At 39.9% G+C, this 72,089-nt stretch overlaps 1 protein-coding gene across 1 annotated transcript; it reads left to right on the top strand.

Moving 5' to 3' along the window:
- The first annotated feature begins 36,695 nt into the window (after positions 1–36,695).
- On the top strand, positions 36,696–71,273 carry KCNK1 (potassium two pore domain channel subfamily K member 1). Its single transcript, XM_050315419.1, has 3 exons — positions 36,696–37,205; positions 64,821–65,216; positions 68,696–71,273. Exons 1-3 carry the CDS (start codon positions 36,851–36,853, stop codon positions 68,953–68,955), a joined length of 1,011 nt encoding a protein of 336 aa, XP_050171376.1. The 5' UTR covers positions 36,696–36,850; the 3' UTR covers positions 68,956–71,273.
- Positions 71,274–72,089: the final 816 nt, after the last annotated feature.

Below are 72,089 nucleotides of genomic sequence, written 5' to 3'. Positions count from 1 at the left end.
CAGACCCTCCCCTAGAGTCAGACAAGTCCCTTTCTTACCACGGACCTTAAACCTGACCCCTGACTGTCAGTGAAGGAGGCAAGAGAGACTTCTGCTGAGATTTTGCTGTCAGCACTGGAGTCCATAGAGTGTGGTGATACAGGTTGTCTTTTTGGAGGGAGAGAGTGGAGAGAGAAACCATTTCATGACGGTCACTGTCCTCTTATCCTGGGAATGCTCTCTGGCACTCTCCTAATGGGAGGTGGTAGTGTATGCGCTACCCTGAGCTCCTCCAGCACCTGCTCACGAGAGTTGTGTTGGGGTCATCCATCCCACCTGATTTCAGCACCAACAAAGATCCAGAGCTTCTCCTCATCACAGCAAATGTTTGATAAGAGATTCTGTGTTTCCTTACTCTTGCTACATTCCCCTCAGCAGGAACACCTTTGATTCTAAAAAAAAAGGACTTTTTTCCTGGGTGAGGCAGCAGCTCCAAGCCTCCAGTTCCTGTTGAGCTTGCTGTTCAAGTGACTCTTCAGTGCTGCTCCTCCTGAGTTCAAAACCATCCTGAGAGTTTTGTAAGAAAATGCCTTTTTATGAGAAAAAGCTATTTTTTCTCTTTGTTCAAGATCCAATCCGTGTTGAAAGCATTGAATTAATTTTTTATTTCTTAGGCAATTTATTGAACTGCAACAAAAAAGTTTTAATATTTGATGACTCATTACAGGAGTTAGAGATATATTCAGAGCTCATTCAGCTTTCACTCTTGAATGTCCTTCAGTAAGGTTCATCAATCTTCTAGTCCTGGAGCTGCCTGTACTCCCCAGAAATTATTTTTCCTTTCAACTTCACTCTTCAAAATTATTTATATTGGAATAAAGATGAAAACTAAGTGGATAGCAAGAGTCACATACTATAAACCAGGAATTCTCTTTGATTCCCTTTGAAAGCAAAAGCTTTCTCTCTGTAAGATCTTTTCTGGCAAAAGATCTGTTGATTGTGACCTTGATGTCTGATCTGTACTAGAGAAATGAACTTCTTTATATACATGTTTTCTGCATCATTTCTTGGGACTTGTTTTGTATACTGTGTACCATAACGTTCACCTTGGATCCTCTCTCAGAAGGGAGGCCTTTTTGAGATCTTCAGAAGTTTCATTTCAGTTTGAAAATACACAAAAATTTGCTTTTCAAAATGATAACACAAAGTATTTATAGAGCTCTAAATGATGTCTCAGAGGAATTCCCTCCTTTGATGCTGAGATTCAAAAAGAGGGCACCACCATATGCTTCCACAAGCACATCAGTTCATAAAAGCTGATTTCTTATTTCTACAGGGCTGGAGTTCCTGAATGTGTTTATGTGTGTTCTAAAAACAAGATTTCAAACTAGCAGATACAAAGGAGTAAGCAGGGATTATTACAGCTTCAAGATATGGGAAACAGGGTGCGAGGAGAAAGAAGGATAGGGATGTTTTCAGTTTAAGAGAATGCAAATAATGTGTGCTGATTTCTGGTGGGAGATGAACACGTAATGCCAGATGCTGCCAGGAACCCAAGAGGGGATGGGATGGAATCAGCCTGCTCTCCTCAGCAGCGTTCCTGGTTCCCACCTTAATCCAGACAGTAGAAAGCAGTAAACAGCACTACTGTGGGACAGTCGTGGATAGCACAGAGTGTGGTGAGGGACAGGTGTGTAACAAGAATTGTACTATTGCTGAGTTTGTCCTTTGAGCCTCCTAGGGTGCCATCACAGGAACATTTCAGTGACTCAGACTCCTTTCTGTGTGCTGAGAAACCTGATCAAAAGCTTCATAAATCTTGTCACCAGGGATAGGACACAAGACAGAGCGTTCCTGTTCTCCCGTTTTGGAGCAAGAAAGACAAGGAATTAATTCCAAAAGTAGAGCTAAAGTTAGTAACTAACTCTCCAGTCAGAGTTTACTCTTCTGTCCTTATGTGCCTTAGATCTCTACTCCCTAACAGGTATATGTAAATAAGAGGGAAAATATGCCAACACTGTCCCCACTGAAATTTTTCCATTAAAACACAGTTTCAGTAGAAACCTATCGGTTCACTGAGCTGCCCAGCCTTTGTTCAAAACATCTCAGGCTCTTAATGACTCATGACCAAGGATGTTTACATTTGCACTTCAAAGGAATGTAAGAGAAGCAGATCCATTGTACAAAGCAGCCTTCAACCCACACTGTGGCGCTAGGAGATCACTGCTGGCTGGCAACGCTTCACATACACAAGTGGGCAAATGCCAGACAACTAAGATTTTATTTTTTTTTTAATGGGCTAATGGCTAGAAAGGGACATAGGTGAAAAGAAAAGGGAAAGACAAAAAGGATAGATCACAGAATCATAGAATCATTAAGGTTGGAACTGACCTCCAAGATCATCAAGTTCAACTTTTGATGGAATAGCACCATGCCAACTAAACCGTAGCACTAAGTGCCTTGTTGTTGTTTCTTGAACACCTCCAGGGATGGTGACTCCACCACCTCCCTAGGTAGCCCATTCCAGTGCCTGACCACACTTTCAGTGAAAAAATTCTTCCTGATGTCCAACCTGAGCCTCCCCTGGCACAGCTGGAGGCTATGTCCTCTTGTCCTTTCACTTGTTACCAGAGAGAAGAGGCCGACCCCCACCTTGCTACAACCTCCTTTTGGGTGGTTGTTTGGAGCTATAAGGTCTCCCCTGAGCCTCTTCTCCAGGCTAAACAACCTGAGCTCCCTCAGCTGTTCCCTGTGACTTGTTCTCTAGACCCTTTACTAGTTCTGTTGTTCTTCAGTGTCTTTCTTGAAGTGAGGGGCCCAGAACTGGACACAGTACTCAAGGTGTGGCCTCACCAGTGCAAGTACAGAGGGACAGTCATCATGACTGATGATCAAAACAGACTCTGATTTCTCTCTCCCCCATTTGTTTTCCCACCACCTGTATGTTCCATATGTGGCTCAGTGGAGATGGGCCTATGTTTGCATCCTGATGATGCAGGGCCAATTAGACACACCCTTTTTCAACTGGAAATGTACCACCAAAAAGAGTCTTGGCCAAGCACAAACTTAAGTCTAAAATGGCAGTGTCCCACTGCCTGCTTCTAATGTACTGAAGGTGTAAACAGCTCTGCTCTCTCACTGCTCACCCTTTGCAGATGACCTCACATATAAAACTCTTTTGATTTTGGCTCCCAGCTGGATCCCAGGCTTGTACAGCAGAGAGATTCCAAAGGCCACCAGCTGCCTTTAATAAATGAACACACTTAGTAAACTCCTATCAAGCCTACACAGGCAATGTCTCTTGACTTTCCATTATTTGATTGTATTATTACTCTGTTAAATTGCCAGATGCTTTCTTCAGTGCTTCTGCTGCAGTAAAAATCAGCACTGCTCCTTGGATCTGATTGCCTGTTTCAGTGATGTCCTGTGGAAAACTATCTCACATAGTAAACAGTTTAATTTGCTGAAAACCTTCTAACAAATTAATTTAACAGGCACTCATGGGCACTGAACACATATATTTTAATGCTTTCAAATAAAAATGCCTGAGGGAAAGGCCAGGCAAACTGATATACAAAGACCTACAAGTGAATAAGCAGTAAGGGACAATATTTAAGGTTTGAAAGTTGGAAAGCTGAGTGAGATTTTAGTAGAGAACAGGAAGGTCACAGAAAGAGAGAGATGAAGGTTCAGCTGCGAAGCTGTCGCTTTCTCTTCCTGGATCCTGGACTGGTGTCATTTAAGTCCCAGCTGAGTTACGTGGCTCCAGACTGTATGGGTTTTTTTCTTACTTGATCAAGACCTTGGCCAAGGGCTGATTTCACCAAGATGTAATTCACCATGCCCCCTGCATAACCTGCAGTCTTTTACTCTTATCTCCCTTTAGTTTTCCGTATCTGTTTTGACATCAGCTGCTCTTGTACAATTGAAATTGTAATGAAGCAGGATCTCTTTAGACTACTGTGAAAATCCACAAAATCCATCAAAAAATCTTCTTTGAACATAAAAGGAACCAATTAAGTTCAGTGAGATCTGACACTGGATTTCTGTAACAGAGTTTGCCGCTGAAACTTCTGTCCTTGACTTCCTCTTTCTACTTCTTAATTTTTAATTTTCTTTTGTCCATTCCTCAAGTACATTCTCTCATTGATCAATTTTTCAGTTTCTTTATTTTGTTCCCCCCTTTTTTATGTGTAAGAACTCTTCTTTTTGCTGTTTTTCTTTTGCTTTACTCTTTCCCTCTCCTTTTTTCCCCTACCCATTCTCTACTTTTTATCATTTTTCTGACATTTTTTTTCTTATTTCTCTCCTTCCCTCCCTCACCACTCTTGGGGCTCAGCTGTGGCCATCTAGTGACTCTACAGCAAATCCACAAGTGGCTTACAGACATGCAGGAAGGGGACATGTCCCTGTGCTCCCTCCAGTTCAGCCTGAGGACAGAAAACCCTTATGTTCCCACCTCTCTGTATCACTTATCCTTGGGAAAAGCTGAGCAGATGCTGGACTGGGCCCTGGGATTACCTTGCAGCCTGAGCAATGCTCATGTTGAAGAAAGCCCCATTGCTTTTTCCTTGGATTTAGGGCACAGCAGTAACTTGCTTAATGTGAAGCTCCATCTAGGGCATGAGGGCAATCAGAACTCATGCTGATATTTAGACCTGCAGTGAATTGATTTCGGTGCTGTTCAAAGGTGCTGTTGTGTCTTTGGGGAGAGGATCTGTACTGAGAGGGCTGATTTGAAACTTTGCTTCTCCTGCAGTCAAGATCAAATGTCTTGGAACAGGGAACATTTCTTGCCTAAGGGGCTTGATGGTGTCCTGCTAATAACAATATTCCCTGAGTAGATTTTAACATATTTTTTTTCTTGTTAATTTAAAATTGTTATTTGAAAGTTTCCTTTAATGCATTTAGACATTTCCCTGGATGATCAATTATCTCAATTCATGTAAAGTTCTCATGCGTAAGCATTCCCTGTGATGGCAATAAATGAAATTCAGTAATAAACTCTCATAAATTTATTAAGATCCCACAGCCCCAGATCACCATTGTCAGTTCATATAATGCTTCCCTAGTTACTTAAAAGCTATATTGCATGTCATTATATTTATAATCCCACTTAATATTAGTCCACTTAACAACCTCTCAAACATTTGGAACTGAATTTACAGTCTCTTGTCAGTGCCTCTCTGAGGTTTATTGCAACATTTCCTCTCTAAATGTTTTTTGTGGTCTGAGAAAGGATTATTCTCATTGAAATGTCATAAGCTTTGCTCAGCAATTCACATATTTCTCCCCCCTTTATTCTTTATGCCTCTCTCTTTTTTCCTCCCAGCTTAGACCCTCATTTATTCTGTATACCAGTCAAGCTAACCTCTCTCTATGCAGATGATGGCTTTAGGTCCTGGTCGTAAATCTTCAGTGCAAGTAGCCCTAGAACCTGCAGCAGCAGGAAACAGTAACTTCTGGAAATGTCATTGCCTTTGTAGTATTATCTGCTGTTATCTCTCACAGAATAAGTTTTACATCTCTGCTTTCCACCTCTGCTTTCCACTGACTATTCCTAAAAACACAGTTCAAATCTGTACGACGAAATCCTTCTTTTTTTACAAAACCATTTCCCCCAACTGATGACCCTAAGTTAGGTGTGTTGACAGACTAGGGCATGAGTTTGCAGGCTGAAACATATAACCAGTTCTCATCTGGTGTTTCTGGCTCAGTAAAGTCCAGATAGGCTTGCTATTAGAAAAGCCTCTGGGGCGTGCAAGCCCCAGTGAACTGAAACTGCTGGTTTGTGCTGACACCCTCGGACTTAGATCAGAGGGCTTCTGAATTTGCCAGGTGAGGTGTGACACGGGTTTTACCCTTTTGTCATGCTTTCTGCAGGCAGCTTATGCAGGAAATGTCTGCCAAAGTTCCCCTGTCTGAACAGTTTCCTGGGCAAGTACATAACTTCTCACATTTATGGTCATTTTTCTCTCTGTAATGCTGTATGTCAGTATTATATTGTAAAAGCAGCCATCCATTAACATTACAACATTATGCTTTTGCAAGAACTTTTGTAGAAAATCCTCAGGAAACTTGCATTTGTCAAGAACCTGAAAGCAGATCGACGATCTGCTTGCTAGAGCCGAGAAAGGTAGACCAAGATAAGTGCTGATCCTGTCTGTATTCTGCTCATCATGGCCCGAGCTTTTTCCTGGCTGACACTACACTGAACTGCAGGGGGACAGGCTTCCTGTCTTTCACAGCCCTTGCTGCTGGATCAACCCCAAGGCTGCTGCCCTCCGAGACCTGGCTTTTCTTGTCATGTAGATGACTTTGTTATGAAATAAGTCTTTACTGACAAAACACTCCAGCTTTCGTGGAAACACAGTAGCACACTGTACAGGATATACAGATTGAAAAACAACTCCCGCCTGGCAGGCTGGCAGAGAACGCGAGCACTGCTGTGTGATCGATAGCAGCCTGAGCTTTTTGCAGCTCTGCTTGGTAAGGGGCAGCCAGAAAGCCTCAAAAATCACCAGGATAAAGCCTTTTCCAGTAACACTATTAAGATCAAAACACGTCTTTCTATTTCTCTAGCTGTGCAGAGTTTTAATTAGGACTTTGTGGTTGTGGCTGGGGGTGGTTTTCCTCCCTCACTTGATGCTGTAGGCTCCAAGATAGGTATTTTGTCATATTCCTTGACAAAATGAAATGGTGCCTCAACAAGACAGAACAAAAGGGAAAGGACATCTTTTTCAACAGAAGAAAACTAACCTGTTGATTAATCTCTACCACCAGTGCAGCGACTCAGGCACAGACACAGACAGCCGCCTCTGGGTGCTGGTATGTGGCCATCCAGCAGCCACCTGCTAGGCTTTTAATTTGGAATTCTCCCTCCATGCCCCCCTCGAAGGTTGCTTCCTGCTACTGGGAGATAGACACAGGGAATTAAAGGCATTTGCCTCTTGGTTACTTCCATAGAAAATCTGGGTCTTTAACTAAAAGTTACAGTAAAGGAACGTTCATTTAGGACTTCTAGGAGATTTGGAAATACATCTTGCTCTCCCAGTCCCACTGCATGGGCAACACTCTCTGGCAAGGAGGCCAAACATTTCATTAAGGCTGGAATCACACCAAGCCCTCTGCAGCCTGCTCCAGGGAGTGATCCTGCAGCCTCAGCTTCCATGTCTGCTCCTGTGGGGATGCTCCTGTTCCCATCTGGCTTGGGCCATCTCCACAAGCAGCAAGCTGGGTTGGAGCTTCTCCAGCAAAGCAAATGGCAGAAGGTGGGCAGAGACAGCACAGTCTGGTTCTCTGATTACCTTTTTTGGAGCATGAAGAAGGGGGGGTGTATGTGCACTCTGGCTTGTCACATAGACAGTTGTATCACCTGCAACCTATCTATTGATGGAATTACATTGGATTGAAAGGTAAATCTTTTCTGTATATTTAACCTGTAGCATGAGTGATTTTGAAATTTCCTGAAACCCCCTTGCCTGCTTTCTTCACATCATTTGAAATTAGGTGGATGATGATATAATAGTGATCTCTCTGTTTGTCCTTATGGATGCTACAGAGGGGATTATTTTCTTTTTTGCCGTGGTATTATTATGCTGAGGCTTCAAACAGCTGAGTTGCCTGGAAATTCATATTCCCCCAGAAGAACCATTTGGCTCATCATCTGATGGCAGAGAGCACGGATTGGCACAATTTCAAAAAAGAAAGCTTATTTTACCAGCAGCAACTGTGTCTTTCATTCAACCTGGAACAGCGGATAGGAAACCAAGGGACTGTTCAAGAAGCAATTCCAGGCAAATTACTGTCTGAAATCGGCTTTGAAAGAACTGTGATGAAAAGCAACTATGCTTTTCTCTGAGTTTTTCTATTGCCATTTTCTTCCCTTGTGTTTTGTTGTTGGGTTTGTGTGTGGTTATTTTTAAGGAAAACTAGAAGGAAACTGACCTTCATTCAGGAGGAAAGTATATTGATTGAGTTTCATGTCTTTCAGATTACTCTTCTCTCTGATTTGTGACCTCCTAGAAGGGCACTTTCCATCACTTCAGTAATGTGATGTGTCCCATACTTGAAATTTGTGCCTTTTCCATTCCTCAGTGATTTCCTTGGCTTAGAATATACCTTTTTTTCTTATAGTATTATATCTGAAACAAGCTTTTGTTTTGTCTAGAGAGATTCTTTCATTCCCATAACAATGTAATTTTTGATTTTTTTTTTCTAATGTGCAATCATCATCTTGATTCCCTCACAACTTTAATTTTACTAAACGGAGGACTGTGCCCTGTGGGTATGGTTCTCAGGAGGGGAAGAGGTCACAAGCAGCAAAAGGTATAAAGCACTAACTCTGGATAAAGAGTTCTTTTCTTGCAGTTAGTGACCTTTGAGAAGAAAGCAAATGTGGTGCATGTGTTGAATGCTGTGCCTTTGTGTGTATATATGTTCCTTTTCCAGTTTATAACATGCCAAAATTTGGAGCAGCAGAAAACAGCAAGATTTTGAAAAGCAAGGACTGAAGCAGTAACTGCAGTGTACCCGATGTCTAGATTGTATTATTCTCCACAAGAGATCAATTCTATAGCTTGCTTTTATGGCCTGCTATTGTAATAAATGTCCAAAAAGGGTGCATGGTTCTCTACATTATGGTGCTGGCTGAGTCCACAGAGCCCATCCTGCCCATGGTGGGAGGTTGCAGTTGTGGTGACCCTCCTTTTGTGGTGAACATTTGAATGTGTGTTCTAGTGCAGTGACTTTGCTGTGCAAAAGTAGGCCAGGACTCAGAGGGACTGTCCTAGGGCCATGGACTGGACATACCCAGCTCAGGGCAGCTGCACTGCTAAAGGCGTGATGGACTCATCTGCTTACTCCTCATCATCCCAGGGCACTCAGAATCTCTCACAGCTCTTCTATTGCTGTGTATCTCGTGATATAGATGTCTGAAATAATCCTATGGCCCCATAATGAAGACTGTAATTAAAATATAAAAGCAACTATACTGTGTAAGTCAAAAGATCCACCCAGCATCTTCCCTTCAGCTGTGGCCAACTACAGATTCTTATGAGACAGCATAAAAAGCAGGGCAAATATGAAGTGGAACCTTCCCAGCCACTGGTTTTTTTTTAAGGGACTTCCTGAGCCAAAGGTTGCATCCAGACAACCACATTCCCTCACCACTGGTGAACATTTCTGGTTACATGAATTTATCTCATCCCTTTTTGTAATTAATTTATAAGTTTAGCCTCTGCAACTACCAGGAATAGTTAGTTTCACAGTTTAATTAGAGGTGAGGGGAAAAGGTATTTCTTTCTCTTTGTTTTAAGCCCAAATAACTGGGGTGCCTTCTAATTCTCATAGTAGGTGGAAGACTGAGTAATTGTTTCCTGTTTACTTCAGTTATCATCATAAACCTCTATTATCTCCCCTCTCAGCTGTCTCTTCTTTTCTGCTGAAGAGTCCAAGTCTAATTAGTGTGTCCTCATTTCAGCAAGGATGAAATATAGCTCAAAATAATTGCCATGCGTGATCCTAACACTCTTGTCCAAATCATACCTGCAATTCTCTGGAGGTTATTGTGCTACTTATAAAACCAATGGACATCTTTATAAGACCTGCTATGAATGCAAAGGGCATGTACAGGGAGCTCAGAGCAGAAGGATAACACAATAAATGTGTAACACTTTTTCACAAAGTGTCACTTTTGATCAGCTATAACATCTAACTGAATGTTCTGGTAAAGATCGTGTGCTTTTATATATACAGGAAACTTGCACCTGGCACAGAAATTCCTGAGAAGATGCCAAGTAAACTGTGCTTTAATTCTGATTTCTGCGGAAGGGGAAAAAAATAGGAGAGACAGACCCTCAATTGGCAAAGTTCAACAGTGGAAGAAGTTCTGTGGTGGTCTGCTGTTTTCTGACATGGTATATCCAGCTGCCAAGGAATGAATCGTACATCAAGAGCTAAGATGTTTTGAAAGGTATTTCTAAGTACCTGAATATAATTTAAAGCTGTCAATATTATATAAAACCATACTAGCAAATGAAGCACAGGTACCAGAATGAAAAACTTAGATATGCTTCATTTGAAGTAGATGAATATCAAAATCCAACCTGCTTGGCTAATTCACAAGGAAAAGGGTTCCATCCTTTTATTATAGTCTTCTCCATGTTAAAGTATGTTCTTTGCAAACTAGTTGTTTAATTTTCATGCCCATTACAGTATGCAAAAATCTGATAGACACAACTTGCTGTATACGCACTTTAAAATCAATCTATGATTTCATAAGCCAAATTAAGAACTAGACTGTACTGAGTACAAATGGACTCTGCAATCATGAAACTCCAAAACTGCTGAAATATTCTTTATAGATTTCACGTGAAGTGAACTTTTGTTAGATTTCACAAGTAGCCATGGCACTGCAATGTACTATATATTCAAAATAATCTCGACAGCCGTGAAAATGTTTTGATCAATATCACATACAAAATTCTGTGCAAAACCTGATCAGTGTATGGATTTCTGTTTAGAAGTCACTTTTCCATCTGAAAGTAGTTGTCTCCCACCTGCCATACACAAAAACTGTATTTTTACTTCCCGGGTGGCTGTTGGGGAGCCATGAGTTTGGGTTCCTCCAGGTACTTGCAGGGCAGTGTCACTTTGGCCTCCTGGGCTCCTGTTCCACCTCATTGTGGGCAGTACCCTTCCAGTTTGTAGAAACTTTAGACGACTGTTTGGAACTTGAGGAAAACCAGATTTTGAAAAATCTAAATCTTTTGTGCATTAGAACTCTCTGTCTTTACTCAGTTCTAATTCTGAGGCATATTTCAGTCGATCATTTGGTCATGTGCAGATATTTAATAACCTTTATAAACCAGAGATTAAAGTTCTGTGATGAGACCAAAAATTTCAAGTGACATTTAAACTTAGAATATGAATGTTGTCTTGAAGATGGAGGGAAGTTCCTGAATGGATATGTGGTATCTTAAAATTATAGAAAATACTAGCTAACACTCAGATATGTAAAGAAAACAAGAGGCAAAGATAGCCAAAATAAGCAGAAATTGAAGAAGTGCCATTTATGAACCCTGACGACTAATGAACACTCAGATCTTGCAGCTCTACATCTGGAAAAATAGGATGTGAAAACACAGACAGGCACCTGAAGAGTGATACTCTGCTGGCTTTGTACCTGCTCCTCGTGGGGCTCCTGTGCATAGGCAGAAATCAGGCAGCAAGAGGTTGAGTGGCCCATGTGTGAGTGCCCTGACTTTGCCCCTAGAGGTGCTCAGCTCTGGCTACCTGGAGCAGGAGGCATTTTTCAGGCATTTTCTCCACTCTGAAGATCCCATTTGCTGGACTTAACCTTGACACTTCTGAGTCATTCTACCTTGCCTTATTTCCTCTTCATCGTCTTGCGCAAATTAAGTGTGGCTTCATCCGTCTGAGTGTGAATTATCTCCCTGCTAGTCAGCAGTGCTTGGAGATCCTGCTACAGCCAGCATCTTTTAAATTGCTTAGTATTTTCCACATTATGAAGGTTATTTGTCCAGTGACTGCCACCTGCTTCCTCGTTATCCTTCTTCTAGGCTAATAAAAAAATAATACCTATTAATACATTCAAGGAAGCTGGTATAGTGCTTCCTAGATCTTTAAGAGATATCATGCTACTTGGTTATGGAAAATGAATTTTCAGACTGTTGAAACAGAAAAAGAACTTCCTAGTACAGCAAAATCAAACATCCAAATGTTCATCCAACAACAATCTAAAAATTTATTCAGACTTTGGGACAGAGTCCCACATTACTGTTTTCTTCTTAGCTTTTCTAAAAGTGATATAATGTTCTCTTTTGTCCTCAAATAACTATAGTAACCTTCTTGTTCTGGAATCAGGATTTATTTCAAAGCACAATTTAAGGAAATGTAAATCCTGATACATCATTGGTGGTGGGCTCTTTCAGCCACCTTTAGGATTCAAAAGACTAGCACAGGGGGCACCAGTCCTTGATTAGGCTAATCTCCTGAGAAAGCTACAGTTGAACACAAAAGCTACCTCTTGCAAGTAGCTTGAAGGAAAAATCCTGAGTTTTCTGAACTGTCAGGCTACTCAAGAATGACAGATGGGCAGGCAGAGATGCATTGTTCCTAAGCTCTCATCCGGTTGCTTCTTATGAGTACTAAACGAATTTGAAGTGCTACTCATGAGAAATGAGTTTTACAAACACTAAACATGGGTGTAAGTGATTACCTGGGCTGGGTATTAGCATCAAACAGATACTGATGTGGCAGCAATTTCCTAACTCCTCCCTTCCTTTCTGCTCACCTGGGTATCAAGAAACAAATTGTGATACATCAGTGGCTCACCCAAGCCCCATGGAAGTGTCTTCTGTCTTGTTCATGTGACATAATTTATGAAGCTGGTGACCTGCCCCCTCCATTTCTATTTTATTTTGTTTTTCATGTTTGGAGCATTACAGGTGTGTTGCGTGGTATAACCGCTGAGCAAAGCAATAAGGAAGAAAAAATCAAAGCCAAGACATAGAAATAGGAAATGCACCTGTCAGGGAGCTTAGCCTTAATCTCCAGTGGCTTGTGCTTGCATTGACGTTTGTCAGCATGAAGTGTATGTTCTTATACGTATCTGCGTGATTCCTAGTTGTTTCTATTTTATGTCTTTGCTGCATTGTTTTCCCTGCAGTAATGTGCTCTGGGTAGGTCTGATCCTCTGGCAAGGAGCAGAATCAGAGGCAGTGGGACTGTGTCAGCATAGCAGAAGACATGCTGGGGTGGCAGGATTGTTATCAGCAACCGCTTGCAGTGCAGCAGGGCAGCTCTCAAGAGTGCCTGCTGAGTGCCAGGCTCTGAGAAAGCTGCTTCTAATAGAATCTTCTAATATAATCAAGCAGGCAACAAGGTTTATTTTTATCAGTCTGTAGCTTTTTTAATTACAGGTGATGCAGATTCTGTAATTTTGGAAATCATCTATCCCCTATTAAAAAACAAAAAACCCAAGTGTTCACCAAGTACACACAAAGGTGTAGAAATGGTGATGTGGAACACAAAGTGCTGGAATATATAGCTTTGATACAGCAACCTTTTTGTGTGTTAAGGATCATGAACTTCCGTGCACTGAGAGGCTAGTTGTCCTTTCTGTGCTTAGTGCAGATCTAGTACAAAGAGAAAAAGAACATCTACTGATTCACTGATCTGGTAAGTAGTAGATTTTTCAGGCAATATCCCCAAAGAGGAGAAGAAGAAAAATATGTCAGTTATTGCATGCTAAAGACAGAGTGCAGAGACAGTAGATCCATCAGACATTCTGTGTTCTGCTCCTCATTTCCAACAGCCAAGTAGTATTTTTAAATTTGAACATAAATTTCACTTTCTACTTCCATTATTTCAAAGAAGTGTCACAGGAAAACTCAGTCACTGGGCAGAATCAGCTATATCTTACTATGAAATGCCAAAATCCTGCTGTGTGTCACACCCAGGAAACTGGGAAACCTGGCTCACATCCATTTTAGAGGCTCTGTTTAAAAACTCTCATGTTCTAGTCCATGTCACAGTCACTGTACAACAGTGCTCCTACACAGAACTTGTGACCCAGCTCCTACAGCTAGGTCTTTTCTGGCTTGTGCAGATCACATTAATGTGTGGGTCAGTTGTCTGACCCATTGCTTAAGTGACTGAGGCATCCTTCTGTTGCAGCTGAACCGATGCTTCCATTCCTCATGGTATGCTAAAGGTTCTTCATGAGTAGGTGGGACTCCTCTACAGGCAGAGCACATCTGTACACAGCCCTAAACCAGGCAGGTCAGAAGCCCTGTGGACTTCAGCCCTTCTGCCAGCATTTGCAGCAGTGGCCACTGCACACTACACTGCAGGGATGCACTGTGCAACTACCTGGCAGCCTCTCCCCCATTGCCTTCCCACCCCAGCTCACTTTTCCCTGGGTCCTGCTCAGCAAAGACCCATCTTTGGAGGAAAGCAGAATCGAATCACAAATTTTTCAAGGGATTTCCCTGTGAAAATTACTTTGTTTACACAGAGCTGCTCCTTATGCTCAAAATGCGTAAGCTGAAGAGCAGCCAGCTCTTCTCTGCAGCTGGCTCTGGCTGAGAATTTGCTTCCTTCCTTTGCAGATCCCCCTGGATCTACTCCATTTCCTCCTGCTCATTGTGCAATTAAGAACTGAAATGGGAATGTGATCATTCAACCCAATACTGAGGTCTCTGTGGACAGGCACTTCATTTCTCTCCTATCTGTTGTAATGGCAAGTCCCCACATCTATTCCCCTGGTGCTCTGCTGTACTGCTCTGTTGAGAAAGTCATTATCCCTCTCAGGGAACAGCTCTGTGGCATGCAGCTGTCCAAGGCCTGAAAAGACAAAAAGCTGTTACTTTTGAAACAAGCAAAACAAGAAATGTAAAAACAGTTTTTGGGAGCCGCAGCACTTTTCTCAGGGACAGCTGTAAATGGCACTTACTGCATACAAATAGGAGCTAGCGATGATGACAAGAAAGCAACAAATAAACAAATCAACGACAATGCCAAAAAAAAGTGTTCTGCTGCCAAGAACATACTTTATCTCTCATTAGCATAATTATTGCTTAGGGTTTCTACTCCAAATACCACAAACAATTTAAAAGTTAGGTTATGCTTAAATATTTTGACATTTTTTGGCAAGAAGGTAGGTTTAGGGAAAGTAGGGTATGAATTGCATCATCTCTGCCTTGTTCTATAAAGTCATCTCACTCCTTTGAGGAATTACCCTCTTGCACTGATAGGCCGATGGCAGCCAAACCTGATAGAAACCACGCCTGCAGTGGAGGGAGCAGGGGGAGCTGCTGCCAGGCTGCAACACTGCTTGGATTTTTAAGCTGCTGAAAACAGAACCAAGGATTTTCACCAAAGAGAATTTCATGCTGAACTTTTCACTCCCCGGGAAAAGTTGGGAGGGGCACAGGGCTAAGGTCTGGTCAAGGAAAGTTGTTTATACTGTTTTTCATGGATATTGCTTCCTCTACTTCTTTCTCCAAAGCTTAGTGTATGTAGACAGAGCCTAGGGACCCAGATGGACGGTGAGTAGAAGGTTGATGTCAGCTGAAGGAAGCAAAAGAGCAAGCAGTTGAGGCTCCCTCAAGCCAGAGAAAAGAGAGGTGATGGCATTTCCCAGTCCTCCTCAAGGCACTGCTCTTAACTGTGTATGAAATTATCACACATCCCTCCAAATGTAGCCCTATATTTTGGCAGAGAAAAGTCTCCATGAAGACAGTAAGTTTTACCTATCCTGGTCCATTCCATTTAAACAGGAAAATAGACACTGATGTTTTGAGAAATAATGACATTCTTGAGTTTTTTATCGAAAAGCATATTTCCGCCTAAATTCTACACTTTCTACTATCAAGAATGGTCCACATTATTTCCAAAATAAATTTAAGGGAGCTTTGCTGGTAACTTCCCTGGGATAAAAGTCCTGAAGCTGACTCAGGCATAATGGATCCACCTTCTGAGAAGTCCCATCAATTAAAAACCAGGTGTGCTGCAGGAAAGTGCTCTGGCAGCAACTCACCATCAAAAGGACCTTTTAGAGTCAAGTCTACCCGTGCTTTATTGCAGGGGCCTGCTGGGGCATTACTTTTGGAAATCAATTCTAAAGTGTGACAGATGCTTTCAGCTTAAAGAGCTGTGCAGTGTGGCAGGCACCAAATAGCTGCAGTGGCTTTTGTGGAGCTGGTTGATAGCTGGTGGCTATAATTAGCAGAGCCCTTTATGCAGCTGTCATGTCCCTGAGAGAAATCAATGCTGCAGCACTGTTTTACCTTCCTTGCTTTACCTAGACTGCTGTAAATTGAATGCAAACGCAGCCACGAACCGCAGGCTTTGAACCATATTTTATAGAGCTTCACTAATCGTATTACAATGTTTCAACTGTAGTATAACATGGTGCAGAATAAAGATGTTTGCTCACCTAATTGCCTGGGGAGACCCCAGGGTTGGAAATCTTTATCAGGTTACACAGATGTTTATCAGGTATGACACAGTATCATTTATCCAGTTGGTTGGTTTAGGAGCCCTCCAGAGGTCCCCGTTTTCCTTGTTGTGCAGTGATTCTGTACATGTGGGATGATCACGTTACTTACGAATTCTTTGGTAAACTGGAGGACCCACAAAGCTTAATTGGGCTCCTGTGTGGATTCCCTTACATCTAATAAAGCAAATGTTGTTTACAATTCTTTCAGGAGAAGCATGTACTGAAAATTCTCCCTTCACGTAGTTTTCTGTTGTCATAAATCTTATAGGACCAGAATACCTCTGAGATCTCAAAAGCTTTGATTGAAATTGGTTGTTTAGTGCAGCAGTTATTAGACAAGTGCTGACACACCTGCCTGTAAGCAAGCACAGAGAGTGATCATGCAAGCCCAATTACACCATGAAATCAGGTTGAAATGCGAAGCTGATGCAGCAGCCTTGGGTGGCAATTTAACAAATGACCGCTTCATGTGGGTCAGGAGGATGTACATAGGTTTTAATTATACTGATTATGGAATGGTTTTTAATGCACTGCAGCCATGATTTTGTGATAATCAGGCAGTGCAAAGCCATCAGAAGCTCTTAACATTTTCTCATTTATTCTGTGTCACTGGCAAAACAACCTGAGTGTACCACTGTATCTGATTCTTTTATAGTAGTCATCACTGGTAAAACACTGAGGACAGCAATATGTGCTACAGGTTTCCTAAGTGGGATTAAAATAAGATATGGATTAGCAGCATGAATTTTATGTGGTGATTTATTTTTGAATGCTTCAATGCCACATATACCTGAAGGCAGGATGAGAGCTGCAGGTGATGAACTCGTGCATGAGTTTAGTGCTGATGATTTCTACTTATAGAGAAGTCTCAGGGTTGTATTTGACCTCCTGTGTAACACTGCAGGGGTATATCCACTCTAACATTCCATGTCAGAAGAGCACAGGAGAACATACCACGAGTATTAGTTACTTGTGTTTTTTCATATAACTCTCAATAGTGACAAGTAAATGGGGGAAGTTGAGTGGGGAAATTCTTTGAATCTCAGAGGTTGTTGCAAATGATCATTAAAAAGTGGGTCTAATCCTTGAGAACATAGAAGAGGGACCACATAAGGGAACAGCATCCTCATTAGGGCAGAGACAGATGCCTTTCACATCTAGTGAAGGTAGAAACTATGCCTTTTTTCCATATCTTCTTCTGACACAAGAGGAAATAATCACACAAAGACTAGGTCAGAGAAGCTAATAAAACACTGCGTGGATCCATCTGAAGTACAAGGTATTAAAACAAAATTGACCAAGAGATTAAAGCTTATCTTTCAGCTGTGGTCCTTGCTTTTCCCAACTCGTGCACTGCTTACTTTCTCAGTGTGCATTTATACAGTTTCATGCAAATTTATCCCCAGGGTTTCCGAACAAGAAACGTATAGATGACCAGCCATGGTTCATGGCAGAATTGGATGGAAATATTTTGCTCGTCTATCTTTCATTTGCCTGCAGTAGCCTTCCCTTCTGACTAAATACCAAAATGCTGCTTGTAGAATAACAAGTGGAAGGTACACTGGAGTTCAAGGCTAAACAAAAAATGTGCCACTGATGGCTGCCGCAGGCTAAACCTGTTAAAAATGCCACTCAAGCTTCTCCTGTCTTCCTCTGCATGCATTCATTAAGAGGAATCACCTAGGGGAAGCCACTGGGATTTGATGATCCCAACCTGATTCCAGCTGATTTAATGGGTAGAGGGGAGGCCAGTGGGAGCAAGCCCTGGAATTACAAGTTAAAAAAGATTATTTGCCCATTCAGTGACTTGGGGGCTTCTGTTGTTCCATCTTACCCACTGACAGCTTTTGCTGGTCTCTGAGATGGAAGATGATGAGGTTCTTTGCCTCTTTTCAGACTGAACTGGGAGTTTGAGATCTCTGCCCTTGTTCTGTCTCAAAATGATGACTGAAATGTACTGCTTCCAGTGTGCTGCCACCTCTCTGCTCTCTCTGGGATGTTTATGCAGAGCTGGAAAGGTGGACACAGCATACTGCTGGGAATGGCAGCATGCAGCCAGTTCTGTCCCAGTCAGGCTGCTTAGGAGGGGCAGAGGCAGGGCAGCAAAGAAGATACTTTCTTCTGGTTCTGGTTTGGGTTTGTTGGTTTGGTTTTGTTTGTTTGTTTTGAGGTTATGTGTTGTTTGCTTTGTTGGTTTTATTTGTTTGGTTTTGTTGTGGTTTTCTATATTAATTAGCAGCTGATAGGAAAAAACTCTATATGGAATAGTTTTTCTCTTGCTTTCTTAAACTCTCTGGTGCTACCCGTTGGTAGTGCATGGTGTACTAATGCTGGATACAAGACCACAGCAGCTGGGTAAGTAGCATTTTAATATTTCATACATGGTCTGCTTGTCAGAGCTGTTTTCTCTCTTTTCACACGGTACACCAGCGGTTTCCTTATGTGACAGCTGGAATGTTCCCTCCAGACTACCCTGTATATAGTCACTTCACACTGCTTCCAGAGCCCAAGCAGCTGATGCAAATGATCAAGGATGCATAAATCTTGAGCAGAAGGCAAAGCTGGTACACAGTGGAAGGGTGAACTGCTGATCTCTGGATATCTTGCTGTCTTGTCCTCCCCCTGGCTATTTTAGCAGTTCCAGCAGCTTTTTGAGGTATACCAACTCTACAGTTCTCTGATGGTTCTTCTTAACAAAACGGATTCCTGCCATGGATCATTTCTGATTAAAGGATTAAGGCACAAGGATGAAATCAAGAAGGAATCAATTTTGATTTTCAAGTCTTCAGATGCATGAAAGTAGTTTTCTTAGCTCTGGAGTCAGGAAAACTGTATCTATGTTATGTGTTACAGTTGCTTCAGCCAGTTGCTGAAGAAAAGAGGCTTCACTCCCTTTGAAGTTTACCCTTCTGAGCTTAGTGCTGGTACAAGCAACTGAAGTGGCAGCTTTGCTCTTTGAAGATGCCTAATTTCTATCTCAAAGTTTCCTTCATTTTTTTCCTTTGGAAGCTGATGGAGTTAAGGGAATACAGAACTAGCGTGAACTCAATATCAGTAAAGCTCTAAAGTCCTGGTAATAAGAACACTGTAATAAGCTGAGTGAAGCACTAGCATCAGCAGGAGCAGGTTTCATCACATCTATCCCTGATGGAAAACACTTTATTTCCTCTGGTCTCTCAATGGAGTGTTGTGGTGTTGGAGGCAACTCCCTTACCATGATGACTACAGAGGGGTGAGCCTTGTAACTTAGCCCTGACATTAGGCACATGAAGCCAGATGATGTAAACACTCTACAGCACCCCACCAAATCCATTCAGACAGCACAATTCCTCTAGCTCCTTAGAGATATGTATCACTGGAGCCATTACATCATATATCCTATATTTTCCATTTACTGCTTCTGTGTTTTTAATTAGCAATTAATTTTACAGCATCATTCTGACCTTGATTATTCAAACTTCTTTTCTTTATTTAATACAATATAGACAGATGGAAAAAAAAAAAGTTCAGCCTCTCCCAGTCATTTTCATCATTAATTTCATTCATTTCTCATTTTTAATTGCCCTGTTATCTCTCTAGCTCCAATCTCACTCCAGTATATTAAGGGGGAAAAAAACCACCCAGACCAACCTTCTGGTTTCTCCTAGCCCCTTTGGCTAACAGTAACTCATTCTAGGGGTTTAATTGCATTTTTAATTAAGGCTGCTACAGCTGTTGGCTCCAAGCCTTTCATCATGCACAGTATTTTTTTAGCATGCAAAGCAGTGCACGGCTGTTCAGCAGAGACAGACTCTCACAGAGGCAGAGGGACAAAGTGGAGCACATAACACTGTCTGCATTAAGAACCAGGGCAGGGAATATGGAGATGTTAGTTAATTTCTTAGCTGTCTCACATGTTTGGGTTTAATTTAGTCACCTCATCACTGTCTCAGTTCTCTGCCTGTGAAACATCCTCTCTCTCTGACCGGGTAGCGGCACGATTTACCAAAAATACTCAGCGTCCCTGTGCCTCAGTTCAATCAGCCTACCATTAATCAGCAGGATCTTTGACACACACCTTCACACAAGCACCGAACAGGCCTCCCTGCCCCAGCAGTAGCACTTCTGGCATTTGCAGGATGCCAGGATGGCTGTCTTCTCTCACGTGTGTGCCAAAACCCCACATCAGCTGTTTGCCCATAGCTGAAACCCCTATGTACTGCACAGATCCTGAGAACTAACACAGTAACTTGGCTGCCTGTCCCTACCTAAACCTTCCCCTTCCTCTGCACGTTTGTACATCCTTTGTGTGACCCAGGATGGGAGTACACGCTCTCTGCTGTGAACAGAGAGAAGACCCCTTCTGTCTCCGCTGAGTGTTGCAGTTGTACCACCTTAAGCAGAGCAGTCACACCCCATTAATGCCCAGCTAGTCTCGAGGACATTCACCTAGAGGTGGGTTCAGTGATCCACTATTACTTCACTGTATATGACTCATTTCTCTGACCCTGTGTTAACATAAAATCTAGATTTGTGTTGATGGGAGTTGTGTTTAAACAGTTGTAAGTGAACACCCTTGACACTGTGGTCATTAAAAATGGCATTATTTCATTTCCACGAAAGTACATATTTTAGCTTTCATATCCTAGCCAAATTCTAACTTGAGTATTTACTTTTTGCATCTCAGACTGGTTTCTGTCATTTTTTTCTGTCAATTACAGTTTTACTTTCTACATTAAACGGTATTTGGTTGCTCCTATACTGTACATAGTGCCACAGAGAATGAAGCTTTTAGTATATTTATACATTTAGAAAACATTTTGAGAAGAAAAGGCATCATGTAATGTTCAAGTATAAGAATATCTTATTAGTAATTAATATACTCTTCCAGCTGTTCTTGGTGGAAGCTCTGTTCATGAAATGCTCTGAGTTTTTCTGGTGAAATGTCAGCTGTAAGAACAGTCACTGGTTTTAATCACAAATGAATCTGAGATGTTGTAATTGCTCTGGCTCCAGATTCAGCAGATTTCACAATGCATTAGAAAAAGATAACCAGCAATATGACTGCAGGGTAATTAGTTCAGTAAAATCAAGATGGACTTCTTGTAAAACAAGCTAATACACCTCATTTATTTCAGCTTCTTCAGGAAAATTTCTCCAGGAAGAAATTAATTACTTAAATTTCTCACTGAAAACCAGGAGCTTCTGACAACCACTGAGCCAGGAGCTGACTTGAGCACAACATTTTTAGGGCACCAGTATCAGACCAGGTTCTGAACTCCCTCACCAGGCTCTGAGGAACAACAAGTCTCAAGTTGGAGCTCACAGGTTCCTCTTGTCCTATGGGGAAAATCCAAAAATGAGAAACGGAGCAGCTGCACAGAATAATTCTAGGAATAATGCATAAATAAATTTTCACAAAATTATTAACATTTCAGAGTTATTTTCTGAAGGAAACCTACCACTCTTATATAGCACCCAGCAAGGTTTATTTCTGTGAGTCCTGTTAGACAATGTTTGTCCAGAAAAAGTGCCAGGAACTAGACTAGTCCCAAATACCAACTTTTCAGTGGCTGTTATTATTCCCTGGAGCCATTAATACTCACAGGCATTCTCACGAATAAAGGGACATTTCTCTCAGAAAGAAAGAGTTTCAAACCCCAAACTGGCAGCAGAATATCAGGATACAAAATGTAAGTGAGGCTTATCCATTCATCACAGCTACTTTTCCTCAGACTGTGTAGACATCAAGCTGTCCTCTTTCTGAAAACTAAGTGTAGCTCTGTGCTGAACCATGAATAAGGCTCAGTGACTGCAAAACAGCAGATATTCATAGTGGTTTAGCTCTTCAGACTTGATGCTGCAGAACAGAAACATAAGAGTTGAGCTTGTCTCACAGGGAGACTTAATATCTGCTGACAGTGCCCTTGAAGGTCTTATCAGGTCAGGCACAAAAGCGCTCTGAAAACCACTACAGTACTTCTACACTCAAACTTAACATCTACCTACATGCTGTTCAGTAGGAATCACAAACCAGTAGGACTCTCAAATCAATCTTTGTGATGTTGTCCAAGATGACAAATCCAGATGGCATGCAAAGAGGTTTAGTTCTGGAACATATCTGCCTTCTGAGCTGCTGGGACAGGTAGATGACAGTAGTGTTTGGAAGTAAAATTTTTGGCCTCTGTAGCTTTGGGAGGTAATTGAGACAGTCAGGTTTAATGATATTCCCTAGAATTTCACCAAGTCACTTTTAGAAGATGTTAGTGTGTAATTATTTGTAGATTGCTAGTGATTCATTAATGTAATAATTTCTTTACTGGTCCTTGAGTTTCACTATATTGACTCTTACTGACAGACACACACACTAAATTTTTTCAACTGTTTTCTACTTTTTCTTGTGAAAACCTCATTTTCTAAGTGCTTTTCCTTTTTTTGCTTTTCATTACCTTTTTGTTTGAAAGAGCATTTTAAAATAACTGTTTGAGACAATGACATGTATTAGAAAATTATAACCCTTGCGGGGTTTTGAAGCACCCTGTGGAGTTTAAAGGAGAACTGTGTCTTCTGCAGAAGGTTACAGGAAACCTCAAAAGTATTGCTAAAGGATATTTATAACAGTTCAGAGGTTTTGATAGCAATTTTCAGTAGAACCTTTTGAATGTGTCCATAATTCTCCTGTAACTTTAATAAGGCCTCTTGGGACAATCTTAGCTCACTCTATTTGTTGATAGATTTGCTGTGCACCATTTACTTGAAAGTTTATGGTCTAAAGGCCAGACTGTTACATGTCCAAGACTGTTCCCTTTACCTTATTTGGGGGATGTTAATGGATCTTAGCATGAGCATAAAAGCAAAAAAGGAAATTAGGTACTATCTATTTGTTTTGAGAAGACACAAATGATGTGTCTGATAAGACTTTCATGGACAAGTGAAGGAACCACTTCTCTGGTTTCAGTGGGTCTTGAGCCAGGCTGTTTCCAGAATGGGAGTTTCTTTGCAATTTTTCAGCCTTTGAGTAGTCTGTAAACCTCTCTTGGCAGCTACCCGTGCTTTGCATTTTCATTGTCCATCTATTTTTAAATAACCAGACAGATACACTATTGCAGTTCAATTTATTCTTCAATATTGATTTTTTTAGACTGACATATGATTTGCTCCCATGACTGTTTGCAATGATAGACCTTTGGAGTCACGAGTTTTTGATACAAGAAATGGCTTTGTTTCAACAACCACATGGTCTGCAAGCCAGGAGGGCAGGCAGGCAGGATCACCTGAGCTGCTCACACCGGAAATGATGGCTCTACTTACGTGACAAGTCAGCAAAACTCCACTGTATATGTCCTAATTAGATTTGAAATATCTGAACTCAACATTGTATGGTACAAAATGTGCCAGAACGAGAGATACTGCCTTACCTACCTAATGTAAAAATTGATCCTTTTTTCTTTTTATGCCAGAGTTTAAAGTTAACAGTTTAATTAGGTTAAAGTTTACAGTACAGTCATGTGGGCTGAGGTGTGATTTTTATGGTACATTTCTGGCTAACAAGGGGAACTATTTCTTCTGAAAATCAGAGGTTACGAAGAGAACAAATTTCCACTGCATTACATTTCAATTGGTTTAAATGCAAATCCAGCAGTGGCTGAACACCTGAGAACAAGGTGGACATGGTAGAGGAGAGGGTCAGCTCTGCTATTCTCAAGGATGGAGGCAAGCACATCAGAAACACAGGTAGGATAAACCATCTACATTGGGATTGTTTACTCCGATCAGTGCTGACTAATGATCTGGCCTTGTGCACCTTTACTTCTCATTCCGTCCCCTCCCTCTTCACTGCTCAGAGATGATTTGGGGGGCTTATCTGAGCTGATCAAATGTTAGAAGTAGACTAGAAAATGAAGAGGAAAGGATCATGCTTGCCAGCACTGCAGCAGGAGTGCACATCATCAGAGACCAGGTGGCCAGGGGACACCACAGCCTGCTTATGTCCCTCTCCTCTCTACAGCTCTCCACCCTGTTCACACACTACACACTATGTGCTGTAGGTGTACCCAGAAGACATTAAAGCATAACAATGTCCTGATAACCAGATGAACTAACCACACAGTTTCTTTAGGAGTCCCTCTTTACTCTTCAGTATCTTTTTCAAAAAACAAGCCTCAATTTGCAAATGGCCTCCACAGGTGGATGAATGAAAAAACTAACCTCATAAGTGATGGCATTATTGTAGACAACGATATAAAATAGACAAGAGCTGGTCAGTTGGCATATTTCTACAAAAGCACAGCCATATAAAGATCTTTCATACTAATTACTTTTTTTCTTTATTTATATAGTAAGATTGCAGAATGAAAGAAAATGTTACAATTGTTGAAATTCCACTGCCCTTTATGTGCAGTAAAAGCACTTCATATATAAAAGCATCACTTGCAAAATACAGAGACATTTATAGTAAAATTCTGCACTATCCTTAGCTACAGATAAATAATTTTCCTCACAGATTTACAATACACAACAATACACAGAGAAAAGCAAATGATAACAAATTATGCTACAGGAATGAGACTGCATCAACTATTTGATTAGCTTTTATAGCTAATATAAAGACATACTCTCCTTAAAGCATGCCACATGGTCATAATTTTCAAAAGAGGAAGGCTATACTCTGGAACTATATACTTCATAAGGACTACAGTCTGCAGAAATGCTAAAATGCACTGAAAAGAGTAACATTTAAATCTAATTATAGACAGATTTTCAAACTCAGCAGACAATATAATTTCCTCTGTAGTTTGGTGAAGCTATTTTTAAAATAGTTTTCTTTATTATTCTATTTTCATAACCAAAACCATTACAATAGAAAATGATGAGGTGAAAATGCAGTTTTCTGCTTTAACATCAAGCAGAAGAAATATATCTTAGGGAGTTCATTTGGGGGGCTGGAGGGGAGATCTTTTCATTGCTGCAAAGTATCACACCATTTGTCATCAATTATAAAAGAAGTGCCTTGGGAGAAAAGTCACAAAAGTATATTGTGCAATTGTTTGTAAAATGATTTGATATATATTTTTCATAAATATTTAATGCTTTAGGATAGTTATATCCAGATTTTCTTTCAGTCTGAACTTCCCAGAAGACAGGGAGGATTTATATGATCATGTGGTAATAGCTCCTTCTGTTCTTCCAAAATAATTTCTATCTATCACAGAATATGAATGGGAATGTCTAGGCAGAAAGAAGCCTGTGGCTAAAAATTTTGGACTGCCCATCTTCAAGTTTCTGAATTGGTGTTTAGGGAATTAACCACAAGACCTCTGGCTTTGCTAAGCTGTTACAGGTCCTTTAGTGCAATGGTCCCTCACATCTGTTGTCCCCTTTGCCTGTGGAAATGTCATACATAGGCCACATATTGCCATGTGGGAGGAGGCAGTACCAGCAGCTGCAGTGTCCCTGTCCTATGCCACGTATTTTCAGCACAGTCTGAACACCACGGTAAGCCACTCAGGCCAGCTCTGCCAGAGGCCTTGTGCTGAAAGGTAAGAATTGCACACTAAAAGGATTTTTCATCCATTGATATTTAAACTGAAAACAACTGCTGTTCTTTAGTGGGAGAATAATGTTTGGGAGACGCTGCATCATTATGAGGGGAGGATGTCAAGTAGAAAAGGTTGATGGTGACTGGGATTACAGCAGTTAGGACATGGATGAATTTTGGACATGCCTGCATGGATACAAGCATCTAGAAAATCCTGCAAGAATTACTGACAGATAAAAAGTGTGGCCTAGAAGAGGAACAAGGTAATACCCCATCAGGGGACAAAACTTGCTGGCAGAAGTCATCTTGAAAATCATCCCTTCCACATGCTGTAGAAAAATACACTTTCCCTACGCTTTGTACACAGACTTATTTGCTGGCAGCAAACAACTGATTCCATCATTGTTTCCTCCTCCATGCAGTGACTTTGGTCACTGGGGATTAGAGGTTTAGGACGCAAGCAAATCCTTCTTTAGACTGCAAAAAAGTACTGCTATCAGCTGTACCTATCAACTTCCTAGTGATGTCAGTAGAGGTTTGATGGCACTCCTGACTATTTATGTTATTCAATGCCTTGCCCCATCTCATGGTGACCAGGGTTCAAAAAGTTTCATCTGTTTCTATGATTCCATTCTTCTCTGCTAGGAGATTAAAAGCACTGAAACTTTCTCTCTTTTCAGTGCTCAAAATCATTAAGCTGTTCAGTAATTATGGCACACTAATATAATATAATACCTTAGATAAATTTTGTGGCTTAATATATTCGATAATAGCATGAGGTTATAAATATGCAATAAAATATTGAGGGTTTTGTAACTCTGGATGAAATTGCAATAGTTTTGAATAATAGGAATAACCATCATCATTTTCATCATGTATGTATATATAACCTCACCCATTCTGTGATTCTTGTCACTATTATTAGTTGATAAGTAGTACTTTTCTTCTAGGTGCCTTAAACAGTTTGAGGCAAATCACAAGGGCTTTTTATTGGTTTTGGCTAGGGGAGACTTGTCTTTACTGGAATTCTGACAGGAGATCATTCAGTCTCTAGCTGCTGGATGAATATTCTGCTTGTCTTCTCATGCTTGTTTCCTTTGTGCAACTGGACTGAGAACCTTTAGAGGACCAAGGCTCCTTTTCAGCATTAACCTAACTGCTTAATATCAGTGAAGCTTACTGTTTAATATATAACACCATGCATCATTCTTACAGAAATCTTGCTGAAAATATCTTTTATCACAGTCTGATTCTTCTCTGTTTTAGCTCCTTATAGTGAATTATTGCAATCAAAGCTCAAATTAACTAAAGAAGATTATACAACCCATGAGTTCCTTCTCTAAACTATACTTTCCTTTCTGATTCAATAATGGATTTTGGACATACTGGATTTCATCAGCAAATTCACTATTGCTCATCAACAGTGGTTTGTACTGTTGCAGGTAAATTGCACTCTACTGATAAAGCTTTTTCAAAAAGAAGCATTTTATGTGGTGAGGTAGGCACAAAGCATATGAAACACTTTGTATTTTGTAGACAAACTAGGTATGGTCAGACTTTAACTGTAGTGAAACAGAAGACATCAGTAGGATGTGAAAATGATTTATTTGTCCCTATTGACTAGAGATATTACAAGTTATTCTAATACCCAATAATATTAAGATTTTCTCCTTCTTCTTTCCTTCTCTGTGGACCACCTAGACAAATATGTCTCTTTACTTAATAAACACAAAATAAAATTAATTGTCATTATGGCAATATGTTGGATTACTATTAATTATAACTTTATTATTGATCGTTAATATTTGTATTGGGTTTATGTTGATGAAGGATAGGACATTGACTTGAAAGCAGAGGTTCATCCAAAGCATAAAACCTGGAAGACTGTTCCTATCCACTAAGTTGTATATGTACTGTCTCAAAATTAGTTTCACATCAATTAAATTTCATTGGAAAGCCTAAGCTAATGGTCAATTCTGCAGCCTGGTTTGATATTTTATCATTAATTTGCACTGAAGTAATGCTTAGGACTTCATCCATGAAGGGACAGCTTGAAAAATATACATAGTGTTAATTTTATTTCATTTTCCTGTTCATGAAAATATAATCCTAAATTCACTTTATAGGGTGTGTAGTAGAAGAGGACTTTTAACTAGGAGCAAGTGGAGACACAGGTAAGATTAGTTTAAACAAAAAAGTGGGAGAGATAGAGAAAATTGCAATGCAGCAAAAAATCAGAATCCATAGTTGGCAACGTTCAAAAGGGTTACAATCGTTAGGTCCCAACCTGATCTTCTCAAAGCATTCAGTAGATCTGTCTTAAAGTCATGTGTGAGAGATCAGAAGAGAAATGGTGCCACTGTGAGAAATGTTTAGGGCTTTTTTCCCCTGGAAACTGGGTTTTTCAGTATTTCATTCTTTATTCCTGGCAAGGCTGAAGACTTGTTTGAAGGATAGCAGGCTGGATTCTGAGAAAGAGATTTCAAGAGGAAGGAAGGTATGATCTTCTAGCATATGTTCTCATTGTTTCCCATATAGGTCTCATGAGTCAGACAGAACAGGATCAGGTCACTGATGCTTGCTTTGCCATTACAGCAAGAAAAATAGATTGTGGTTGTGAGGGTGGTGGGGTGGTGGTGTTGTTTTCAAATTACTTCATGCATTTCTAAAAGTACAAGGGAAAAACTGTCAGGTTTTTCACAGGAGTTCTTCTGGACAGACTTATATTTTAAGCCTTTTCTTTAATAGCCTGTAGGCCAGACAGCTTTTATATTTCTATATCTGTCAAATACTGTAAGAGTGTACAGTGCAGTCTGACCGAAGTGGATAAAACAATACTAGTATTGTATTATGTCAAAAACTAATCAACTTAATAGTATAAAATCTCAAAGTTATCTTACTTCACAGAAGTTATTCTCTTGTCCTATGATATTCTTTCTAAATAAGTGTATCTTTTCAGGGGAGAGTGTAGTATTTGGCCTTGCTGAAATTGTATTTTTCTTAAACCTTAAAATATCTGACAGCTCAAGATTTGCAAATGGGTTGAGCGAAAAAATTGTTCTTTTGTACATCTGATAGGTTTGTTGGGTTGATTGAAAATCAGTGGGTGATAATAGGATTCAAACTCAATTTTGATTGATGAGTCAGATGACACAGTTCATAAAAAGTAGGACACTGCAGCTTGTGCCCCCTCTAAGTGGATAAAAATAAAGAACTAAATTTTCAAAAGATTCAGGTCACTGAAATAGGCTTTGGTATTCATTATAGCAGGTGCATGTGGCAATAGCACCCATGGGCTGTTCCAGACATTGGTTCAACAAGGCAACGAATTGCACTTATTAAAATTTAACACTGTTGAGGTAGAAGGGTTGCCTGGAAAATGAACCTATCCAAACAGCACAGCCAGGTGGGAGTATCACAAATTAGATGGGTTTGCCTGTGTTTCCTCATCAGTGAATAGTAACTCCTGCTGACTTCATTGTGGTAATGTGGGCCTTCAGCTATCAGGAACAGATGCTGTGGCTGAGGGTTCCTGGTTCAATATGTTGGTTTGTGCTGCATTCCCAGTGAAGAACTATTATGCCTCAGAGCTACTGTCAGGACTGACCACTGAAAGAGGTGGATTTGATCAGCAGGAACGATGAGGGAAGGGTGCCTGTTTCAATGCTCACCCCCAATATGTGCTGGCTGTAAAGCCTGTGCCCAGGGAAGAGGGTTCCCTGGGTTCTCCCTCCTGCTAGGACAATTGTAGGAAAGAAATGGAGCTTATGCCTCCCTACAGTTAAACATTAAACTCCTTTAAACTGTAGGATTCAACCAGCACAGGAAATACCCGAGGTCAGACGCAAGGGTTGTTTTCAGGTATGTCTGAGTTTCTGGGTTAGAGTGTGTTTTATGAATTAGAGACTGCAAAGATGGGTGTCTCATTAGAATTTAAAATCTCTAGGAGTCTAGAGCCCTGAAAAGCCAAGTTGCTGTACATCCTAGCTATCAGCTATGGCTGCAACAGGAAAGAGATTCTTTCCCAGAGCTGCAACCCTACCTCTTCCAAGGTCCCTTACTTCATGGGCTGCACCTAGGCAGCATCTGATAGTCATGCCAAGAACTTGCCCTGTATAATCCATGTGCAGGCATCCACACGCAGCACCAGACTTCCCTACTTTAGCAAAGTGTCTTGGCCCAGAGGCAATGTGTAGTTTCCACGAGGTCTCAGATGGGCCAGGATCATTGCAGGCATCCAGATGCCCACTTACAAATGACAACTCAAAAACACTTCCAGTCCCTGGAGCCCAACTGCCCAAGGCAGAGTCAAAGAGCAGATGGTGTCTGTACCAGGCTCCAGCACACTGACCCCAGTGCATGCAGTCCAAATGTGCACACTGTTCCATCTGAACTCACAGCCCAGGGCAGGGAGGCCTCAGAGAGCAGTGCTGTGCTGTGTACACATGCTGGCATGCAGGAACGTGAAGTCAAATGGAGCTGAAGCTGAAAGCTATTTTGACAAGTTAATGTGACCGTTCTGTGAATGGACAAGAGGTGTGTGTGAGCTGTCAATGAGAATGTCACCACTGCTGGGTCCAAGGTTTGTCTGCCACTGTAACGCAAGTTCAACTCAGCTTGTACATTAAATTGATTATACAAGTACACAAATTCTATGGCAACACAAACTGAATTAAAACAGGCTAAAGGACCTACCAATACTCCTCAATGCCACCACTAAACTAAGAGACTGGGACTGGGCCTCAGTAAACCAAAATCAGAAACCATGGAAGTATAGCCTAACTACTGGAAAAAGTTATTACAGAGAGACCCTTTAGTGTGTAATCCTTTCTGGGGCTGTATGTTTAGAAAGTGACCCAGAGAAAGATGGTAGGCTTTGCAAACACTGTCATTTCATGGCTGCCCAAGAACCGGCACAACACCTTGGAGACAAAAACAAGATGGGTCCCAGAGCTGGTAAGATCAGGAAGGACACCTGGACACCCACAGCTGTTGGAGTCCACCTCAGCTACTGCCTTATTTCCCATCATAGCCATCTTTAACAGCAGGCTGCCAGGCAGGGGAAAGAAGTACAAAAAATTCTACAGAGTAGATGGAAGACATATAAAATATTCTGTGAAGCCTTATTTTCAGTAAAAAGTATAAAGTATATAAACCATTTTTCTTCTTTTGGGCACTTCAAACAAGAGGTTAAAAAGACCAATTCTGCTGGGTGACTGTCATAGGATTTAGGAGGGTAAGGTCACTTTACTTAAAACAACGAATTTTATTTAATGTAATGTTCCAGTAAGGTCATGTTGACATCCTGAATTCTCTGAGCTATTACATTCCTTAGCATTAACACAATCCTACAAATCACAGGTAATTACCTTTCTGCACAGGTATGACACAACTTAGAATATATCAGTGAGAAGTTTGAGGAAGCATGCTATATATAAAATCATATAAAAACATACATGCATATACATGGATGCATGTATTTATGTGCATATATGCAGCCCTCATTCCCACTGGACTGATACCTCCTAGTGCAACCAAGTGTCTTTTCGGATAATGTCATTGGGTAAACCTAATGGCAAGTACACACAAAATTAATTTTTCCATGACATAAAATGATTATCTTTATAAAAAAGTTGTCTACCAGTTATTCTACCTAGACACCAAGATCATTGGTTAAATATATACACCTATTGCAGCTCTAAGGAAAATTACATTTACGCCAAACAAAGATGACTCACTCAAGAAAGACATTGTGCCTGACCATGCATATAAACTCTCTTGATTCTAAACACTACAAGTTCATGACGTAAACCTTCCCCTAAATATAGCTCCAAACCAGGCACATTCATTCCTTCACTATCACAGATCAGCAGTCTCAACCTTTGTGGACAGTGTTGCACCACTAAGTTAACAGCATAAAATGATTTTTTTAGGAAGTCATTAAATCTCAAGCCTTCCCCCCTCCCTCACAAGTAGAATTCAGGCAGGTAGGATGTTGGAAATGGCATGAACATGGACACAGATTTCACTCTTTTTCTTCCACAGCAATATTTCTACTCTGATCAGTTCTCTTGGTGATAAATTTTAAAGACCTAAATATTCCATACTAAATAAATAATCTATACTCTCCTATTGCATGTCTCTATCCTTCTGCCACATTAAGATAGGAATGAATCCCCTCTTCAAAGATTACATTTTTTTTCTATAAATTCAAGCTGCGTTGTTTCAAATTCTGTAAGATTTACATTATTTGACCCAAAACTAGATAATTTCATTTAGCCAAAATAGAACACCTTACCCACTGGAAACAGAAAGCATGGCAACCCATCTGACTGTTTCTCAACTTAACTACATTTGTGTCAGTGCCTGTGAGGCTGTAATACTTATAACTTCACATCCTGCCTGCCCACAGGGCCATGACATTCAATCAGAGCTAGTAGCCAACTTTATGTTAACTTTTGAAAAGCTCACAAATTGAGTCTTCAGAAACAATTGCTCAAATATATTTATTTATATAACAGGAAATGTATTACATTCCAGCCTTCACTTAACAGATAGATAGAGCAAATCTTGAAGGGTTCTACTTCTCCTCAGTTTCATTTTAAAAAATATTCAGTGGAATAGTTAAATGTGGCAGAAGCATTAATGGAAGTCAATTCAGAGAATCTTACATTTATGGCTATCTTTCTTCATGTACCCATAGTTTAGGATTGATCAGTCAGACTTTAGACTTGTTGCAACCACTAAATTTATACTCACACCAAATCTGAAGAAAAATACTGAAGGACCAATCAGTTCCCTATTGCTATTCAATATTCAGCTGTCAGGGTGACACAGCTTTGATACTGGCTCATGTTCTCCCCACATAACTGTTTATTGCCTCCCACACTGTCCTGGTTCATCCCACTTTTCCTCAACACCACCTCCTCAGTTCTCTGTACTATGAGCTCATGCTATAGGTATGCCAGAGCAGAACAGGTTTGTCAGGACAAGTATTGCCGGGTAACTGGGTAACTGATTTTATTTACCCACCTTCTTGGGATTTACGGCTCTTCAACGTAGCAAGAGGAAGGACATTTTCTTCCAAGACTGATGTAAAAGTGTTTGTGATTTGGCCATGAGACTACTAATTTGGGAGAAAAAAAAAAAAAAAGGAAAATAAATAATCCTTTCAGTCAGCTGGAAACTTCCTGTGTATATGAGTCACTTTCAGGGTTTCTTTTAGTGCTGAAAATATTTTACAGTCTTGATATTAGTAACACTGCTAAACATGGGTGTTTCCCTTTTCCTCAGACTCATTCCTGCTCACAGACTAGATCTCAGTGATTACAGCAGCAGAATCCCAGTGTCAAATCTCCTCTTTGGCATATGCCACTCAGCATAGGCTAGTCTCTGGGCACTGAAGCGCTGCTGTGAGCTATTCTTGCTTTTCACTGAAGCTACTATTTTTATCTGTTTTCATTTTCATTCACTGGACAGAAGACTAGAGTACAGTGGTCCCCCTCTCTGGTCACTGTCTGCCACCAGGATGTCCTTTTCCTCTAACCACCATCTCCTTGTCTTCTGGTGTTTCAAGCCCTTCAGCATTTTATTGGAAATGTGTCAGTAATAAAGATTCTTTTAGTTAACCAAAAATCTCGGAGGAAAGCAGACTTGCCATGAACACAAAACCTTTTTACTTCAATTTCACTTCTCCTAACAGAAGATGTTTGTGATTTACACAGTTCTCAGAGGGCCTTACACTTCTTATGTACAAGAGAGGATTTTCTCAGCCTCTGGACTACGCTACAGAAGCTGCTATCCCAGGGATGTGATAGGGGAGTTGCCCTATGTCCCCAAGCAGCAGAGTTAGAGAGACTAATAACTTTCTCTGTGGTTTTCTAGCACCCCAGGGGACAACTGTGGTTTCTGTGTCAGTTCTATGGTGGATTAGAGTGTCTGCCTTCTCTTCTACCTTTGTAGACAGCCAACTTGTACTTGCATTTTCTGTAGCTCAGAGGGGAGTTGTGCAATAAAGATCACCAGTATCTACCAACAGTAGGTTTCTTCACTCTGCTTGCAGCTGGACTTCTCCAGCAATCACTGAGCATAGCTCATCATTCATGGTGGATGAATGATAGTGACAATGTGGTACACTTTATTAATAAACTGGATTCATGTTTTGTTGAGAGGGATGATCACAGCAGTATGAAACTTCTGCTGGGAAAAGACTGTTCTGTAAGAGCCTGCTCCACAACTTCAGTCACTCCCTGCAGAAGCATGTTGGGACTTTCTGTTATACAGTACATAACACTGAATTCAGTACACTGAACCCTTGATTAGCCTGATTCTTGACAAACAAAACAATATGAAAACAGTTATAGCACACTCTAGAATGAAACTGGAATGATGTAATTACATTTACATATGTTTTTATCATGGTAAATACAATCACTTGAAGTCAGAAAACTGAATATTAAGACACCTTTCTGCACACCTATCCCAAAGAAATCTGTAATTAAATTACCAGGTATATTAAAGGCTTTGAGTTAAAACATGAACATTAATAATGGTGGCTAAAACTCAGACTGTTTAGTTGTTTGCTTTGGAAGCAAGAATGTGAATGCTTTGGTGACACAGCTGTGATGTTCTGCCATTGTTTCCCTTAGCCCACGCCTCCAAAAAACTGTGTGGGGAAAAATCAAGTTATAAGAGTAGTGCAGACTTTGTTCAGCAGAGTCCTCTTTTCTCTCAAGCCTAGCAAGCCTCTAAGTGTGAGAGGCTTCTAAAAATGGAGAATGAGTGATTCATAAAAATGGAAAACTGAAGGAGGCTGGTAAATAAAACTGTTCAGCTACCCAGCCAAAGTTTCCTATGACCACTGAAGAGAGGTGTGTTCTTAGGCAAACATTTTCTAACCTTTAAACAAATATTTGTCTTGAAGGTTGGGAAAACACTGTTTTATAGCAAAGACATGACCATTCTCTATCACGAATGCAACTGTACCTACCAGATGTTGCCATAAATTAAAAATCGTATTATGAAACCCACCGTAGCTGGTAAACTGAGTACATTTGATCAAAGTGGATCCCAGTATGTCACACCTACTGTTTTAAATGTTTTTTGTATCAGATATAGAGTTACTCAGTCATTTGGAATTTGAGGGGACAAGTGACTAAGTAATTGGATGGAGTTAGTTAAGCATACCAAATCAGTTAATGAGGTTTCTTGACCTCTTTTTCTGTAACAGTGTTTAAATTCATGCTGCCTTAGTGCAATGCAATCAAACATTTGTTTGGAATATTTCCTTCCAAAGCTTGTCCGCATTACGCTCTCAGGTAGTATAATCAGTTTTTATTGCTATTGACTGGGATTGCCTTTTTCCTACACATCACTGGTTTATGTTACAAAAATACACTGATGCTGATGAAAGGTGCTAAAGTGGTGGGGTAGGGATGTGACATCTCTGCCTCTGTCTATCCTTTTATCAATTAACTTCTGGATATACAGCATGGATCTTCTTCAGCTGCTCATTTCAAGCCTTCGCCCTAATTTAACTGTGCTGCACTTCTGTTGGGTGCTACAGTTTCTACATTCACCTTGCAACAGTTGAGGAGTTCAGCCATGGGGAAAAACTCTATCTGCCTACTAAAACACCCAAGTGTCCATGGTGCCCCCTCCCCAGCTGTATGATGCACAGACACACGTGTAGGCCAGCACATGTGTGTGCTCCTGGCACAGCATCGAGAGTCTGCCTGCTCGGCCTGTCTCGGATCTACCTGGCACATCCCCCAAGTGCACTGCTGACCAAGCATTCAAGCTTTTTGCATGTATGAACATATTTACATTCTGATCATGAAACAAGGTTGCTGTGAGTGTGGGCCGTGTTTAAGTCCCTGGAATAGCTCAGCTATAGCTGGCAGTAGGTAATGGACCAGGAACTGCATGAGCTGTTCTGACGGACCAGATTAATCCCACAGTTTCATGTAGCTGTTGTATAATAGGAGATGTTGACACACTGTTTCTCTAGCATTATTTTGTGCCTTTCATTTTTCTCTTCCCATGGTAGCCCTTGCTGCATAGAGGGGTACCTCAGAGCTTAAGATAGGTTGCTGAATTTTATTTACTCTGTCCAAACTCGTTGGCTCAGCCCTAGAAGGGTTCTAATTTACTAATTTAAGCACTACTTTGTGACTGTAGTATAAATTGCCATTAGCTGAGAGGTGAAAGGGAACTGGTAGAGCCTTGTGGGATGTGACCCAGGAATCTCCTCTCACTCCTTTATTCACCCTAGGGGTTACTTTAGGAAGCTATAATTTTCACTGATCCTTTTCATCTGGTGGGGAACTTCATTTGGTAAGTTAACTGTGGGTTTGCTGGCTAGAGTTTGAGATGGAGGAAGAAAGAAGCATTCAAACTGAAACTTGTGAGGATCTCTGGCTGTGACTACACAGAGGGATGGCTTTGCAGCGCCTTTGTATTCATCCTGGATGCTGCTTTGAGCGCTAGCTGGGCACTTCACGCCATTAAAAAGTGTCTCCAGGAACTCAGCATAGGAGCAAAGACTCCTTTAGCTTGTATGGAGAGCTGCTGGAGGTCAGCTAGTTTGAACCACACCCCCAAAAAGGACCCTTTTTGAAGTTAATGGACCTGAGGGAGGACAGTAATGCCTGACATCTGAGTTTCTCCTTGAACTCATCACGTCCTGAAATGAATGAAATTCAGCCTCCTGCTTCACACTGCGTCACCTTATTCTGCTTTGAAACGTGAATGAATAAATAAATAGTAACAATAAAACAACTCAGTAGTGGAAGGAATTGCTTTTTTGGGGGGTTTCTTACTGTAGGGGGCGGGGAGCAGCGAGGCAAAGAAACCTCCAGACACTTTGTAAGGAAATGAGAATAAACCGCCGCTGCAGCGCGGGGCCGGGGTCTCTGGATCGGCTTCGCTGAGCGCCAGTGGGGGATTCCCCGCTCTCCCCACGCGTTACTCGGTGATAAGGAACAGAAAAGAGAGAAAGCGCCGGCGTCCTGGCAGCCGGCGGCAGAGGCGTGGGGCGGGTGAGCCGGCGGGACCGGGCGGCTGGCGGCGGCAGGAGCAGCATCAGCAGCAGGAGGCCCAGCCTCCCTCCCTGCCTCCCTCCCTCCTCCCTCTGCCGCGGTACCTGCGCCGCGCGGCCACGTGAGCGCCACATCAGCGCCGCTCCGCGCCTCCAAAGTCAGCCAGCGGCCGCACGGGGGGCAGGCGCCGGCCGCGCTCCCCCTTCCCTCCCCTCTTGTCCCTCGACCCCCGCTACCCCTCGGCATCCCGGCCCGGCCCGGGGCGCAAGCCGGCCCCGGCTCGGGAAGATGCTGCAGTCGCTGGCGGGCAGTTCCTGCGTGCGGCTGGTGGAGCAGCACCGCTCCGCCTGGTGCTTCGCCCTGCTGGTGCTGGGCTACCTGCTCTACCTGGTGTTCGGCGCCGTGGTCTTCTCCTCCGTGGAGCTGCCCTACGAGGACCTGCTGCGCCAGGAGCTGGGCAAGCTGAAGCAGCGCTTCCTGGAGGAGCACGCCTGCCTCTCAGAGCAGCAGCTGGAGCAGTTCCTGATGCGGGTGCTGGAGGCCAGCAACTACGGCGTCTCGGTGCTCAGCAACGCCTCGGGAAACTGGAACTGGGACTTCACCTCCTCCCTCTTCTTCGCCAGCACCGTCCTCTCCACCACGGGTAAGGGGAAGGCGCCGGAGGCCTTCCGGGGAGGCCCGGACCCCCTCAGGGCCGCCGCGGAGATGGAGGGGCTGGTTTGGGGGCAGCCGGGGCTGTGGGAGGGGGGCCGGGGCCCGCACGTCCAGGGCCGCGGAGACGGTGCGACCTCCGGCCCCGGGCGTGCGGGGGGCGGCGGCGCTTGGGCTCCCCAGGACTCGTTACTTCCCAGAATCTCGTGTGTGAGAGGAATGTTTTATGTAGGATACATCACCCGTATTTGAAACCCGCCCTAGTTCAGCGTTAAGAGCCAGGTTGTCAGGTCCCCCCCACACACACCTTGAAATCGTTGGCGGTTTCGAAAATCCGGCGTAATGCCCATCTCTTTCTTTGAACTTTTAACTTATTTTAGGGGTGTCTCCTGTGTGTTTCTTTCAGGCTGAGTTGGGGGAGAAGGGGAAACTGCTAACCGGAGCCTACTGATGAAGTTAAATTTCAGTTTTATATTTTACTGTCAATTTCCATTTAACGTTTGCATGTAAACTACTGAATGATAATGCTTTCTTTCTTCCAAAGAGCAGTTTTCAGTGGTGTTTTGAAAAGCTTGAAGAAACATTCATCTGACCCTAGACACTTATTTTTACAGCAGTTGGGTTTCACATAAGAGCATAGTGGACAGACTTCTCCTAAAGGATGAGTGGAGGCGTTTGTGCTGGGAAGCTGGGCTCTGGTGATTTGAATGCGGCTCACTGAAATAAATAACAAAGGCTTGTCGAATAAGAAAAGCGTTAAAAGAATCACCCTAAAATTTGTCCAACCAGAGGGCTTTGAGTCTTGGCAGTACATTGATACTACTATAAAAGATGCACTGTTTCTTTTTTTTCCCTCCCTGCCCCCAAGTTAACACTCCTTCTATTATGGGAAATGTAATCAGGCAGATATTAATAATGTCCTTTAATAATTTGCTTACTTGATCTTATTTTGGTGCTTCCTAACTGATTTCAAACAGGCAACGCTTGTCGTGTAAATATTGCTATAAATAGTTGTCATTGAGTCTAGAGATTAGGGTGTCTGCTTGTTATAAGGAGGTTGTATTTGTAAAAAGTAAACCAGGGTTATGGGTGTCCACGCAACACCTCCCCCTCTGCATCTTAATAACTAGAGTTAAAGTTTGTGTGAAGAGAGAAAGTAACATGCTTGTGACAATTAAATGCTCTCAGTGAATAAATCTCTAAACATTAATCAACGTATAGTAATACTGTGAGTAGAAAAACCATGGAATTATGATAATACTTCAGCACTCAAATTTTTATTTTCTTTTTATTTTTTTCCTTTCAGTAAAACCGTAAAGCACTTTAAACTTAAGGTGCTGAATTGACCTTATAGTTCTTGTTTTCATTCCTAATCAGTTACACTGGCTGGTACTATAAAATGTAAATTATTTTGCCCAAGAGCTATTTTTGCATTCAAATTATTTTTTCTATGATATAGTAACCCACTGTTTTAAGAGAAAAAGGTATTGAGAAAGGTCCTGCTTTTCTATTTATTCTTACACAGTGTACTGCATGTACTGCATGTAACTCTTTTTTTTTTTTTTAACCAGACAAATCCAATACACAGTCTCTGCAGTTTATTATTTTTAAATCTGGCAATATTGATTTCAGAGATGAATCAATCTAAAAATGTTCACAATCAATCAGGACAGTGGGGGTGGGACTGAGTTCGTAACACCTTAATACTGCCTGGTAATACACAGCTGCATGTTTGAATGTGTTTAAATTCAGTAATGCAGTTCAGGCAGGGATATCTCTTCCCCACTGCTCATCTGCTTGAGGGCAAGGCATAACCTGGCCCTGCATGTGTGGCTGACTTGATCGTAGAGGCCCTACAAGAAAAGAAGATACAAGGTACCATTGTCCAAATGGAGAACCTAGTAGAGAACTCCACTTAAATGGCATATCCTCAGAAAAGACAGAGGTCTGAAATGCACGAGTTATCATTATTTCTGTCAGTTTCATAAACTAAAGTTCATCTAGTCATCATTGATGCAATAGGTCAATATTATAGATCAAATGGTGGTACTTCCTTTTATGTCCAATAGTCCTTTGTGTTGTGCCCTTTTTAACAAAATCTGTCCATTTCTTCTATTATGTAGTAGTCTTTAGCTGCACTTGATTCCTATCGAATATAAATAACCTGTACAAGGTAGACAAGGATAAATCCAGATCAATATAGTATGACCAACACTTATTCAAGTTCTCCCCAGAGCCTGCAGGTTTCTGGGGAGGTACATTTTTTCCCCTTAATTATCTCTGCACCTGTGCAAGAAATATTTCAAGACTCTGAAATGGCCATGAAAGCGGAAGACAAGTAGTGGAACCTGCCTGGTCACTTCAAACAGCTGTTCAGAAGTGTTTGAACATTCAAAAAAATGCTGTACTATTACAAACTGTGCACCTGAAATGCCCTCCCTTTGCCAAGTACAGTAAGAACAAAAGCAGAAAAGAGAACTCTGGTACTGGTGGTACCAACTGAGGGTTGCTTCTTGTGCATAAGTGAAATTGCAGGGAGCACCAGGATGTTCCATATGTTCAGCTGACTGAATTTGTCATTCCTCATGTAAAAAATGCACACCTACCCCTTGCACAGAGGACAAGGCTTCTTTCATAGCCTTTTAGTTTTCTATATAAAACATGTAGGGAAAGTGTTTAAATATAGCATCCCTGACTTCACTTGTTCATTCCTGTCCTTATTATATTCTTTGGCTTCTTACTCACTAGAGAAAATCCTTGAAGAAAGTGATAAAGTCAATTAAGAATTTGGAAAAAAATCATAAATGGAGGGAGTTTGCAGAATAAACAACAGTAAAGGCAAGTTGTTACTTGAAAGCAGTTTGTGTTGCTGCACACATGGGCTGTCACAGGACTGTCACAAGCTGCCTGAAGGACGGGCAAACAAAGGGCAGTGAAATGGGCTGGTGTTAAGGCTTCAGCAGATTGTAGAAGTGACTGGCAGCAGGTTTCTCTTCTAATGACTTTATTCCTCCCTATGCAACTTAAGCAGTCATTCAGAAGGCCATACAAGCCATGTGTAAGAGAAAACAATTAGGTTGTTAATAATTGACAACATAAACACTAAGACTATACAACTGTGTGCATTTAAATAATGTCTGTCTTGGAAACTCTCTGTGATTATGACCTTATGCATATCTATGGTTGTGGCTTGTCTCAGTGTTAGAAATCATCATGCTGAAGCAGTTCTTTCTGGTTGGCTTTTTTGTGGGGCCATCTGTACTAATGTCTTTTATTTCTAACAATAAAAATCAAGTAATTTTTTTGTACTCACTCTTCTGGGTGGTGTTTTCACTACTCTTGGCAATGTCTAAGTTCTTATCCCATATTTGTGCAGTATGGAAATACTGCACTACATGAATTGTAAGCAGAATTAAGTAATTCAAGAAATTGATATTGGTTGGTATTGGCTGTGTTGCAAGATACGAAGAGTACAGTGACTTCTTTTTTTGAAGAAAAATAGATATGGAAGGATAGGAGATGCTGATTTAGGAACTTGGGGCCTGTATTTTTATGTTTGTTTTTGTAAAGAGTCTTCTCAGTGCAAGGATGTCCCGTGGCACTTTATGCAAACAGACCATAAGTCTTGTTCTGACTGTCCAGCTTTGAGTATTTTTGCCTTCATCTGAAACATAAACATGGCTCACTTAACATTTGCATACCAGAAGGATACTGAGAAAGATCCTTCTCTGTTGCGATAGGGTTGGCAAGATACACATTAGAAGGAAGCTAGGATAGCCTTATCCTAATTGAGGGATTTGCAGAGGAAGCGTGAGGAGAAGTTGCATCTTCTGTGATGGCAGCGCATGTTTTAAATCTTTCGATTAAGGTCAGGTGGTCATTCCTCTGAGACACAGGAGTCAAGACAGTAAGAGAAGAGACCTGTTAGTATTCAACCACTTCTGAAGTGTAATAATGTAATTGTCTGCAGGATGGTTCATGCAAAGCAGCATCTTCTCCAGAATTTGGCTTCTACTGGTTTCATTGTTGGTGCTGAGGATGAGTGTATTGTGCTCCGCTGCAAGGAATGTCCCCCAAGATCCATGATGTACTGAATTCAGGTTTCTGCTTGCTGTGTTCTGAAGAGAGTACGCAGTAGTTGTAGATAAATGCTGACAGTGGCTGTTAGTTTAAAAGTGCTTGGTTTAAGGGCTAATAAAGAAGCAACATGGTTTTCAGGGAAAGTTTTGCATTCATGTTAAATAACTTATAGGAGTCTTACTGGCAAGCAGTATGAGGAGTTAATGCATATATCATTTGATTCATAAGGAATTCTGTTAGGTCTGACTCTCATAAGCATTGCTGCTGATGACTTGCCAGAGAAACTTAACTGTGCCTTTATTTATGAAAAGTAACAGGCTGTGATGTTGTGCTGGAGTAAGTGGATGTACTGCAAAGGAAAGTTCATTACAGATATTAACAAATCCGTCGAATATGAGGTAGTGCCATGAAAGCATCACAGTGGAGCATTGCAAAGACATCATAAGATATGTAGTCACTTACAGTAGAACCCTCAGATGGATGAAACTACCTGTGTCTCTCATACCTTATGGAAAAATGTGAATTTGACTTAAATAGAAAGAGGATAGTTCACAGGGGCTTTATGGAAAGCTGATTTTTTTTTTTGTCTCATACTTCAATTCAATGTAAAATGCATATTTTATGTTGCTGCTGTCAGAATATGTGGGCTGTGTCCCTGGTGATGCCTTTAGTATCTCATTAATACACACCGAATAAATATATTTCATAATTCATACCGAATGTATATGTCTAGAGACCAGTCATAAGATTCCCCATTGCTTCTTATATGAAAATATGGAGACTTTGTGATGGATTAAACTCAGATTGGTCTCACTCCTGACTCCAGCAGAAAACTGAAGCTTCATTGTACTTTTTCTTTGATGGTAGCACTCATAGATTATTTAAATTGGTGGGATGAATTGCAGCTATTCACCAGGGTAAAGATGCCAAACTCTGGGAACTTTGTTTCTCTTTCAAGAGTTGTTTATGACTTGAAAACAACATCTACAGGAAAAGGTAATTTGCTGTGGATGATCTCAAAGGCAAAGCGAGGTTGTGCTCAGTCCTACAACAGAGTGGTTTTTATATTGGAGTACTTCTAAGAAAATCAAAGGAAATGAAAGGATGACAAGATAGGTTGAGAAAGATGCCAGAGAAGAAGGACTACATTGAACAAGCCGATGTTTGGATCTGAAGCCAAGTGTTTGAAGGCTACAGGATGTTCTAGGACAGGGTAGTCACAGCTACTGTCCTCGAGGCTGTTGGCCTCCAGATAGATCAGCAGACTGTCCTGGAGCCATTCGTATTAAGTAGTCTAAACACGAAGTCAAGGAGTCATTCTGTCTGCCCGAGTGCCTGCTTTCTTCTCAGGGAGAATTCCTTTATTTTATACTTCATGGAGCAGCTCCAGACTTGCTTCTGTCATATTCTAATCTGGCCCCAGGGTTAAGATGCTGGTTTTTGAGATATGGGAGGTTTCAGTTGAGTTTGGCTTAATGTTATTTTCAAGACAAGGATTTGAAGCAGGGTTTTCTAGCTGTTTTTAGGAAGAGGAGACCAAAAGACTACTGCATCTGGGGAGGTTGTAAAAGAAGTTGAGTATGTATGAACTAATATGGAGAAAGTAGATTGGATGCTTTTGTTATCTCTGCCTTACAACAGAAAATCAGGGGAATGTTCAATGAAGTATTAAAAAAAACCCCACCAAAACAACAAAAAAACAAACCAAACAAACAAAAAAACCAAACCAAAACAAAAAAACCAACAAAACAACAACAACAACAAAAAAACCAACCAAGCAATCAAACAAAATCACAAAAAACAAAACAAACCAAACAGAAAAATAGGGGCTTAAGTTAAAAAAAAGAAAACAAAAAACAATCAGTGAATCCCCAAAAAACACAAAGCAAAACCCAGCAAATGCACCAAAAAACACAAACCAAAAATGTGTTGTAGGAAGGTCTCCTAAAAACCTGTATGTGTCAAAAGCAATGATATAAACTTTTTAGGAAGAATATTAGGCTCTGTGCTTCAGGCCACAAGCCACTCAGTTACCAGAGCTGACAGTTAAAGTTTGGTCACTTTATCTCTTGTGTGCCCAGGACAAAGGTCTTGTTTTCTCCATTGAAGCAAGCAATAGAGGGAGGAAATCTGGGTCTGTCATGTCTTGTGTTCCAGGCAGGGTAGTAGTTCCTGGTTTCTCATAGGACTGCAGCAATCTGCTGTGCCAAAATCCTGCTTGTGCTTGCTGTAACAAAGGGTGTCAAGAGTCACTCTAATCCAATATTTGTGGTTTACAGGCAATGAGGAGTAAAAACCATCTCCTGGCAGAAACAGGATATGCCATGGAATAGCAGGACTGTATTATTGTTTAGAGCAGTGCTGGCTGTTCATGGATGGAATGTCTTTCTTACAAAATCTGTCCTCACTTCTTTGTCATGTGGTTCCATTTGCCTTGCTAAATTTAATCAGTGATGAGGAGCCATCCCAGCAGCTCTCAACAGGTGAAGAGCTGCAGCTGCTGCCTCAGTAGTCCTTCTGTATTAGGCCTAGGGTAATTCTTCCTGTGCTGAAACACAAACACCCTCTATCCCTCCCCCCAAAATAAATAAAGTGTAATCACAAAACAAGTCCATTGAACTTAGTATGATACACAGAGTATAACTGGGGTCAGTTACTGGTGTTCTGCTTTGGCTTTATTAATTGACTGGTTTTTTTGTAAATGTTTACCTTTGCTATTTCTCTGTTTTTTCCTAATTCTGCTGTGTTACAATTATTTGCTGTTTGTCGTAGATGAATTACATGGTCTCCTGTTGCTCTGTTATTATTTCTAATCACTACTCTGATTTTATTCTGATATTTACATCTTTATTGAAAGAAAGAGAGTCATCTGCCCCCAAATTACTTTTCATTAAATATTTTCTATTTTTAATCCTTTTGTAATGCTGAAATTTTTGTTACTATTCTAGTGACATCTACAAACCAAATCCCAAGCTAAAAATCACGTACATTCTCAGAGCAGGACTTTGAAACGTAACAGTCAAAATTCCTGACTATTGTTTAGTAGGATTTTCACTTTTATCTGAATGTAATTTAAAAGGAGTCTTCTTTTAAATCTGTCGTTTCTCCTGATGTCATTTATTTGTTGGCTGGTTTTGTTCTTTCTTTGTTTCACTTTGGCCCAATGCATCATCATTTTAATAATCTGTGGAGGTTTTTTTGGATACAGAAACATCATAATCTATGGAGAAATGTCTTCTTTAGCCACTCCTCCAGGTTAATTATAAAGCAGGATGCAAGCTGCCTTGAAACCATATGAAGACCAAAATGTTTCTTGGCATGTGCAGAAGTGGAATTTTAGCAGTTTGAGAAAAGTTAGGAGTCCTATGACAGTTTGGATGCCTTTAGGATTAAAGAAGAGCAATAAAAAGTTTCTCAGGAATTAGCTACCTGAATTCCTACTGTCTCTTTGGATCTGACCTTAGCTGCTTGAGAGTTATGATGTTTGTACAAAATTCAACTGAAGACCTAGTGTAGTTACAGATGTGACCCAGAAGACCCGTGAGAAATGTGTCAGTTCACTTTTTTCACTGAAGAACTTAGCTGAAACAGATTCTTGTGAGGACAAAACAGCAATGTGGTCCTGGTTAAGAGCAGAACTGAAAGAGGTGAATGAAGCAAAGCATTTCAAGTGACTGTGCATCAGGAAAGTATCAGAATGCCTCTTCGAAGAACATATGGATTTTCTTTCCTTTGGAAAGAAAAAGATACACATTCATCTCTGAAAACAGAATATGCCAACTTCCTTGAAGGAAAAACACATATGAATCAAAGTAGTACCCCAGCTGTCACCAGACCCCAAACGTTTACTAACTGATGCTTCTTGCCAGTTGCTTAAGCAGCTTCGGAAGTTATCACATCATCTTTGAGGAACTGGGAAAATGCCAATGGGAAAGCGGGGAGAACACTTAGCACCAGCTGAGGGAGGAGGTTGGGCTGGGAAACAGGTTTTGCCAGTGGAACAAGCCAACCCAGCCTTTTGAGTACTGCTCTGTTTGTGTGTGAGAAAGTGAGGCTATGCCCTCTGACAAAGTTTCATACTATTTGCTAGGAGAAACTTTACCAGCAGTATTCCATCTTTCTCCTGAGAATTCCGAGTCCAGACTGTTGTTATGATAACAGGGAGTAGAGGTTTAGTGCATCTTTTTACTGTCCTCTACTACAAAGTGTAAACTTCTGGAGTGACCAGAACCTCAATATAGAATGTTTTCAAGCACAATTTAATACTATTGTAAATGCAGCTTTAGAGAGCATGGTACTGTAAGAATGGGGGGTTGTCATATCTTTTGCTCTTTTTGCTGTGCGTTTCATGTCCCACACACCGAATCTTTTTTTCTGAATATGTTAAAAATAACTCCAGAAGCTAAAATGAAAAGGTTAAAATGTACCTCTGTATTTCATCCTACTTGTAGTGAGTACCTGCTTCTGTGCCTTCCAATTACTTAAAGGCTGTTTAAATTTACTCAGCTAAATAACCTTAGATTCTTTAAGAGTAGTTGCTTCACAAAAGGTTTCCAAGAGTAGATGCATAAGTTGGTTTAACGGGGGAGAGGGACCAACCAGAATTAGATATTGAAATTATAAAGTTAAGACATAATTGTTTGCATTTCTTTTTCAATAAGCAGAAGCTTGATTCTAATGAGAGATGAATCTAGCTTTGAAACTGTAGCTTTTGCAAAAGAAAATACGTTTCAGGCAATACTTGGATTTTGTGGCTTATTTTCTGTGTAGTAGTGGCTGTATGATATTGCTAATTGTAGTGTGTTGAAATGACTGTAAAAGGAATCCTTTGATCAACTTTACTGAAAATGTTTTTAGGAGCACCTTGCTTATGAGAAAAGGCTGAGAGAATTGAGATTGTTCAGCCTTGAGAAGTGAAGGTTCTGGAATGGTCTATTCCAGTACCTGAAGGGAGCCCATAAGAAAGTTGGAGAGGGCCTTTTTATAAGGACATGTAGTGACAGGACAAGGGGGAATGGCTTTAAACAGAAAGAGGGTAGGTTTAGATTGGATGTTAGGAAGAGATTCTTTGCTGTGAGGGTGGTGAGGCACTGGCACAGGTTGCCCAGAGAAGTTGTGGCTGCCCCATCCCTGGAAGTGTTCAAGGCGAGGTTGAATGGGGCTTTGAGCAACTTGGTTTAGTGTAAGGTGTCCCTGCCCATGGCAGGGTGGGTTGGAATGAGATGATATTTGAGGTCCCTTCCGACTCAAACCATTCTATGATTCTATGAAATACATACTAAAAGTACAAGTGTGAGAAGATTTCTCAGCATTAGGAGGCAACAGTGATCTTTCAGAGGACCACAAATGTTGCAGCACTCAGCAGAATGGGACTTGTGTATGATTTAATTTTAAAATCTGTACTGAATTTTCTGTTATGTGACACTTGGTCTATTGCTTTCTGTGTTATTTTAAAACTACATGGCATACTATGAACACATATTTTGCTCGGTCAAGCTTCCAAAATGTGACTGGCAGGCTTAGTCATTGCAATGTGCAGTATTAGTGCCAAAGTCCAAAGGCAAGCTAGAGTAGGTATCCTCCTTTGTTTACAAGATAGTTTGAAAAGCGGGACATTACTTTAGAGTCACCAAATGCAAACACAAGGGCTGATTTCACCTCCTCCCTGATAGGCTGCAATCGTACTGTATGTGGCTTTAAGGAAAGCTGAAATGGAGAAATACCCCTTGTGTTCAGGAAGTAGCAACATGTCCAGAGATCTGCTAAAAACTTAAATAGCTTGGATGTTTAACTCATGGGGACTTCATTATAGAAGCTTATACATCTCTCTTCACAAAAGGGGGAAAGAGCCCTAAAAATTGCTTGTATTTAAGATTAATGTGAGAAGGCCTTGGAATCTCTGCTCTGTATATTATTTGAAGTAGCTATTTTCCCAACTGTGTGCTGTATAAGAATAACACAGACCTTTCCGTTTGAAGCCTACAGCCTAAAGGAAATGAGAAAACTCTAAAGAACTTCCATCTCTTGTAGAGTTTTGGAAGCTCTAGGCTGTATGATTTACTAATGGACAATTAAATTTTAAACAGTTCACAGCCTGTATTGTAACTTATTTATAGACATTGCATATATTGATGGTTGGACTTGATGATCTTGGAGTTTTTTTCCAACCTTAACAATTCTATAACTTTATGATCCTCATGGCTATATTTTTGTTTAGTACTGGAATGCTGATTTAGCACCATAGCAAAAATTGAAAAGGCTCGAAGATTTGTAATTGTGTTACTACTTGAAAGTCCTAGCTACTGTAAGCTCTAAGTGGTGCACAGAAAGTAACGCAAAGTGCTGTAAATAATTTGAATGATTAGTATTTAGCAATGAAATTAGCAATGAAACTCTCTTATGTGAGGATAAGAGGTTGTTTAATTTACCTTTGTGCATTCATACATCTGTTGAAAAATCCAACCTGGCTTGCGGTCCACTGCTGCAACTCTGGTTGGGCAACCAAAGAACCATGAACAGTATGTGATATTGCATTGTGTGGATCAATAATTCATGTTGATAAGAAAATAGGAAATCTAAGGCTGATCTCAGGCCTTAGATTTCGACCTTAGTTTATTATTGGAGATGTTATGCATTCCTGTAGTGCAAAGATAAGTCTTTATTCAGTCATATCTTTTAGTGCAGCTGTAGGTACCTAGTGAAGCCAGCTGAACGTTCAGGTCAGGTTTTCTGGGGCTAGCGGCCACCTGACAGGATTTTGTACGCTGCTCCAAGGAAAATGTCATTTACACTAGGAGTTCTTACTAGTCATGAATCTCAGCCAAAGCAAAAGATAGAAGCTCTCTCAACATCTCAAACAGATGTCTGAACTCCAGGTTTTAGCCTTGCATCATTCCATGTCCTTAGATGTTGTGAGAAAGACGGTGATAATCTTTCACATTTCTGGAACACTTTTTATCTGAAGATCTTGAAGCATGTGCGTACCAGAAACTGCTTTACTGATTAGTGCACTTCTTGTAAGTTCTGCATCTTGTGATATTACAGTGACATTTCCGTATGTATTTTACAAAGGGGTGAACTCAGACAAACAGTGGTGAAAGGTCATGTATGAGCTATTAGTATGGTTGAGAATAGAAGCTTGTGAATTTTTTCTTGCAGTTCTCCACTCCTACTGCTAGGCAGTGTTCCCATACAATAAGCTGATTTCCTATCCTGTGGGAACACTTCAGCATGCTTTTATTTTCTTGCTTTGGATGTTCTTTTTTCTTTTCCTTTGGTAATAGTTTTTCTGCTCAGTGATATTAGAGAAAATTGCAGCTACTTGAATAAGGAATTAATGAAACTATATCAAAGTGTGCAATGCACATTTCTGTATCTTTCCTTCAGTGGAGATTCCAGAAATATTGCCTCTCCCTTCTAGGGAATTGTTCAGTTGTGTACTCTGTGTAGCAAATGAACTACACACGAGTTAATACAGCCCATGTAACTGACCAAATACACGAGTAGCCTTTTTGAGAAGAAGGCAGTATTTGCTCTGCTTCAGTATGCCAGATGCCTTTCTTTGCCTGTTAAATGTTTGCTCAGGGTGTTGTAAAACAAAATGGGCAGAGCCTACCTAACAGCTTTGCCAGCGGTAGGAAGATGTCTTGAATTCCTGATTCTCACCTGTGGTCCAACCCTGTGCTGTTGCCAGCTGAACCACAACAGTAAGCCAAGTCAGTTTGTCAGACTGGAAGAAACATTCATTTCCTGGTGGATTAGTTTGTTCTGAGTTATTGCATTCAGGTAAACTGCAACCAATGCAAAATAAAAAACCAATAACAATTTTTCTCCTAGCAGTAACTCTGGGTTTAGGTTAGGTATTTCATGTAGCAACTTAGGAAAACACAGAAAGAGTCAAAAATGTACCAACAAATTAACAACAGATAGAAGCTGGCAACCTAAGAACATGTTCCCTGTAATGATAATGTATCTGACAATTGCTACCTGTCCTTTGTAAAGCAGCATTATTTCAAGCAGGATTAAAATGTCAGCTAGCAAAGCCTAAAGAACTAAACAGGGCTCCTCTTTGTTAATACAGATGTCACCACTAAAGTGTTTTTGTCCCATGTATCCCAGGTACATACATCTCAAAGGGAACCTTTGAAGTTGAGGAAGTAATGCAGTCATACCACTGTAACTAGTTTACAAATTCTGATAATTCAAAAATTACAAGAAAGTGGATGCATTCATAGGACCAGACACTTGCAAAGAAATCTCTCCCTTGTCAAGTTGTGTTAACTATCAATTTACACATTGCTGCCCAGGCTCGCTGATGAATCTTATCTTGGAATTACCACCAATTTTACATTCCCCTTCCCTTTTATTGAGGTCTGAGAGACACCATATACAGGATCCTGTTTTCCTTATAGAGTCACAGGTCATATCAATCCAGGCTTTTTCATGTTGTTTATGGTTTGCAAATGTAAGCAGGAGGTGTTGAACATGAAACCTCAGTGTGATTCAGTCTTGTTAAGCATTTCTGATATGTGTGCTGCCTTACTAGAAAGGGATTTAAGGAAATGGGACCCAAAATCATTGGTCAGTGTCTGATGGTCTTTGACTGACATGGTGGGTCCAGAACTGTGACTGAAGAGCTGGAGTATTTTTTGATTAATTGTCATACTGGTTTAATGTTGCCTGCTTTTGTTTTATGCAGGGCTATCTTATTTGGTCCTGAGATATTAGAATTATGTATTTTCACTAGGAAGATCATCCTGTAGTTGTAAGACTTTCTGGAATTGTCAGCTATCCCACCAAGAGACATTTTTCTAACAAATTGAAGAGAGGTTCATTGTTTTAAAACAAATTGTCATAAAACTAAAGAGATACTGTGTGGTTTTCAAACACTGTATTATTTAAGTTGCTCTCTGTGTGTCTTTTTTGCTGACTAAATGTCTTGTATATGTATTTTACCTTAAATGCTACATCCTTATTTATTTCTAAATAACTTCTTCTAGATAAACAAAATCCTCTACATTTTATCTGATTGTGAACATAAATAGTATGCACAACTACAGTGCTGTTCTTTTCCCTTTATTTCTTGGTAGGATATACAGTTGTGATTATCCTGGGTATCCTGATTCCAGTGTAACAAATCAAATTTATGTTTCCTACAATTAGTATTTGCTGTGTGGGCTGCCCTAAACATGTGAATGATTGAACATGACTAGTGTATCTATAAAATATGTTTATAGTTCAGTAAACTAGTTCTCACAAGAGTTAAAGTATTTCCCCAATGAGTTTTGCAAATTCATGTTCTATTTTGAGCTTGAAATTGTGAATATATTCAGGGGGGCTGTATTCAGATGGCAGAGCATCATCAAGCCTCATAATTAGGACTTTGATTCAGAGTTTAGAGTAAGCCATCACATCTTTCAAACTATCTCACTTTGGCCCTTGTGTAAATATTGTCTCCTAATCTATCTTTATTTTTAAGTTAGAAATTAGTATTCCAGATGGAATATAGTCCTTTGAGGAGAGGCTGAGGGAGCTGGGATTGTTTAGTCTGGAGAAGAGGAGGCTCAGGTGTGGCCTCATCACTCTCTACAACTACCTGAGAGGAGGTTGTAGCCAGGTGGGGGTTGGTCTCTTCTCCCAGGCAGCTATCAGTAAGACAAGAGAGCATGGTCTTAAGCTCTGCCAGGGGAGGTTTAGGTTAGATATTAGGAAGAAATTCTTTACAGGGAGAGTAATTAGGCAGTGAAACAGGCTGCCCAGGGAAGTGGTGGATTATCCATCCCTGGAGGTTTTTAAGATGAGACTGGATGTGGCACTTAGTGCCATGGCCTAGTAACCGCGGTGGTAGTGGATCAAGGGTTGGACTTGATCTCAGAGCTCCTTTCCAACGCAGTTGATTCTGTGATTCTATGAATATGCTGTGTGTAAAAGTGGAGTGTGTTGCACTTCAGTTCTGTGCATTTTTATTAGTTGCTTTAGTGATTTTTTGCTGTCTGTTCTGCTTCTGTTTTGCTTTGCGTGCTGTTGAATTCTTCATGTTACTGAGAATAGGTATTAAAACAGAAGACAATAATAGGATTTATTCACTTGCAAATGCATTATCATGTCTGATTGATTTACATATGAAATATTGAAATATCTTACAAAGATAGGTAAGGACTATGTGTCTTCCTCTGCCAAACAAGACAGCTGATGCTAGTAATTTCCCTGAGTTCCACATGTCAAATCGATAACAAGATTAGACGTAAATATTTCTGTTCCCCTGCTGCCTCTGGTAGATAACGCTTTCTTCCACATGAAGCTGCATTTTTATGCAAAGATGCTGCTTACAGATTTGATTTTAACTCTACAGCATGAAATGGCCTAATTTTTTAATGTTGTGTTATAATTCCTTACTGCCCACAATACAAGCTTCATTCACTGTTTTCATGCTCAGTTCTTTCTGATGGTGCAATAAAGCAATTTTTGTTTCAAAGTAGAGGTGGGAAGCATACTAATTTGCAGCTGGTAGTTTCTTTTTATTTCCAGATGGTAGGAAGAAAAACTGTGGCTCATTTCAATGCAAGAAATGATAACAAGACTAGATAGGTATTCTTCTCTAATTGGATATGTGATTAAAACCCTGCAGTAAGTGCCACTGCAACACATTCAAAGCTTTTGACACATCCAAGGGTACATTTGGGAAGGTAACAGGTGCGAATTATAAATTTTTAGAAACCTCCTTCTAATGAACTGTACCAGGCTTCAAGCAGAGTACCACAGTGCACAGGTGCTGGGTTCAGCAGTGGCAACTGGCTCATCCCTGTGGTACACCACGCATACACAAGGTCTTTCAAGCTGTGGAAGGCAGAAGTAATTGATAGAACTTTAAAACCTGTTACAAGAAGATTGGAAGGGGTGTGGAAAGACGAAGTTGCAGCATGAAGTGAATTCATGGTTCCAGACCTTTTCTGGAAAAAAAAAAGCTCTGTCTTCTACCAGTCTCTTCAAAAAGTGTGTGTCCTCGGAGCTTCAGTGTGAGTTAGATGCTAAATGTGTCTTAGCTGCTAAAAAGAGTTTACAGACTGCTGTAACTGAAGACAAAATCTGGATGTGTAAAATATTTTGTGAAAGATATACCATCTTTATGCTGCAGTCAAGGTGAAAGTCTCATCATGCCTTTTACCAAGGAAATGAGAAGAAATGAGAAGACTAGTATCAAACTACTGGCTAAATCTAGTCAATGATGACATTTTCTCTTTGCCAAAATATTGTCCGTGTTAAATTTTTTTCCTATTTCAAATATTTCAGGATGTGAATCTCAGGGTCTGCAGTTCTGTGAACTGCAGAAAGGCTTATACCCTGCCCTGGTTTCAGCTGGAATAGAGTTCATTTTCTTTTTGGTAGCTGGTACAGTGCTGTGTTCCGGATTGAGGATGAGGATGAGAATAGTGTTGCTAGCACACTGTTATTTTAGTTGTTGCTTAGTAGGGCTTACCCTAAACCAAGGACTTTTCAGTTTCCCATGGTCTGCCAATGAGCGGTTACACAAGAAGCTGTGAGAGAGACAGCCCAGACAGCTGACCCCAACTGGCCAAAGGCAAATTCCATACCACAGAACATCATGCTCAGTGTATAATATTGTACATCACTTGCCTGTCTTGGTTTTTACTCCTTTCTCTCTCCCTTCATTATTATTATATATGTTATTATTTCTATTATTATTATATTTTAATTAGTTTCCATTATTAAGCTTTTCTTATCTCAACCCCTAAGTTTTATTGTTGTTCTTAATTCTACTCCCCACCGTGAGGGAGGAGTGAGCAAACGGCTGCATGATACTTAGTTGCTGTCTGGGGTTAAACCGTGAGTGTTGTTATGTACCCTTGAATACCTTGAAGTTGGCGTTGAAGTTCTTAGGAAGGTTTTTAAAGAACCTATTTCTTTGATTGCTTGTTAATCTTCATGATCATTGGCTTTAAAAACGCATTATTGCAGGCATGTTGTTTTATTCATGTTGCTGAACATACCAGTGCAAAAACCCTTAACAAAAGACCAGCACAAAGCCTCATCTTGTTTTCTAAAGTTTGAGAGGTCTAGAAATAAAACTTTCCTAATAAAACTAATTCACATTTTTCTTTTATCAAATTTAAGTTTCTGAGACTTACGTAGCTTGTAATATTAGGAAACATTCATAATAAAGTAGTCTGTTGGTGGAGCCCCTACTTTGATACAGATTTTTTGACCATCTGTTGCCTAGCAGGCAAGTAAACCAATAAAAGAATAATTGGAATATTCCTGGCTGAATTCTCAGAGGAGCCCTCAGGAAGTCTCACCTTTCTTTTGACCTGTTGGTTGGGTTTTATTCAACAGTCTTTTGTAATTTTTCCTTTTTTTCTCTCCATTGCAAAAGGAATCTGAGATAACAGAAAATAACTGTAGAAACAAGATAACAGTTTCTTTATTTATGCTAAATCTTTGCTAGAAGCAGATCTAAAGATGTGTTTTGGATAGGTATTTTTGTGTTTTTGATAGGTATTTCTAGAAATGTGCTGTTATAGAGAGGTCTGTGGGGGAAGAAATAGCCCAACACCAGATGGATCCTGGTTTGATGGCAGTTTAACCCTTATAGGATCTTAAATCCAGGATGACACTAAGAGGAACTAATTTCTAGTATAAAAACTTCAAGTTAAAAAAAAAAAAAAAAAGTGCTGTTAGCTTTTAAAAAATAATGAACCTGAATGGCAAACCCAGAAATTCGTGCATATCTTTTGAATATCATCTGTGATAGAAGTAAATCCTGAATGCTTTGCCACAGAGGTTTAGCAGACCTCTGCCTGCTGAAATCACTCCTTGAGCAACACTGAGGACAGGAATTCTTTAATGACACATCATTTCAAAAAACATGACTGAGGTTGTCAGGGCTCTGTGGGAGTATGGGTCCAGCCCTCAAGAACCTCATGCCAGGCTGAAAGTTTAGAGTGTCGCAACCAAAAGGAGTTTCTCAGTGGACAGTCTGGTAGGAGCTGTGTAGCTTACAGGCTGCAGAGTTTGAGATATCTACTCTTGCAGGATAAGTGGGAAAGCTTTGTCTGCCAACTGAGTGTCTAGAGAACCCAAACGCTTCCTGAGGAGAGTGTGTCCTTTCTAAAGGCATATTTGCTAGCCCTGGGATGGAGTACGTGCCTCACCTGGAGTCCACCACCCTGTCTAATACGTGGTAGGCATCTTTCTGGTTGGCAAGAAACGTGTGCTTTCATGTAGACTATGCTGGAAGGGTCTGACAGTACCCTTGGGTTGATAATACCTGTTTCACTCATACATAATGTATCCAGGCAGGATTAGCAAGATCTGGTGTCGGGCAGTGGCATGAAAGAATGCTATCATTTTGCAGTTAAAGTTACTATCTTTTGAGCTGTATTTCTCTCCGATACTTTTGTTGAGAAGAGATAATACTGCATCAAACACTCACTAATAATCATCTCAGTTGTGAAAGGGACAGACTAATTTCTGTACTTAAAATTTTATCAACATTTAGTTCCTGTGCAGTGGATTCTATCTACTCTTTTGCTGCTCTAGTAATGAGTACTTCCTTATACTCACCCCCTGCATCCCTCCCCGGATCTCAACTGCTGATACGGGAATGACTTCATCATTAGCATCACTGTTACAGGGTTGTAATGTTTTTCACTTACTTCATTACATAGTTACTGCGGGTAAATACTGTCAAAACCAGCAGTCACTGTAAATGGACAAAGTGTTACTGCTTGCTGCCATTCCGTATGCCCATCAGACTGTAGCCTCTGCCTCTGATGCACTTTACCTTGGTTGATGGTGTAAGCAAGACATGGATGATCTCTGTGACGAGTGTAGAACAGTATGGGGAGCTGTGCAGTTCAGCCACGCTGGCTGAGCTCTGCAAGTGGAGGAGCTGATGCCAGAGAAGCGCTGCTAACTTCAACTTTGAGCTCTGAAGGCAGCTGAAGTCTGCCAGATTTCTTGGCCCTGTAGTACTGTTTTGGTTCAGATCAAGAGTACACTACAGATCATTTCCACTTCCCAGTTTGGTTCACACTTATGGAGCATACAGACTGGACTTCTTTTTGATTAAACAACTTGAAGCAGGCACTCTTGGAGAGCAGTTAAGGGTACCTCAATGAAGGGTACTGGGCATCCAGTCTTTGCAAACAGAGTAGAGCAAATCTGAAGCAAACTCTGGCTTCCCTAAATATAATGATGAATTTAGGTCCATGTACCAAGTATTCTACTTTTTGGATCAACATTTACTGTGCTATAATACTGGATATAAACAAGGTGACCATGTAATTATTTTTATTCCTTTTTACTTTTTTTTCCCCCTATGGCTATACATTGCATTCCAATGGTCAAAATAATTGAATCTGGGCAAGAATTGGCAGATACTTGATTCTTTAAGTAATATGATCAAATACTGCTTATTTTCCTTACATTCACATAAGATTTTTAGAATAAGATCTCAGCTCCTGTTAAAACTATGTTGAAGTTTTGAAGAACTAGTTTTGCCAACAGGCCAAATGCAAAAACATTTTCTTCATTGTGACATCTTGTAATGTCTCCTTCTGCCTCTGTGGTATGTGAAGGGTATCAAAAATGATCATGTTTTGAATAGAAAATTACCATCTATAAACATGTCATTTCCAGGGGTCCCTCTGCACTGACCACATCTTTCCTCTTGCTGATTGAAATGACAGCAGGGTATTTGTACTTCTTTATGGTTTCTCACTTGAATTTGATTGAAAAATGTTTTTAACATGCATTTTTATATTACTCGCAGGTGGAGTGAAGCAAAGCTATTTTTCAGCAGTCTTCAAGAATGTGGGTTTTTTTCTATTTTGAAAGTCATGCTTATATTTTAATCTCTACATGAGAGAAAGGTATAGTAATTCATATGAAAGTGTGTCAGAATTTGAAGAAGTAAATAAAAAGTTATTTGTAATTCGTCCTAAATATTTAAGATGTCAACAGTTTCTTCTGCTGCATAATTGGTACAGAAAAAAAGTGGAATTGGAAAGATGTGCCCAGGCCACAACATTAATAGTCCCACCTCCTATGCCTCATGTTTATATACAAAGGTGCACAGCAACCTGAATATAGTACAGGGTACAGAAATTTCTCCCCAAACAGATAATTCTCCAACATCGGCAGCGAGGTTGGAACAAAGGCAACAACCATCTTAACACATTTCCTAGCTGAGAAGAAGATATTCCTTGGAGATCACAGAAATGGGTTAATGGTAAACATGAATAATATAAGGATTTCTGTGCCATAATTTTGCAATTATTAAATGTTTTTTGGAACTTGGGAGTTCCCAGGACTACTAAGCTGCAGGAGGGGACAGCATGTATCATTCTAGAAAAATGGAAATGGACTTATGATAGCAAAAGAAGATACAGTTCTTATTATAAACAAATGGTACTATAATTTTTCTCTAGTTAAGAAAATGAATAGATATGTAATGAATGGTTTTATTTTGATCCCACTTGTTTAACTCATTTGAATAGACTTAATAACTAAAATAACTGAAAATAATATAAACACTAGTGATAATTATTGTTGAGTGTATAAAATACTTTCATATCAGTTTTAGTTTAGATTAAAATATTTATGTATTAAGTTCTAAATGGTTATTACATTTGTTTTAAAATATTATATAAAAATTTGTGTTAAATACTAAATTTTTAACGTATTTCCATGTGGGTAGTTATTCTATTACTATAGAAGTGATTTTCCGCCAGAAGTGCCACTCTGTGCCAAGGTTGCAGTCAGTAAAAGCCTTTACTGTCTCTTCATGTTGGGTTCCTGGAGAAAGCAGAGAGCTGGGATGGGCTTATTTCAGGAAAGAGGATGATTTTTCAGAGGACTAAGAACATACTCAGTAGGAAGTTGGAAGCATTAGTTGTGCTCCCAGTACATGTTGGGTTTATCTATTTTTTATTAATAGTCGCCATGTTTTTTGAATGTGGATGTGTTACATGTCCATACATAGCTACACCCCCTTTCACACTAGTTATTTAAGCAGAGCCAGAATATATAAGAACAGGAACTGAACATCAGTGTTTTGCCAGCACTGGTACAAATCCTTGGGTAGTTTAAAAAATACCAAATGTAAGACCATAGAGTAAGCTGGCTTTCTCAGTGTATTCACACAAATATGAAAAAAGTGTGGAAGTATCCCTTGTCCTCATACAAACATTTTCACCGGGTTAATTCATTAGCATTCCCTTTTTCCAACATCTGTGGATGCAGATTCTAGCTAGGTTTCTTTGGGGAGCTGAAATATTGCTTCCTGTGCATGAACAGATGTGCCAGACTTCATGTGCTTTGCAAGATTTAAGTGCTCTGACATGGCTGTTCTGGTAGAAATTGATTTTGAAACTGGTTTTGAACACAGAGGCCAATATATTCATGCCTTGTTTCTTTGATTTAGATATTGCTGACAGTCAGCCAAATTACTCATACAACCTTATTACTAAACTGACTGTGTTGAAAGACATTTCAGCCTTTCTTGGTGCAGTAGGTCACGTTTGTGAGCTGATTATATGAATCATATATGAAATATGCTGGTCCTTTCCAGGGCAACTCCAAACCTAGCTAGCAGAACATTGATTCTGAGGAATCAGTAGTCTTCAGCTTTGATAACTAATGGTAGCAGAGAACAGTCTCAGAAGAAATCAAAACCATGTACCATTAGTAGATACATGTAAATCACTGTGTTGGAATCTCTTTGGGGTTTGTTTTTATGTTTATTTGTTTGTTTGGTATTTTTGGAAGAAGCCCTTTGATTCTAGAAATTGGCAAAACAAAACAATTCTATTCTGAGAAGTGATTAGGCAAGAAATTGTTACAGAGAAAGTCTAAAACTCATGGTTAAATTAATTGTTTAAATACGTTTTTACTACTTTTATTCTAGTGAGGTTTGAGGGATATGATATTATTGAAGAGAGCTAGTTCGGCACCATACTAAATCACCTCAGAAGGAAATTAAAACCCTTACTGGTGCTGAGTGAGAATGAATCTAATGAATGTTTTCTTTAGTGTCAAAACTGGTTTAAGAGGTTTTTGCCACACCCTTCGTCACCTTCCTCGTTTTGCTGGTGCAAGTCTTTGAGGGCTGCATTGTAAGCTTTTATTAGTGAAATGAACTCGGTTTCAAACAAATCTCCTCACTTTCCCTCTTTTTTATTTTCTTTTTTTTCCCTTTTAAATGCAGATCATCATCTTAGTTTACAGCACATCATCCTCCTGCTTCCTCTAATGCACATAACTTTGGAACAGTAGAGTTCCATTAACTCTACTGAGGAGGTAGCAAAATGTAGCTTTCCTCTGCTTAAAAATGCTTGTCATAGTGGAAGTTTTCCTCCTCCTTTCTGCCATATAGGGTAGCTTATCTCAGTGTGGCTGAAAATCTCAGATTTGCTTAGCAAAACCATATTGGTGAACTTTTCCACTGTCTGTAACAGTGAAATACATCCTTCTTCATAAAACTGAGTCTCAAGTATTTTTTCTGTTTCAAGGAAGAGCATAGCAGCAACCAAATTCTTTTATGACATGGATCTGCTATCACCTGATATTTCCTTTTAATCTTAGAAGATAATAGACCAGTTAGGAAAAAGGATATTAAACATAGTGGAAAGTGTGAAAGGTTTATAAAATTTAAAGTCTAGAAATTATGTAAATATCATCATTGACCATCTTCATCATCATCATATTCCAGTAAGTCATGTTATATTTGGGATGAATGAAAGGTTTTTCCATAACTCTAAAATACATAGCACATGATTCATTTAATTTATTGGGGTACTTTGAGACTATGAGCCAATTTAAAGGGATGATTTCTCTTCAAGGACACTGACTCAGACCAGCAAAGGGATGAGCACATTTGTCACATTATGCCACCACACTGAGTTTGCATGTTATGATTCTGCCATCTGAATGAGTGTGTTGGGGAGGACACTGGATGTGCTGAGGAGAACCCTCTCCACACCCTGAGAATCTCAGTGGTTCTGATGTTGCAACAGGTCACCTGGGGCCAGAGGGAGCAGTGGCTTGACAAAACCTGTAGTAGAAGAGAGGGAGAAGAGAACCTGTCAGAAGAAAACATGACACAAAACGTTTCACTGATTGTTTAATTCATGAAGGGAGAGGAGTGAGCTTTGACACTGTGGACAGTGGTCCCCGTTCAGGGGACCAGCCCATGAGAGCAAGCATGGATAGCTGATGCCCTGGGAGTGTAACAGAGGGGCAAGAGGGAGAGGCAGTGCCACAGCCTGCATACACACCTGCCAGGCTTCATCACCATAGCCTGGGAGAGGCTGGCTGACGGAATCTTTCCAAGGGCTGTGGCACCTCTGTTTGCCTGGTACTTGCCTCAGCTGATGTCAGATCCAACATTCCAACATCCACTCTTCGGGGCAGCCTCTGGGGACTCCTATGTGGAAGTCTGGGCTGGGTTGTTACAACACAGAATTGCGGCACCTCTGCACTCTGGCACTAAATGTTCAATTCAGAGTCCTGAAAGACCTGTAAGGCAGCCACTGCTTCTTAACAGAGAGCAGGACCCATTAATGAGCTACAGGACGGACTGAACTATGAAAAGACAAAGCAGTGATAATACACAACTACTTAGATTCGTCAAAGCAGTATCTGAAAAGGATGAAAGGAGAAAACACCGAGTGCCAACAAATTCCAAGCTAACACAGGATGGAAGAATAGGGTGCAATGCTCATAGGCATTGCTGGCTTTGACATAGGCCGTTATGAGTTGGACATTGTTGTAAGCTACCTAGAGACTCTGGAAGACAAAGGGTGATGGTACATAAAAATGGAGTGAGAAAATATATCTTACTAGAATAAATGAACGATTCTGTGTATTTATATACAAAGCGATCTAACAGCAACAATTAGACACAGGTAAGACAGAAGAGAAAATAACTAAAAGAGGAACTTGAACAGGAGGATACAACCCACTGGAGTATAGAAAAGTTGTGACTGAGCCTTTTTAGAAAGGTATAAGAGCAAAAGACTAACTTGAAGGACAGCAAATGGAAAATTTTTTATTGAATGCATAATTGAATTGTATAATTCAGCACTAAGATAAATGTAAAAAGATTTAAAAGTATTTTAAAATATTTCTAAAAATACACTTTTTTAGTATATGACAACATTCAGAATTACATCAGAACAGATGAAGACATTTTGTATATTTATGTAAGTGTATAATAATAGAAATCCTTCGAGTTGTAAGAGAATAAATGACTTTTAAGAAAAAAATCCCTGTGTGTGAACAGAAACAAAACCCAACTGCCAACATCTTGTGGGGTTTTGCTCTTTGTATGGTCAGGCAAATATTGTCTATCTCAAGACATTGAGCTTATTGATCTTATTTCATTTGGCAGAATCGCCCAGTCTTGAATGTGTTCTTTTCTGTGATTCCTTGTTTTTGAAGGAACAATACCTCTAAACTCTGAATAGACAATAGAAGAGGTTATTTGTGGGTGACATCCTTTTATAGCTGCTGTCAGTGTAAGTAACAGTGCTTGGACAGGGTATGGCTTTTCAAAGGCCAGTGCTTTTAAATGGGTGATTGTTATTTTGGTATTTGCATTATAACAGTATGAAAATACAGCATTCGATAAATCTTGTCTGTCTTCATAATCAGTAATACAGTTATCAGACATGCTACATGGGCCATTTAATTCTGGTCACCCATAGCAAGTGTCCTTGATGGAATCAAAAAATGTCTTCATAGGTTGCCCCATTTTGGTGAACATTCTTTTCTCATAGCAAAATAATACGTTAGAATAGCAATTGTAAAGCTTCTGGTCATGGTGGTTTCCACTGAGAAGGATGAATGGGCACACCTCCCTGAAGAGGGTACAGTATAAAGAAGCTGCAAAGAGGTGCAGGAGAAGAGATGGGAGGCAATAGAGCACAAGTGTCTGAAAGCAGACATAGCATATCTCCTGCCTCAGATCCATAATTTCCTCTCTTTTAAACTATGGCTATGTTGGTTTGGTTTTTATTTTTTTAATGACTTTTGTACAGTGATGACTAAGATAATTGGCATTGTTAGGAAAAGTCACATAAAAGCAATTGCATTCTGGGAAAAAATAGGAATCCTGTTCTTCCCATAGCCTCATAAATTGTGACTGTTATAGCTCAAGCTTTTCCATATAATCATTCCCAAGCAGTGACTGTTTCCTGAGTAGCAAGCAAACACAGGTCACTCATCTGTTGCTTTTGGAAGATGTCATCTTACTGCTGCTGGCTGAGGGGAGCATAAATTCTCTCCTCAGTCTAAAAATGTCAATGCTCTTTAGCGTTATAGCTCCTGTAATTGTTAGCAATAGTTGAGGAGCAGAGTGTTCCTCCAGACTCAGTTCCTCTGAGTTTAGGTGCATACTGTGTAGCATTAGTTTCTGTCCTTCTGAAGGAGGAAAGAAGAGAAGTAACAGAATACCTCCTCACCAAGAAATGAGCTTATTGCTGCCTGGGTCAGTGCAGAGGCTGGAATTAAATTTCCATCAACCTGCACTTTGTGCAATGATCTAACAAAGGTGTCAGAGATTGTTGTTTGTACGCATGCTACAGATATTTGAGTTCAAGTTAATGAAAGCTTGGATTCACTGTACAAGGGAAACATATGTTAAATGTAGGAACCTGGAACCTGCAAGGGACTTTCTGGATCTGCAAGCTCGATTTCTGCTTGTCACGTCTAGCTTTGTGATATTGCACCATCCATAAACTTACCAAACTTCGTTGGGCTCCATAGCTGGGTTTTTTTCCTCAGTACTGGAAGTGGATGGCTGCTCCAAAGCTCTTCTCTGATGCTTAAAAATCTTTTTCTAATTTCTAGACTAAATTTATTCATGTTACCTCAAAGCTATTTGTTTGTGTGGCACTATTATTCTTCTTCATCTAAAGAATTTATTTTCCTTCAGTAGTACTTGTATGCTGATGCATTAACAGGAAGATACTCTATTACTTTTCAGTCTACATTCAGTTATTCTGAGCAAGTCAACCGCTTTTATCTTCCTGTCATAAAATAGTCTCTATTCCTTGATGTTTTCAGTAACTTTTCTCTGCTCTTTTTCCATGTGCATTTGTTCTTTAAGCATGGATATACAGAATGAGGTAAATTATTCCAAATGAGACCTAATCTGCATCTTACTTAAATAACCTATTAATAATTCTGCTGTACTGGAGATGCCTTGATGTGATGGAGCATTGCAGTTGTCTTTTTTGTGTTTGTGTCACATGGGCCAGTTTAAATTATCCCATGATATACTAAACCCACTCATCTTCTCTGCCAAACTTGAAGTTGATTGCCTCACAAAATACTTTCAGGAAAATGAAGCAGCTGAGACTGGTCCTTGTATGGATGTGAGATATGGAAAGATAGCAAACAGAGTAGGAGAAATGGTTAATTCTTGGAATGGTTCGCTCATTCCCCTAGGGAATGTCACAAGAGTTGTTCTTTGTAGACCTGTGTTGGGCTTGTGCTGTTCAGTTTATTCCTAAGGCCTGGAAGAGGGAAACAACTGAGTTTACTTAAGACAGTAATGCGATAAGGATGATGGAAGAGCTGCAGGGCAACTGGGCAATAAAGTGGCACTTGAAAATGAGTGTGGATAAAATTTTAAGTCATGCTCAGAGCAAATCCAGTCATAGTTTCATATATGAAGTGATACGATCGGCACTGGTGGATGCAAGATCCAAGAGTTCTGATAGACAGGGCCTAGAAAGTGTCAGCTTGGTGGTAGTCAGAAATGCCCGTCAAATCTCCAGCATTATTAGGAACAGAGTAGAACGCTTCTCTGCAACTTCATAAATCTGACCAAACTGGTCTCTGCAGTTCCGGTTCTCTTATCTCAAAGCAGATAAAGCAAACAGAAGGTGAGCAAGGAAAAAAGTCATTAATTAATATGATTTTCCAGGGTTCAGAAGACCGAGCTTTGGTAAATTATTCATAATGTCATTAGAATTCAAATACAACTGAAATTTGCTGAAATTTCGGGTTAGCTAACACAGAGAAATTACACCTCACGTATTTCTTCTCCAAGACTTTCTACATTGTGATGATAAGATGCTTTGCCTGCCTCTCACTGTCTGGAAGTGTCTCTATGCATCTTAAATAAAAAATAACATTTCCTTTTCTTACTCCTCTGGAATTCTTAAAAAGCAATGCTTCTATTGTTAAATTCATTAATGTAGAGAGGAAATCTCTCATGTTCTAATAAAACTTGAAGGAACTTGCAGAGCAGACATTTTCAGAGGAGAGCAGGCAGAGGGTTTCCCAGGAGCCCTCGTGGAATGTCTGCCCAGTCTAGTGCTGCACTGGGCAGACTGAGGAAGTGCAGCGTGAACCCAGTTCAGAAATCAGAAGCAGCATAATCCTGTATGCCCTGGGCTCTGCCTGGACTGCTCAGGATAGCCAGTTGCAGGAGCTCTGGAAAATGCCTTGCTGTACAGCACTAACATAACCCAAATGATCTGGCTGATTTGGGGATGCAGATGAGGGCCTGTCTGCACTTCCTTGGTCTGATATCAGTGTAAAGGCTGCCCATACTAGATTTCAAGAGATTTCCTCTTCCTTGCTGCAATGAAAACAAAATACTACCTTTTTTTTTTGGTTGGCAAACAGAAGAAAGCATTCCTGTTTTATGCTGGATTTACTGTTCTTTTCTGTTCCTATGATTTGCATTTAGAACCAAGCTATCTGTCAGAGTGTGCTTTGGCAGTGTACCTCCTTGCACCGGGTTCAAGTGTAATTGCACATATTTGTAGCATTGAAATTGTTGGCCATCATCAGCCTGTACACTGGTGGATACACTCCTGTACTCTGAACACGTCACTATTGATACTTCCAGTGTGTAAATGGCGAGGCAAAAAATCCAGCTACAGTGGATAGATCCTAGGAGTTTTGCTGTGAAAATGTTTGTTCTGCTTTTAGATATCTTTGGTGGGTTATAATGTGTGGAGGCATGGAAGTAGATAGCATGGAATGTCGATGACAGTACTTCTATGTAATTTAACTGATTTTCACAAAAGGTGTTGGAATGTGTTACTACAAATTAGATGTAGGAACATTTTTCTGAAGTACGTATTATTCTGATTCACAGTGTGGGTAGACTAAGTTCCATCACTTCATAAAACTAAATAAAAAGGTCATCAGGAAAACCCAGATAAAATGAAAATTTTCTGGCATAAGCTCCTGCTAGGCATTTCTTCATTCTCCAAAATAAACATTTATACAATGGTGTTCACAATTTTGAAATATAAAAATATTTGGTTTTACTTGCTTATGGCTGAGGCTTAGCTTACTGAAGCATACTGAGGCTTTGTTTGCCTGCTTAAAACAGACCTTTGAACAGCATTTGTCAATAGTAGCAGAATTCAGAATTAGCAATAGTGCAGTGCAGCTTATTTTTCTCACTCAATATAGCCACGATCAAACTGGTACGTGAGCTCCTAGCTTTGACTCAACCTATGCCTTCTCTGCTTTGTTGCAGGTTATGGACACACAGTGCCTTTATCTGATGGAGGAAAGGCCTTCTGCATCATCTACTCAGTCATCGGGATCCCATTTACACTGCTGTTCCTGACAGCAGTGGTGCAGCGCATCATAGTATATGTCACCAGGCGGCCTGTACTGTATTTCCACATTCGCTGGGGCTTCTCCAAGCAGGTCGTTGCAATCATCCATGCCATGGTCCTTGGGTTCATCACTGTCTCCTGCTTCTTCTTAATCCCTGCAGCAATATTTTCGGTCCTGGAAGATGACTGGAATTTCTTGGAATCTTTTTATTTTTGTTTCATTTCCCTGAGCACCATTGGCCTCGGTGACTATGTGCCAGGAGAAGGCTACAATCAAAAATTCCGAGAGCTGTATAAAATCGGAATTACATGTAAGTGTCAAACTAATCAACTAAGTAAAAGGTATTTTAAATTAAAAAAAAAAACCAAACAAACCAAAACCAAAAAAACCCAACAATTAGATTGTTGCCCACAAACTGGGTATAAAAGAATTCTCTAAGATTCTTCATGAGTATTAGGGAGCAGCATTCTTTTATTTACAATGTCAGATGCATGAGGAGATGGGATCCTCCAAAAATCGTGCATGCCAAGTTACAAAAGCTTCATATCTTTATTTAGCTGTCTGATGAATAATTCACGGATTCCACAGATCTGTCCTTCCCATTTCCTAAAACTATTCCTCCCCTTGACATGCCTCCTGTTTTGATTTGGTGGTCCCTTAGGGTGGTTGTTCACAACCCTGTGGTGGTTGTTCTGTAGTCTTCCTCACATTGTCCTTTTCTCTTGCTTTTGGCACATCATCATGCCCTTCAAAACAGTGTCCGCACCTTTTGGAACAGTGTCCAACCATAAGGGCAGTTTTGACTAGTTTGTTAGCTTTATGTTCCTTTTATCAGTTCTGCTTTGCAGAATAAAGACACCTATCTTTTGAGAAATTCCTGTCTGTTGAGAAGCTCCTGACCTTTACATAGCTTAAGCTACACTGATAAGCTGCATAGTCTGAAATTGCACAGTTCTATACGGCTACAAGACCTTCCTTCTCCATCCTGTGGATAATGATTGTTCTGTAAACTGACATTACTTTAGGTAGTTCTGTAAAGAGGAAACTTTTAAGTAAGGTTAGTTTTCTTGATTGAAAAAAGAAAAAGCTAAAACCAGAATCCCATTATGCTAACCATAACTACTTACTTTCTTATTAATAGTAGGGAAAAAAAGCTTATATTGCTGTTATGTGAATGGTTTAAGACCATCTTGGGCTAAGATTTCATTGCATCATAGAGCCAAGAAGATGATCCGTGTAACCTAAGGTCATCTCATAAGGTGACATGGCAGGTGGACAGAGATGAATCAAGGAGCAGTGGGAAATGAGGCAGAATAACAAAGTTTTTGACTCCAGTTTTAACAGAAGGTAGTTGATGCTGGCCAACTATTAAAGACAGAGAAGTAGACCGAGATGATAGTAAAGTGAGACCATAAATGTTAAATTTAAATTGTTTCATTGTGTTTGACACAGAAGAGATCACAGCCATCAGTGATTCTAAGGAAGTTAAGCTAAGGAAATTATGTTGGTATTCTGAGGGAAGTATTTTCCAGTGACAGTGTTTTAAAGCATTCCAGTTTTGCATACAGCTTCAGTCTGAGAAGTCATTGGATCATCAGATGCACCAGTTAAAAGATCTGAACAGCCAAAACAAACCTTTCCTGTCAGCTTCATTTCTTAGGCCAGTATGCATTTGACTGTGCTTCTGACTGTGCACGATCCAGCAGTGGTAATGTAGGCAAAGTGTGTTAACTTGTTCTTGTGTTTTACGCAAAGAAAGATTGGGTCTTGAATTTTCATTCCTTGAAACAGGGCCTTGAACTAGCCAACAGAACGCTATTTTATTCTCCTACCAGGCCTGTTGGCATTGCAGGAGATTTTTTCCTCTACCCATTGTGTTTATCTTAAGAGTGGTAGTGTCTAATCATTAAGGTGCTGATCTGTAGGATTGATTTGGGGGTGCTAATTGATGAAGTGAATGGAAAGTCACACATAGCAAAGGCCTTGGTACAGTCCTGGCTATTCTGAAAATTCAAAATCAGTAGAAAACATTATGGCTCAGATTATCATTTTTCAAACTTTAAACCAATTAGGAAATAAATTGAAGGAAATACTAAAAGGGAAAAGTAGTTTTTAGACAAAGTTATGACTTTAGGATATTTAATTTCAATAGGATTTGAGATTGTACATTTTAAATTATTATTCTTTCTCTCATATGAACAATTCAAGGAACCAAATAAAATGTTTTCTCTTGCTGAACTTAAATTTTCTTCAAGATGTTTTGGAGTTCTACATCAGAAAATGCTTAGTAGTACTACAGGCTTTTCAAGAATTTTTCAGAGAACGCAAGTCCTTTCTAAATCAACATGCAATCAACTGGACTGAGTTTCAGAGATAATTACAAATTCTCAGTGTAGATTTATAGGTGCCTTTTAATTGGCATAGCTTTGTCACTTCTTCCTTGTGTTAATGCATAGTTCCCATTTGATATATGATATAAAGCTTAAAAACAATTCATAAATTTTAGCTGTAGTACTGGTTTGGATTAGTATCTGTTATATCAATATTGATGTAATAGTACTCCTGGAAGGAAAAGGAGAGTGTTATTGCCAGTAAATAATCTGTAACTACAGGTGAAATGTTTATAGAACAGTGACCATATATAGATTATAATCATTAATCTGTGTTGATTTCAGCACATTTAATGTCCAGCCTTTGGATGAACATGTTATATGAATAGTTAATACGCTTAGCTTCTGCTTGATTTACTTCATTGAAATGATAAAATAATCAAGTAGTCATGCTCCTCATTAAATTGGAATGATTAATAATAGGTATCTAATGAAACACTGAGATTAATAAATGATCATTTTAACATCTTCCTTTAAATTTTAGATGCATATGTTTGGAGAGGAAAGAAAAAAATAGAGCACAGTGTTCTGCTGATCATAGGAAGTTCCATTTCCAAATGTCTCAGTTATCAGAGCTGACTATTACCTTTCAAAATCAGAGTCAGTCAGTATATGGCTAAAGTCACCAGTAATATAATTTAAGTAATTATTAAGTAATTCCAAGTTTTGGGTAGTTTATGTATGTTAGAAACACATTCAAATAATCCTCAAGGTGTCATCAAATATAGCAACTCTGTCAGGTTTTTTAAATTCCAGGAGTAATTTTATAGTAATTTTTCATTTTGATTTTGTTGGATTTGTACACATTTCTGATTGCTTGGGTTTTCCAGACATTTCAGGGTGTTGGATATCTTATAATTTTAAAGGAAAATAATTCAAAAATTTTCATGCTATACAAGTGATTTGTCCTGCTAGATGGGTACAATTTACCATAATTAGCTGATGTATTTTTACTTCTATTTGTAATATATAGAAATGTTGAGGAAAAAAATTCTTTTTGATCTTTTCATCAAAATTTTTTGTAGGGCACTTAATTATGAAGGTAATAAGTGGAGGAGTGTGCATGTTGTAAATTTTCATATTCTGTTTCATTTAATACCTTTACACATTTATTTACACATTTAATACCTTTTTCTCCTGTACAGTTGTAACAGAATTGAAACCATTAGCATTCCTTTTTCTGATTATGTGGGATCTTGTTCCTTGTGGAATGAAAAAAGGAAAAAAAAAAAAAAAAGGATGTGACAGTCCAAAGCTCTGAGACTGTGTCATAAAGAAAATTAACATACTTGTCAAGAGATGACAGGGGTGAGAAAAGTTACAAGATTAAAACTGTTCTAGCCCCAACTTAGTTTGCTAATAATTAAACCACTTTTTTTTTTTTTTTTTTTTCACTCAGGTTATCTGTTGATGGGCCTAATTGCAATGTTGGTGGTTCTTGAGACTTTCTGTGAACTCCATGAGCTCAAAAAGTTTAGAAAGTTGTTTTATGTGAAGAAGGACAAGGAAGAGGACCAAGTGCATATAATGGAACATGACCAGCTCTCCTTCTCTTCCATCTCAGACCAAGCAGCCTCCATGAAGGACGATCAGAAGGCAAACGAGCCTTTTGTGAATTCCCAGTCCCCAACTTCCAATGACAGCTCTCTAAACAATTAATACAGGGGTATATCCATACCATTGTTTTGGTGCATTTATGCTACTTACCATAAGAAATAGAAAGCATCTTTTTTTTTCCTCAAAATATAAAAGCTGGAAGACTGTGCTGTTTTAACAAGGATTTATCACTTCTGACTAGAAAAGACTTTTGGGAAAAATGTGGGAGCTACCCTGGGAAAAAGGAAAAAATGTAGGATGTGGCTGGGAACATTAGGCCATTTTGCTAAAGTGATAAGGAATTAGTTGTACCACTTTCAGAGATGCCAGAGAGAAAGGCTTGCACAAGCTGAACATCTTTAGGAGAGTAGGCCTTCACTGACATCCAAGTCATTGAGTTGCATGCCTCATTTTCCAGCTGGGTGACAGCAATACTGGGATATGCACTTTTGATTGTCAGAAGTGTAGTCACAGATTTAATACAATAGCTAGCATCTTAATCTGGAAAACATTTTAAGAGCAATATCTATTGCTTCAGGTCTGCTGAAGGGGGGAATATCTAGGTCATCCCTCTATTACCCAGTAATTTACAGGTGCAGATAATAATTCTAGGAATGAAAAAACAAGACTGTGGTCCCTCCTTTACCCATGCCATTTACATTTAAATTTCCTACTTCCTTGAAAGGTCCTCCAATCACCAGAAAAATGTCCTGAAGAGAGTGTGCCTTGAGTCTTCCATGCTATTTGTTTTCTTTTCTGAGAGATAGCAAAAACAATAAGTTCTGGGTGAGATGGATTTGTAAGGAAGTGAGACAGCTGCAGTTTAGGCCTCTGAAATGATCAGGAATGAGTTTTTAGCTACATGGAATGGAATGGAAAAGAGTCAGCATGTGCCATGGCTGGCATAGTCATGTGCTTATGGCATTCTGCTAATGGATGGTTGAAATCTGTTGAGCAGAAGAAGGGCTAGGTGATGTTTCTTCCACGATACAACCCAGTGTGTGCTCTCTGCTGGTAGGTGTGTGGAGGAACAGAAATAGCACCACCTTTGAACATAGCTCCTATTTCTTCTTTTTTTTAAACTAGTACTCAGATCACTTTGGAGGAGAAGGGAATGTTTCAGGGCAAAACAATTTTTCAGTTTTTCATGTGGCAAGGAAAAATTTGGTTCAGATGGAACCGATGGAACCGAAATTTTTTCCCCTTGGGGAAAGTCACTAAAAAGTCAAGATCTCACTCAACTTCTGAAGCTGGAACCTCTTTGGCTGTAACAAGGGAGGTGTTTTAGTCCAGCTACCAGTCACTGTGCTGAATGCAGGGACCTCGGAGTGAATTTCAGTGAGCATGAGATGAGACTTATGGGTTGTAGTACTTTCTCTTCTGGCCTTAAGAATCTTACAATATGGGAATCTAGATAATGCTTTGCAATGAACAAAAGATCTGGAGGACAAATAGCCATATTAGGACAGCCTCCCACATAGGAATAGTGTAGAGGAGAGCGTTTTTCCTGCAGTGCAAGCATGCCAGATTGCCTGTAATTTGGCTTTTAGTGTTTAGAGCTGAATAATATTTTACTGTAAAAGAAAAAAATGCAGTGTGTCTAGATTTAGCGCACATGGGAAAAATACTTGAAAGTAAATAACCCAAAATATACTGTGTTTGAGCTTAATTATAGCTAGCATCAAACAGATTTTTATATCTTTACTGGAAAAAACTTACTTTAAGGTTAAATCAGCTGAAAGTCTTCAATTAAAATTTATATTTATAGAAAATCAAAGCTAAAGATTTTGGTTGGTTTGAGTTTTACAGATTAGGTGAGAGCATATTGTGTTTGCATGTTCCCAGGAAAGTGGCTATTTTTATACTGCTTAAGTTAACACAGGTCTATTTATAATGAATGTTAAACAATATATATGTACATATATACATAAATATATTTATATACTGTACATATATCATAAATCACCAGAGTTTAACACACTTAGGAATGGCATATTTTTTTCCCTAGTCTTCTCTTTATACAGTCAATGTTTGAAAACTATGGCATTAAAATGACACTGACAAAAAATTGAGAGTACTGTACTACAAGAAACATTTATACTGTATTTTTTTTCAGTGGAATTTTATTGATTGTTTTCAATACCTTAAAATGCAAGATTTCTTTTGATTTCCATGTAATGTTAAGTTCTAAAGGATATACGCAGATGTTAAATGATATATAAAGTTAACTTTGCAGCGTGTACACAATTGCAAAATGTAGACACGTGAAAAGAAAGCACAAAATACAAAGCAGAAGCGATAAACTAAGCAGTATACTGTGATGCAGGTGAGTATTTGTTATTTTAAATAAAAAGTCTGGCTTTTGCCTGCCTGCACAATGACGTGGGAGTATTTTCTTTAGTGGTGTGTGTGCGTGCGTGCACATATGTTGCAGAAATCCTATCTGCATTTGTGCATCCTTTAGTTAACTTTCCTCAGCTCAAGAAGGGCTATTAATTCCGGAGTGTGTTGCATAACCTTGATATTAATTGTGGCTTAGCATTGTGCTGGTTATTACTATTAAAAAAAGCAATCCAAGGTGTGTTTGTTTTTGTTTCAGGTGCTGACTGAATATAGCAAATAAAAAACAGTGACATAACATTTATCATGTCCTTATGAGCTAACTGCTCCAATATTTGAGAAAATTTGAAAAATTGTCATTGCAGGTTATCAGTACCACTGATGAAAATAATGGCCTTCGTTTCCTACAGCTTTTACATCTTTGGGTGAAGCCAACACATAAGATCAGAAGAGTTAAAACTGGAATCCAGATCAGAAGGAAAAAGATTATTAGGCAAGATAGCGTAGTATAAAGTGCACCTTTTTCCTCAAGGCAAACTGTGAAGTGAGTGCATGTAAACCCAAACAGAGAGCATGGGTCATAAAGCAATTGTCCTGAAACAAAAGTTGCAAGAGACAGTTAGAAATGCAAGCAAATTACTTGTACATAGAAAAGAATCGCTTGAGTCCTATCCTCACTATCCTGTCTTCAGTTGATCCATATTTACCATTAATAACTTATTTACCGTTAATAGCTTTATTCCTGTAACTAGAACTGACATTTGCCATATTCTCTTCATCTTTCAGTTATTAAATATAAACATATTTTGTTGTTCTTTCAAGGGAAAGAACTGGCAGGCTATTCATTGTGTTGGAGG

This window comes from Myiozetetes cayanensis, unplaced genomic scaffold (assembly GCF_022539395.1).
Source record: "Myiozetetes cayanensis isolate MyiCay16 unplaced genomic scaffold, myiCay2020 scf2-11, whole genome shotgun sequence".
NCBI lineage: Eukaryota > Metazoa > Chordata > Aves > Passeriformes > Tyrannidae > Myiozetetes > Myiozetetes cayanensis.
This window is presented reverse-complemented; position numbering and strand designations above follow the sequence as displayed.

Coding starts and splice junctions, on each gene's coding strand:
- KCNK1 (XM_050315419.1), top strand. CDS start 36,851: ATGCTGCAGTCGCTGGCGGGCAGTTCCTGCGTGCGGCTGGTGGAGCAG. Junction 37,206..64,820: donor CACCGTCCTCTCCACCACGG/GTAAGGGGAAGG, acceptor GCTTTGTTGCAG/GTTATGGACACACAGTGCCT. Junction 65,217..68,695: donor GTATAAAATCGGAATTACAT/GTAAGTGTCAAA, acceptor TTTTTCACTCAG/GTTATCTGTTGATGGGCCTA.